General features: G+C 41.1%; 1 protein-coding gene across 1 annotated transcript; it reads left to right on the forward strand.

Moving 5' to 3' along the window:
- Positions 1 to 1,026: 1,026 nt before the first annotated feature.
- On the forward strand, positions 1,027 to 41,531 carry Trpa1 (transient receptor potential cation channel subfamily A member 1). The gene is made up of 28 exons (XM_051199749.1): positions 1,027 to 1,183; positions 5,965 to 6,124; positions 7,877 to 8,052; positions 11,080 to 11,187; positions 12,680 to 12,788; positions 12,882 to 13,027; positions 13,863 to 13,999; positions 15,758 to 15,806; positions 17,664 to 17,763; positions 18,312 to 18,412; positions 19,359 to 19,528; positions 19,612 to 19,776; positions 21,058 to 21,172; positions 24,007 to 24,173; positions 25,429 to 25,522; positions 26,395 to 26,454; positions 27,686 to 27,784; positions 28,731 to 28,801; positions 29,337 to 29,499; positions 30,437 to 30,526; positions 32,240 to 32,409; positions 33,724 to 33,853; positions 34,247 to 34,429; positions 35,910 to 35,978; positions 38,566 to 38,676; positions 40,550 to 40,647; positions 41,269 to 41,463; positions 41,504 to 41,531. The coding sequence occupies exons 1-28, from the start codon at positions 1,073 to 1,075 to the stop codon at positions 41,529 to 41,531; spliced, it is 3,375 nt and encodes a 1,124-aa protein (XP_051055706.1). The 5' UTR covers positions 1,027 to 1,072.
- The last annotated feature ends 30,558 nt before the right edge of the window (positions 41,532 to 72,089 follow it).

Raw genomic sequence — 72,089 nt, forward strand, 5'->3', positions numbered from 1 at the left:
ATGCTGTTGATGACTGAATTCAGCACAGACCCAGGAAGATAAAGTCCTCAAACAATGCTGCTGGCAAACACCCTCCACAGATCAATAGCAGCTTATAATTAACCTGCCATTTTATTTACCTACCATTCTTAAACGTCAAAGCATCAAATCATAACGTGGCTTTAATACTTTTATCTACAGGAAATGAGATCTAAGACGCAAAAGGGCCCTCAGTCCAGTCCCAATTCTAAAATGTAATCACTTTATCCGGCCACCTGGGAAGAGAAATTTTGCCGGAAATCTTACTTCCCAAAAATTCAAGAGCCTCTCCCTGCAACAGGAGGTGGGCAAGAGTATTTAACCCCCGGGAGTTTTATTATAGTCTAGGCTGACTTGGAACTTGCTATGCGGTCCAGGGTGATGCTGGACTTCAGATCTTCCTGCCTTGCTCTCCTCAGAACAGGATTACAAGATGGTTAGCGGTGATGCACCATTATGCCTGTTTTATGCAACGCTGGGATGACACCCAGGGGTTCCTGAAGGTCAGGCAAGCACTTCACCCATTGGGCTACACCCCCCAGTCGAATTTAGGGGGAATATTTTTTCCCTTAAAGTTCCGGATTGTTCTCTCTCTCTCTCTCTCTCTCTCTCTCTCTCTCTCTCTCTCTCTCTCTCTCTCTCTCTCTCTCACTCCCTACCCACACCTTCCAGTACCAAGCTCTTGCTCTCTTCTCCACGCCTCCCTCCCCGGAGGACATTTCTTTGAGATGTTTTTATCTTTAACAAATTCATTGCATCCGCACCCATTTGGAATCTCACTGTGTGTGTCCCTCTAAAGAGGCCAGCCCTGGGCCCACGTGGTTCGTTTCTGGATCCCGAGCCCCGCCTGCCGCTTGCTCTACAAGTAGCCCTGCGGGGACCACTGTTCACACAAGTTCCCTTGTACCCTCTGGCTGAGCTGGGCTTTGGATGCAGGGATCTCCCTAGCAGAGCCCGGGTGCAGGTCCCAAGCTCTGCTCAGGCTCACAGTGCTCTGTCACCAGGTGCCACCTTGTGGGGAGCAGCTGCGCCAGCTGGCGTCCAGGTGGAGTCAATGAAGTGCAGCCTGAAGAGAATGCTGCGCCCTGAGGAGAGAAAGGAGCTCCAGGGCGTTGTCTATCGGGGCGTACAGGAAGACATGGACCACTCCAAGGACTCCTTTAAGGTACTGGGGAATCCACCTGTGGTCTGGAGCATGCTCGGGCAGCGTGGGGAGTGGAGGCTGAGGCTTTACCTGCCTGTGGTATTCTGATGCATTTGCTATACAAGTTTAGGAAGCAGTGAGTGTGGACAAGGCAGGAGTATCAGGTACTGAGCACAGTGAGTGATGCTTAAGCCTGGGGTCACAACACCTTCTCGATGCTGCCTGGTGGTCCTTCGCTTTGCTTACTTGCTTCCTTAACCCTGTCTTGCCAGGAGATGGACTGATAGTTCCCTGGAGTACTTTTAATATGTAACAGAGTTACAGTCCCCGGACTGCAGAAAGCCAGGACAAAATTGGCGTGTGTGCTGTTCCACTTGGACGTTTAAGCAAATTATTCCCCACCCCCCTTGGAAAGTGAACTGAAACTGCTGCCTAGCGCTGAGGATCTGGTAGTCAGATAGCGACCTAACAAGAGTCTGGCTGGGGTGGAGAAGCAGTTTTGTCTAAAAGCCAAACAGAAGTCTGCGCTGGCAAGTGGTGCCGGGTGGGTGAGGACAAACTGAGGCTAGACCAGCAGTGGGTATGTCTGGGTTCTCCTGGGGGGAGGAGCTAGTGAGGAACGGAGGACAGCAGTGATGGGGGGCTTTTGAGTTCTCAGTTCTTCAAGAAAGCCGCACTGGCTGCCAAACTGAAACTGATGCCGCCACTGTGCTCTGAAGGGTAGAGGCTGGCTATTGCTGCCCAGAAACCCCATTAGAGTTCCTTAGCTTGACAGCAAGAAGGGAGGGCTCTCTTACCAAGATGCTAGCTGTGGCTTTTCAACACCCACTGCAAATTCGAAATCATGTTACTATTTCCTTATGCATTTTTTTTTTCAGGAGAAAACGAAATGCTTGTGCAAACAAACGTTCACAGAGCTCACATGATTCACACATGAAGTAAATTTTTTAGAATACTTTTCAATTAAGTACTTGGAAATTTACCTTTTTACCTTTTTGTTTGTTTGTTTGTTTTTGGTAACCACTTCACAGCATTCCTTTGTGGGGAACACATCATAATTTATTTAACTGCTTATGTACTGAGTCGGTGGTTTTTGTTTGCTTTGGGGTTTTGTTTAGCTTTGCCAGCATGAGTCAGAGGTGTCCTCCCTCACAGAAACGCATGCACAAAGGCTCCAGATTTAACTTAAACTGAGCATATTAACCAAGGCCTTTTGTTTCACTAGGAAGAAAACCACCATAGGTGATTTTCAGAACTAGGGTGCTGTCATTACAATTAATGTGGGGCAGAAAGAAATTTTAAGATTTCAAAAAATCCTTCACTTAAGTTCAGTTTTCTAGAGATTTGTAGAAGAATTTCTGCTATCCAGCCCTAATAGTTTCTTTGTTTTTTATTTTAGTATCTTTAGTTTCATTGACTAACTCAATGGATTTAACTCAAGTTAATACTTTAAAAAAAATACTTTGGCATTTAAGCATGCTCTAGCTATATATAGTTTCTCACCTTAGTTTTCTTCCCCTTTCGATCTTATTCTGATTAGATATATTGCATTCAAGCAGATGGGCCCCAAGTTTCTAATTTGAAGGGCTTAATTTAGAACTAACTTCTATAAAAGTGATCTAGTGCTTAGTGTCTTGAATATAGTCATGGAAATTGGAATTGAAGAGCTTAAGAGCTTAGGGACTACTCAAAACAGGAAACCATACTAGACTAATTATTATATGTAACCCACCAGAGGCTTCAATTTACAACCTGGGAAAAAAACAGCTCTGGGATTGCAGCTCTGGGATTAAACACCGAGATTAAAGTGATTCCTCAGTTTGCTTTCCAGATTTGAAAATGTGCAACCAAGTAAAGCATATGCCTAAAGTGTTTTCAAAGATATTTCTTAATAAATACCCCATTACAAAAAAAAATGTACAGCAAGTAAGTAGCATCAAATGGTCTTATTTTATATAGTAATTTATCTGTGAGCATCTCAGGTGTGTCTTAAGAACTTTTGTTAGGAATTTCCTGATGACAAGTCAGGCTTTGAAGAGAGAGAGTTTGACACACTTCGTGAGTTCCTGTGGCATGTTTATAGGCTGTTTTATCACTGCAGACTCAGTAGCATCTTGTGAAATTCTGAACCTGGTCCCTCCTCTAACGAGTGTGGAGGGTTCACTTATCACTGAGCAGACTTGTACATTGCTGTGTCCAGCACTGGTGATGGGCAATAGTGCCCCTGTTATCATTCAAAGGACATTCAAACACATTCAGATGAGCAATTTCTTTGGGAAGGCAAGACATTGAGAGGAAGAAAGCCCCATTTCTCCAAGAACCTCAGCTTAATTATTAATTGTATGTATATCTGAGAATGGCTGGATGTCTTTATACTATCGTATAGTCACTAAGAGCACATGGCATTGTTTCTTGGTTGGAAAGTGCCGCATCTTTGTTCAAGGCACTGCCAACATAAAGGTGTTTTTGTTGTTTGTTTATTTTAGGTTCTATTATGTGACAAGAGAAACAAAATTCAAAATGGGAAATTTACATATTTTAGTTTCTCCTATTGTCGCATTTAGTGAATTAATTTTAATATGCTAAATTCATCACTGCTCTATTTGGTACTTTTTCTTTGCAATAATGAAGTGTTGCAGTATGCTTTAAAATAACAACTTATGTTTTGACAGCTACCTTATGTGGCAAAGGTGACTAGTCATAGCCACAAGGAGAATTCAAAGCAATTTTCTTGATCTTTTGTTTGGGGACTATTTCTGATTTTTGAGAAGAATTTATCATGCTATCTATTCGAAGCTACTGCCTTGTGCGTAGTACATTTTGTTTTGGGTCTTTGTAAAGAAGTAGTTATGGAGAAATAGCTTTGAAAACAACTCAGGCAATTATTTTCCTTCTTTTATATATCACATCCTGACCTCAGATTCCTCTCTCTCCTCTTCCCAATCCTTCCTCCAACTCCCCTCACCCCCCAGATCCACTCTTCCCCTTTTCTCTTCAGAAAACAGAAGTCCTCCCAGGGCATCAACAGAGCATGACATAACACGTTATAATATGAGCAGGCCAAACCCTCATATGAAGGCTAGATGAGGCAACCCGGAAGGAGGAAAGGGGTCCCAAGAGCAGGCAAAAGAAGCAAATGTTTTCACCTGGTAGCATGTTTGGAAATCTGGAAGCTACAATGACAAATAATTTGAAGCATGGTGTTACCCAGAACTGCAATGGACTTCTGTGATTTCTTTCTATTTTGTGTATTTTAAACCCTTAGGAAACTAAAAGTCAATAAGTAGCTTAGTGTGTACAAAAAAAATCTATGGGGAGCTGAGGCACAGCTCAGCTGATAGATTACTGCCCTTGCACGGATGTAGACCTGGGTTTGAATGTGAGCATAGAATAAACTTGAGTGGTTGTACAAGCCTGCAATCTGAGCACTCAAGAGGTAGTAACGGTACAATCAGAACTTCAAGGTCAACCTCAGTAACAAAGCAAGTTTGTGGCCAAACATGGGGACACATGATACCCTGTCTTTAAAAGCAAGCAAAAATCTTTATGTTCCTCTATGTTCTTTGTGAAAGCTCCTTTCTTCTATTCCTCTCTGAAAAAGAAAATATGCATATGAACATATCAGGAAAAATGGAGCATGCAAATGTGCAACAAACATTGAACAAAATGACAGAAGAAGAAAGAATCAGAGTGTTTCTCAAACTTTTGTCTTAGAATCCATTTGAGTTGGCACACTGTCCTGGAGAGGGCCTGGTTGTGTGAGCTACAGCTACTGTGTATTAGAAAGTGGCTAAAAACTAAATACATACCTGGTGTAGTGGCTCACACTTATAGTCTGAATACTAAGTAGGTAGAAGCAAGAGGGTCAGGGATATTAGGGCATCCTAAGCCTCACAGCAGGTTCTAGGCCAGCCTCCAGGAAGCAGGGCCTAACCATTCACTTGTAAATATATCAGTAGTGATGGAAATCTTGTATAAAAAAAATTGGGAAATAGTAAAATATTTCTGCAATCATTGATTTTTAAAAGTTCTCCATTTTCTGTGTAAGGCAGATGTTTAGAACTTTCAAATAGCCAAATAAAGAAATTGCTTATTGTCCTTATGGGTATCAAGTGAAAATTCTTGAATTTGACCAGGAATTTCTCATGCTCCAGAGTAGGGCAGCTGTTTTAGATCCCTGAACAAGTCCCTTAGGGGACACTGCTTCAGGATGATCCTAGCTTCAGTGTGTAAGGCGGGGCTGGATGGAGACTGACTGCAGGTGGAAGGAGCCAAAAAAGATACATTCCTTTAGACTACTAGACTCAGTAACCATCACATTCATAGACTTTGCTTCCTACTACATTTGTCAGGGTCTATTAACTGCAAACTAAGGACTTTCAGATAACATTTCCCAGATAACATTTCGGATAACATGTGTCCACTGTGATCATTTTCAGTCTGTGAAATTCCTCTTGCTGTAACTGAAATACATGTCACCCAGCAAAGCAAAGCCCTCTGTATTTTTTAATATATAATTTCTCAGAGCATATTTTGTAAAACTCCCTTCAAAACTTTTCTTGAGGCCTTTATTTTTTAACATATGTAAAATTATGGCCAGAAAAATGAAACATTTGTTTAATATATTTATCAATGCAAAGGTATTTTCCTACTTTATGTCTCTATGCACTGTGTTCCTTAAGAAAGGTGTTGCAGCAAGCGTCGCAGTAGTAAAGTCTTATGGCTATTATTACATGACCAATTTTATATTTCAAAGTTTACACGTGCTTGTTTTAGGCAATGAACTTTGTGTACTCCTCTAGGTGGACATTGAAGGAGATACGTATAGATTAGAAGACTTTATGAAGAACCGAAGAAAGCTAAGCAAATATGAGGATGAAAATGTCTCCCCTTTGCATCATGCAGCAGCAGAAGGTCAAGTTGAACTCATGAAGATGATCATCCACGGTTCTTCCTGTGAAGGTAACCAAGTGTTACAGTGCAGGTTCATAAGGCCGTCATCCTCTTAGATTTGTGGACAACCAGGAATTTTTACCTGTGACATTGACAGTGCTTATGCGTTGACTGAGTGTGAAGAGCATGGGCTGGGAGCTGGAGTGGACTGCATGAGTTCTACTTTAGGAGATTAGGTGAACAGCTTGACCAACCCGACCAAACAGGGACAAAGTCAGTGTGGGAGTGTTAGATTTCTATGCTGTGAGTTTGTGTATCCTGGGCATATCCTCTTGGAAATATCACACATAATCAGAACTGCTGAAGATGGAGCCACCACTCTAGGGCCTTGCCTAAGAGGTGGATGAGACCGAGAACATTCATAGGCATAGTTTAGGAGACCAGGGATTGTTAGTAAGAGGGTAGCTAGGGGAACGGACCAAAAGAGATGGTTGGCAGAGATAGAGTGGGGTGGACAAAGGAGTGGTCGGACTCAGGCAGGAGAGAAGTCAGTCACTGGAACGCTAAGCTAGGTAGATCAGCTGCTACCAAGGCAGCAACGAGAGAAGAGACCACAAGGAAGTCCTGCTTTGGAAAGCCCCCGTGGTTATAGGAAAATGAATTGTGAGCAGTGGTCAAGCTAAGATGAATGTTGGTGAATGAAGCTGCTTGTTTGATGCTGAATAGAATATCTTATCTTTCTTAAGCAGAATGGGGTTCTAAGGTGTGTGTGGGGGGGCGTGGGCTGAGCATTAAAAACTTGCATGAATGAAAGACAATGTTAAAATGGGGGGGGGGAGACAGGAAACTTGGCTGCCTCGTGGTTCCCACTACAGCTGATGGTTACCAAGTCCAATTCATGCATGCGTACTTTCCCTTTCCTTCAGACTTAGTGCTATACCACCATGACTGCCTTATCATAGCCACAGGGTGACAAAGAGTGAAGAACAGTCTATTCATATGCAGATTCACAAGGCAAATATTACCATATGTACACTGTACAAATATGGAAAGCATGTCCACCACCAAGGGCTCAAAATCTAGCCGGGGAGTTTATTGGTGACCTGTCACTTTCTCGTGAGCATTTTTGAAACCCTTGTAGTAGGCCACGCACTCCGCTAAGATCTTTATATATGTGACCCAATATCATTCTCGCCATAGCTTTGTAAGGAGTGTGGTTTTTTATACAAACAGAATACAATATGCATATAAATAAGTACATATATATACATATATACACACACTCACACACACAAACATATATATACATATATATGTGTGTGTGTATATATATATATATATATATATATATATATATATATATATCTGAGTCTGACTGAGACAGTGGAGTGATTCACACAACTCCTTAGTAGCAGTGTTGGAAGCAGGAGGACTTTCAGTCTCTCTAGGTTTCAGCATCTTCATCTTTCTGCCCATTTGTCCTGGGTACATCCTTTGAGCCATTGCAAGCTTGAGTGAAATCACAGTCATAGAGGACTTACTTAGGATCAACTCTGATGTAGTCTCACATTACATGACAATTATGAAATTAATATACATATGAAAGTTTAGTAACGAGAGGATCTATTTTTATAGATACTACATAAAGAAAATTAACACAATATGTAAAATCGGTACATACTATCATATATTCTCAAATAGTATCCATCAGATAATTTTGAGAACTAAAACACTTGACACTGAGTTTTGAAGTGGATGTAATCTGAATGTATTAAATACATAACCAAACAAAATTTAATGAATAGTTTGTTATTTCTTTAGTGCTGAATATAATGGATAGTAGTGGAAATACCCCACTACACTGGGCTGCCGAAAAAAACCAAGTTGAAAGTGTGAAGTTTCTTCTTAGCCAAGGAGCAAATCCAAACCTCCGAAACAACAACATGATGGCACCTCTTCACATAGCTGTGCAGGCCTCCTACAATGACCTGACCAAGGTGAGGCTGCTGGCCAGTTGGGAATAGGGGCTGACACTGGGGAACGGGCCAGAATCCACATCTGACTTGTTCCCTCTTCCAGAACGGCCAACTTCAAATGTCATGCAATGGCAAATGAAACATAACTGCGATGTTTATTTCTCACCAAATGATGGTGGCGATGATGATGATGAGGAGTGAGGGTAATGAGACAGAGAATAATAATAGATGACGGTTGCGGTGCTGGTGCTGGTGATAATTAATGATGACAATGGCAATGGACCATATATCAATTAAGAATATTAGTGTCTTCATTCCACAGCTGAGTAAAAGGCACAGAGACAATGAAATAACTTGCCTAAAGTTGTACAACTCCAGCTCTGGGCTTTTCTCTATGACTAAAATGCAAAGGGTTAGAACCTTAGTGATGCAGAACCCATAGTTAGGATATGCCCGTTAAACACAACAGATTTAGAGATCATATGTGGGATTTTCCCCCCAATGCTTGAATTTCCTCAACTGGAGGAATCCTGGTAACTATTTAAAGGGTAGGACTTAGCCCATGGCATTTAGACTGCACCTCATAGATTCACAGGTACATCAGAAGGCGGATCTGCTTCCTCAAAGAGGACTACCATGGATGGATTATGTTCTGGAGCAGTTTTTCTCAACCTATGGGTCCCCACCCCTTTGTGGGGTCACATATCAGGGATACTGAATATGAGATATTTATGACTCATAACAGTAGCAAAATCACAACTGTGAAGTAAAAACAAAATAATTTTATGGTTGGGGAGTCACCATAACATGCAGAACTGTATTAAAGGGTCAGAGCATTGGGAAGGTTGAGAACCACTGTTCTAGAATGTCACTTTGAAGCTTAGGCTATTTGGAACTTAACAATAGGTTTTCCTGTGGAAACAATACTGGAAGGTATGACTTCTAGTGGATATGCTAATCCACACCCAAGCCAGTTGTCAGTTAACCACACAGGAGAGTTCCAAGGCTCGTTTGCTACAGAAGCTTTCCTCCCAGCTCTTGGAAAGGGCTGAATGCTAACATAGGGATAGAGAGTGGAGTCCCTTTCATTGTGCCTGCTGTGCCTTGGTTTTGAAGTCTGCCTTAACTTTTGTGGCATGACAGTGTCCTTAAATGTTGATGTTCCCCCTCCCCCGCTGTCTAGAAGGAACAGCAATGTCTTATTTGCCTGAACAAGCCCGCAGCTCATGATACTGCCCTGGTAAATAGTAATTATCTGAGTGAAACAGGAGAATGAATAAACAGAAGGGGTGGCTGAAAAACTGGTAACTGTGGAGACTGAGGACTCCCCTAGAAGGTGCTAGATAATGTCGGTGGGCACAGGCTCTTTGCCTTCTCCCTCATGTCTGCATTACCCACCATCCAGGTGTCGCTTTCATTGTTAGCGGCTGCAGGGACTGCCCAGAGGTACCATTTGTTCCCTCATGGAGCTCTTCTCATAAATAAATGGTCATTAGCTTAATGTATCTTGTCTTGGAAAGCATGATTTGGGAGTTCAAAGGCAGGGAATTGTTGACCAGCCACAGAAATAAAAGTCCAGAAGTAAAGCCCATAGCTAATTTATGAAATCAGGGTATAGATAAAAAGGAAACAACAAAAACTAGTTGCCCCGGACAACACAAAGCCAAGAGAGAAAACTACGGTTGTTGGAGAGTTAGATTTTTTTTTTTTATCAGTCATAACCATGTCTAATTGTGTTTTTAACTGCCTAGTTGTTGACAATAGGAGGAAGATAAGGAGATTGTGTATGGACAGCAATTCTGCCCCCAGCCTATCTCTCTAGCAATGGCAATGGTCTAGCCTGCACCTGTTCAACCTTTCCAAGTCCAAAACTAATTTTCACTGTTTGAGCTACCAGCTTTCCCCTAGAATACTCACCATTATCTATAAGGTTATGAAGTTTTAAAAATCCAAAACAGTAATCTATGAATCACCTAAAGTTCTTACAAAGGCAGTGTTCTCTGGGGACCATTCCCTATCTTGATGGCCTTTTTCCTTGGGGCTTAATCTTGCTCAGTAGTTTAAGCCTTTCCTCAGATTTCCTGGATTCTTATCAAAGGGCCCTGGAGAGTACTGTAGAGGTCTAGACATGTCTGGTCATGAGTGAATTGAAGTGGGTACATAGTTCAGCTGCTCTCTCTGTGACCACTGCCACCTAGAATTTGACTCAGCCTTTGAAAGATAATGCTTATGACATACAATTGCAGATCTGTAGTCTACAGTTCTACGAGGGCAGGGATGGGGAGAATGTTCTAGTAGACCTTCATGGGTCCCTTTGCATGTGAGTCTGGATTTGAAGAATGGACCCTGAAGGTGCCTGAAGTCTGGGGATCCTTTATTTCTAATTTCATCTATAATGAGTTCCCCCATTTGTTCTTATGCACTAAAGCAAAGCTCCAGTTTTCTCTCATGAATAGAACTCATTAGTTAGCCTAATTTATCTGCTAAGCAACACACTGCAATGCATTCTGTTGGGAAGGAGTTCTGCTAGGAACTTGTTTATTTCACAGAAGTAGAGGATTTTAGAAAACAGCTGGTTTGATAAGCTTTAACACATAAACAAGCAGCAATGACAAACCCAATTTAACTGCTAGGCCAGTTGGTGCAGGGTTGTGATCCAGCTGTACAGGGGCTAATGACGAATGAAAGTAAATTCAAGTCTTTGCATAAAAGTACACTGTAAAGTAAAGGCAATCCTGGGCAATGAGACCCTGTCTCAACATTGAAAAGAAATCTACATATAAGTCTGGGGAAATGACTCAGTAGTTGAACATTGTCCAGCAAGCATGAGCTACTAGGTTCAGTTACCAGAACTGGAGGGGGGAAAAAAAGATTTTAAGTCCATGCTGAGTTTTATCATCGTATTTTACGTATTATATATTCTATGGGAGAGGGATTGGAAAAGATGAGTCAGACATAGAGTTTGGCAATCGAGTCTACCAGGGGACGTGACCGTATTTGAAAACCAGCAGCTTAGCTCTTTAACAATGATTGCTTTGTTTTGTCCAGGTCTTGACTGAGCACAACACCACTAACATCAACTTAGAAGGAGAGAATGGAAACACAGCTTTGATGTCTGCGTGTACCAAGGACAACAGTGAATCTTTGCAGATACTGGTTTGTAAATCGATCACACTCGGTGGCTTTCTTTCTGTGAACCTGTCCCAGACTGTTAGTTAGGAAGCATTTCATGGTATGTCCTTAGCAGAACAGGAAATACAGAAAATAGGTCTAAAGAACTTACTTCTAAGCGCTTTTTATGTGGATACACTCTACGATCCAATGGGGACCTGAGATTGTGTACAGAAGACTAAAAATGAAGCATGAAAGGAAAAAAATCAAGGTAAAAAGAAAATCCAGGTAGGGATTAAGATGAATCTGGCAGTAGGGCTAGAATATAAAGCCAAAATATAACAACCAGTATGACACTAGAACCTTTTGATCCCGGGACTGAAGAGATGGCTCAGTGGTAAAAGTACTAGCTGTTCTTCCAGGGGACAAAGGTTTGACTGCTGTACCCACAAAGTGGGTTACAGTCATTTATAACCCTAGGAGCTCTAACACCTTCCTTCAGTCTGTGTGTATCAGGGATGCACATGGTTCACAGACATGCATAAAGGTAAAATACCCATACACATAAAATTTCAAAAAAATTAACCATTTGATTCTGAGCTTTCAAGTGATCAAAGGAGAAAATGAATGAACATGGTCGGTTACAGAGTTACGTGATGATCCTAAGACTAAGGATCCTAGGATCCTAAGAAAGCAGCAAAGAAACACTTCAGTTCCTTTCCCAAGACTGGCACAGTTGCTATGGTTTCTCCAGAGCCTGAATCCAGATAGCCAGCCATCCCTCTGTAAAGGGTCCCAAGAGTGATACACCAAGACATTGGATGCACCTGTCTCGAGGACGCCTCTGTTCTAGGCAGTGCCCTTGATGACAGAATTACAGGAATTTCATCAAATTAGCTCCTTTTCAAATGTTTCCGGCTTACTTACCTTCTATTCAGAACTAAAAGAATACACGAATATTCCCTGATGGTTTGCTATACAAACATGTGTTACTATTTTGCTTTTATTTGAATGGTGGGTACTCATGACTTAGAACAACAGAGCACCATAGGAAGTGGAATAAAATCAGAGTATTTCATTCTTTGAAATTTTAACATGGTGGGTCGTCCTGCTTTAGACTTTCCCATAAGTGATGCCATCTAATTGTTCTTATTTGTCACACTTGGTATTTCTGCTGGCCACAAACAGCGATCTTAAAATTGAAAATATTTATATGACTCAAAAAAAACCCTGTGTTTTAAAAATTAAATATTTCATAAGAAATTAAAAAAAAATATGTTGAGCTTGTTGGGAGATTGCGATTGATATTTTTGTGTCACGGTGTATCTTCATCTTGATAAAGATGCAAAGTGTCTCTCTTGTAGCCTTACCTGGTTCTGTGGTTGCCTTCTTGCCTAGACTACATATCCTCAGAGCTTTCTGTATGTTCTCCCATGGGCTCTGCAAGACGAGATAGGCCTCCAGAAGTACAGAAACTTTTGTCTACCTTTGTCACTAAATTTGTGTCACCGATTTTTTCTTTCTCCTTTACCTCCAGTTAGAAAAGGGAGCTAAGCTGTGTAAATCAAATAAATGGGGAGATTACCCCGTTCACCAGGCTGCATTTTCCGGTGCCAAAAAATGCATGGAATTGATACTAAAGTATGGTGAGTTGATGCTTTCTACATGTTTTACATGCCCTTTCTTTCGGAAATCTATTCATTTCCACTGTTCATCTTAAATGGTGTTTTCTTCTAAAGGTGAAGAACACGGCTACAAAAGGGAGCTACATATTAACTTTGTGAATCATAAAAAAGCCAGCCCACTCCACCTCGCAGTCCAAAGTGGTGATTTGGACATGATTAAAATGTGCCTGGACAATGGGGCACACATCGACATGATAGAGGCAAGTGTTCAGTCTATGTGGCCTCTGATTTGAGAACTCCCATACATTATTTCCCAAATGTTTTGTAGCTCCTCTATACTCAGGTGACATTGGAATGCACATAGGAATGTTGTTCCTCAGTGCCGAGGAAACTGTTCGCTAATTTTATAAATTTCAATATTCTAAATCAAGTGACCAAGCCGATGTGCTACTGAGCATTTCCCACTTAACTGCCATAGCTGTATTAAGGCCTAACCTCAACGATAATAGCATTAATACTTACAGCCCGGAACACTGAAGCCCATTTGTGAACGTCTTGGGTTCTAATCTAAAGGCTTGTGTCTTTTAACAAAGGATCAGCCAATTCACTTCTAAGGATATGTATGTAAGAGATTTGACTGAGCCTGGGTCCTGACCAAATGAATAACATAGACTACAGGGGCATTTCCCCATAGTGTTCTGAGTTAGCTACCATAAAGGCCTTTCCTCTATGGAGGGAGCAGAAATTGGGTATTAATCATGTAAAGCCTCTTTCCATCACTTCCAAACTCTTTGAAGCAGAAACGGCCCTGTTCCTATGAAGTTATTTCATTTCAGCTGCCTCAGTAAGGAAAGGGACTCATACATACTCCTTGAGCAGAGAATGGCATTCAGTTGTTGGTTATGTAAGCATATGCCAAGAGGACTTGGGTTGCTAGGAGTCCTCTTTGCTAGTGAGGCCTCGTGGCTTTTATCAAAAGGTCCTCACCTTCTGAAATCCTAGATCTGGGGAGAATAAACTCACTGCTGAATGTACATGTGTTAGTAGAGCCTTAAGCTGAGCTTTAAGCTGATGCTCACTTCCACACTGTCACAGAACGGCAAATGCATGGCCCTCCACTTTGCTGCTACCCAAGGAGCCACTGACATCGTTAAACTCATGATCTCATCCTATACCGGAAGCAGTGACATTGTGAACGCAGTTGATGGCAACCATGAGACCCTGCTTCACAGGCAAGTAGCCTACCTGCCATTCCCATGTTAAGTATATGTTGCTGGGAAAGATCGGCCAGAGTGGTAGTGAAGGCTATAAAGTTGAGTCATTCTTCTCAAATGACCAGAAAGTGAAAGAATTCTTCAATAAACCCATAAGAAATGTCTTTGCAATAATGAGAGAGAAGGATAAGTGTTATCATGAAAACACACCCACATACAAAATCTACACAGGGAAGATACAGAATCACACACAATGGAAAGCCAGAAGACCCCACCAACAAATAAATCAAGAGTGGCAAAAATGAATGAAGAGTGACAAGTTTCTAAAAATATACAAATCAATGGACAATTACCAAAATGTCAGCAAAAACTTGAGCAATAGATTAAATCCACCAGTCAAATGATATCAACAGTGTAATTCATAACACATGATTCAACAATGCCAGCAATTCTCTTCATTAGTAAAGATACATAGAAATGAAAGAGAGAAGGTTCAAAAAGAGATGCACGCTGCACTGGAAATCAAAGCAAGCTGCAGTAGCTATACGCTTTTCAAATAAGTCATGCTTGAAGTCAAACACGAAAGGGGCAAAGGTCAGAAAGGAGTCAACCACGATGACGCGTTTCAGCTAGAATCTCAATTATCCCTCAGGAATCAAAGTAGAATAGTAAATGGAGCTTTCCCAAAGTGATCTGGGTCAGTCATTGATCCTCAAGGAAGGACTAAGGAAGCCAACAGTAAGACTTTCATGCAAATTGTGTTCTGACCTCTACATGTGCACTGTAACACACACACACACACACACACACACACACACACACACACACACGAATCAATGAAAGGGAAAGTACTTCACATAAGAAACCTGTAAGAATTTGGGAACTCCCAGGGCTGATTCTAACAGCCCAGATTCTATCAGAGCCACTGAAGTGAGTTAGGACCTTCTTAGAGCTCCTTGAGTCTAGTGTTCAGTTAATTTGGACATCCAGTGGCTTTTCATAACATAGTTTTAGAATATGAATATACCTATGGAACACATACGACGTTAGGAAAATATGACCCCCATGCTTTATCTCGTGAACTTCCGGTGACACTCGAAAAGTGTGTCCTGAAATTTATATATGTACTTTTGTTAAGCGTAGCTGAGGGCCTTGAATGGGAACAGTGTGTGATTCAGATTTGATAGAAAACCAAGTTCTAAGTCGTTAGCGTTCACATCTGTACAGTGACCTTTTTAACGAATACTGGCGGCTTTCAGTTGCTCTTAATTAGCATTGTCTTGTGACTGCTGTGAGATGGCCCTAAAGAGACCGGTTCTCTCCATAGTAAGTTCAGGCTTCATAAGAGCTCAGGAAAGTCGGTGCTTCCCCAGGGGCTTTGCTGCAGAGGAGCCCCGGCCACCCACCTTCCCAGCAGACCTTCTGGATGCTACAGATGCATCATAGGCACGTCTTGCATGATCCCTACAGTCACGATGATGCCCACCGGTTCTCCCCTCTCTACTGAAAGACAGATGTTGCTACTCACTTCAGAGTAAAGGTTTTTTAGGAAGGGCAGCTCATTAGAAAATGAGAGAATAAATTTTGTGCTGTATTTTATTTTTCTTGATTTTTTTATTACTTTGAAAATATGTTACTCAGAATCTGAATTCTTAAAATTAACATTGTATATTATTCAGTGTCCCAATAAATGTATTTCTGAATACAGAATCTTTAATTTTCCCATATTTCAATAGAATCTTAATTCTCTTTGTTGTTTGTTTGTTTATTTTCCAGAGCCTCATTGTTTGATCACCATGACCTGGCAGACTACTTAATTTCAGTGGTAATTATTCAACCGGGAGGCCTAGTTTTCTCAAACTACTACTTACAGTTGAAAACATCATTTAAATATATAGCATGGGTTTTCTAAAAGAAACCAAAGTTCTTGATTAACATATCTACGTATTTCAAATTTAATAGAAATGTTTGTGGAAATTAAAGTTATTTTAATCTTAGTTTCAAACTCAAACAAATATGATACAATTTTTGAAGTACTATTTTAAATCATGGTCATAAGAATTTTGCCTATTAATTGCAATTTATATTATAAATGAATGTAGGGTGGGAATTAAAGGCTTGCAGAGAAGGAAGTTAAAAAAAAAAAATATGAGCAGTTGTTTGGCAGCCAGTTTCCAGAAGGCTGATTGACAAATTCACAAGGCTGCATTTCCTGAGGATGCACAGTAGCCAGCCTGTGGGGTGAAAAGAACTAAGGTGTATATCGTAATGTTTTTGTCAATTTTTTGTGCTCAGAGTTCATGTGCTTAGAGTTGCAAAGAAAGTTCCTTTGAGGGCCTGTGAATGGGTCCTCTTAGGACTGTTGGGTGTAGACTAGTCAGCTGATCCTTTCTAACATGACTGTCTTGGGGCAGATATAGGACAGGCCGTCTATGTCACTTCCATTTTCCAACACAAGCCTTTAGCTCCACCTCTTCAGCATCATCTTCTAAACCATGAAGAAATGAAGTTAAACCATATGTTGAAGATGTGTTGCCAGTGAAGGTGTGAGATCTTCTTGCCTTAGAGAAGCAGACTTGGTTAGCTCTTGACTGGCATTTTCACAAGTCTGCACATGGGCGGTTGTGTGGTTGAGTCTATTAGCCCCACAATTGGACAACCAGTAAGGCTTTACTCTAGTGGTAGTTAGCACTTCCTGGGCTATTAGCAGTAACTATTCAACTTGTGATATTTGCACAGAAAAATTTGGAAGAGCTTCACATGCTTTTTGTGCCACGTGTGTTTTCCTGCAAATGTCCTGTGGAGAGAATCATGACTGAACTTCACCCATTGCCGTTGCCCATTACTGCCTCCTGAGCTCTGCAAGGACAAAGGGAAATAATGCCTGGCCCAAAGCTTATGCTCATTTTGCTACTCTGCTCAAATTACAGAATTTTCTCCATGGGAATTTTAAAGGCACATTGTTTCTTATCATGTGGAATATAGTTCCATAGCACAGAAAAATAACATAAAGTAATTTTTAAATGTGGATTTTTTTTTAACACGGAGTTTTATTAAACTCTTACCTTTATAATTTCAATTTTGTTGTCTCTGGTTATCTATTTCAAATAAAGTAAGTATTTTTTTCAGTGGATGATTGCTTATTGGTGATTTAAAAATCACACAAGCAATAAATGTGGAAAAAATCAGAGACATTTAAAAATATTTTTTTTCTAGTTTCTTGAGGCAGGGTTTCTCGGTAGCTTTACAGGTTGTCTTAGAACTCCCTCTATAGACCAGGCTGGCCTCAAACTCACAGAGATCCTCCTGCCTCTGCCTCCTGAGTTCTGGGATTAAAGGCATGCGTCACCACCACCCAACTTAAAAATAATTTCTTATGACTAAAACAGTGTTTTAAATGAGAGACTTTTGTTTTAAGAACTTGAGTAGTAATTGATCTATTTGGCAGATGTGAATCAAGAACCTACCATGGGAAAATAACTTCATTGTTGAAATTATGAGAGACTGTCTTGATTTCTACTGTTATTTGAGTTTTAGAGAGATGTCATGTAACCTCGTGTTTATTTGTCTTTCGATTGGATACTGGAGTAATACAGACACTCTACCCTAGCTAGGCATTGCAAAGTCAGCTGCCGCTTCGTCTACTCATAGCTTTCTTGTTGAATGACGTGCTTTGTTTTAGGGAGCAGACATCAACAGCACAGATTCAGAAGGACGCTCTCCTCTTATTTTAGCTACTGCATCTGCATCTTGGAATATTGTGAATTTGCTCCTCTCTAAAGGTACCCACTAGAAGCAAGCCTGACTGTTCAGGCAAACATTTGTGAACCGTTTGTCTCATGCCAGGCATGGGGGCACATAATGTGAACACCAAGATTAATGGAATTTATTCAAAGCCTCGAGTAGTGCTCAGTCAAGAATATTGAAAGGATACTTCATAGCAATAACACAGAATGCGTATCAGATAGCTATGAAACACCAGGAGTTTTCTGGACGTGTACGCTTTCTGTCAAAGCAGACATATGTATAGCTGATGTCACTGTCCCCATTGCAGACGGGCCTGGAGTGGTGGGAACAAAAGGGGCTGTTAATATTCCTGTTTTATACTTAAAACTTAAGAATTCACATGGAAATGTAAAGTGTCAGACGTTTTCACCACCTTACTCACACACACAAGCACACACATCGTAAAGTAGATTTGTTTTTAAAGTAAGTTCAATTCTCCCACCTAAGTATAGATGCCTGCAAAAGTTGAGAAGCCACCCAAAGCCATGTTTATAAACGCACGAGTAGAGTCTACAATTGTTTTTCTATACTTTTTTCCCCCTAGGTGCCAAAGTAGACATAAAAGATCATCTGGGGCGCAACTTTTTACACTTGACTGTACAACAGCCTTATGGACTAAGAAATTTGCAGCCAGAGTTTATGCAGGTGTTGTATATCCGTGAATTTTTGTGAACTGCGTTGTGTTCAATAAAATCAGTTCAATAGACCGACCTTGTTGCCATTAGCGTTATGAGAGTTCATTCTAGGATTTCAAAGGTTATTTTCTAACAAACTTTATTTTCATCACAGAAGTGGGATAGTGATAGTTGATAATGATAACCCCCACTGAGTTTGGAAAGCTACAAGGGGTTTTTATACTCTTATCTTTGACTGCGGCCGACTGATGCTCAGTCATTTCCCATCACTGTTTCATGAGTGTGAATCGCTTGTGAACGGAAAAGCCAAGTTCTAAGGTGAATACGTAATGTTCCACCATCAATTAAGAAAACTAGTCCAGTTTGACTCACCGATGACAGGGCTATGTTTAATAAGCCAGCTAATATTACCGCTTAACAGTTAAGTGCACGTGATGTATCGTATTTCTCAGAATAAGTGGATTTTCGTGTTGTTATTGTGTTTAGTAAAGAAACAAAATGTGCATGGGCTTGAACTTTTTAAACAAAAGTAAATGCTTATTACATAGACTGACCTACTAATTTGCCTGTTATATTCTCATGTAATCTATTTTTCAAAACTAAGCAAACCCAATTTCAAGACCTCCATCTGTTTTGTTTTGCTTAACGTAACATCTTAGGTTCTTGAGTGTTTGTGGAAACAACGAAGAGAGGAGATGAGGGGTATCATGATAAAACAGTTCAGAGAATGCAGCCTTCATTATTTTACCTACTTGCAGGGTCTCTCAAAGCCTTGGCATGGCATGATATAGGGACAAAGCATGAAAACTCATCCACACATATGTTCCTCTAGCTGCCTTTACACTCTTTGCAGAACTATTCAAGGAATAGATTAGAAACTGCTATGCTACAGAATAGTTTGAAACCTACCCTATGAGTCCGATGGCAGTCATAATAAAATACTCCTTTGCCCACAGATGCAGCATATTAAGGAGCTGGTGATGGATGAAGACAATGACGGGTGTACTCCTCTCCACTATGCGTGCAGGCAGGGGGTCCCCATCTCTGTAAACAACCTCCTTGGCTTCAATGTGTCCATTCATTCCAAAAGCAAAGACAAGAAATCACCCCTGCATTTTGCAGCCAGGTGAGGACCAGACTCCCAAAGCGCAAGCATGCCTGTCGCTGTCTTATATTTTGTCTTACGCATGTGAACCTGATCCTTTTAAGCTATGGACGCATCAATACATGTCAGAGGCTTCTACAAGACATAAGTGACACAAGGCTTTTGAACGAGGGGGATCTCCATGGAATGACCCCTCTTCACCTGGCAGCGAAGAATGGGCATGATAAAGTTGTTCAACTTCTTCTGAAGAAAGGGGCATTGTTCCTCAGGTGAGGCATGCATGTGTCGAATTGTGCACGTTTTAAACTCAGGCACTTTAGAGTGCTTTCTGTAATATTTTAAATTATGGCATAAAACTTTAGCTATCAATAAACAAAAGCTATCTACCTCACTTAACCTTGCAAAGCATGCATAATGTCCGAAACACTAAAACGGAATTCAGTGGAATTCTCAAATTGAAAACTGTGTGTGTGGGTATCTGACCTCATTGCCAGGACACGTGTCTTTTAGGGGAGAATTTCCAAGAACCCTTGAAATATTTCTTCATGTTCTATATCATTGTTCTTTCATATTCTTGTACAAATGACAAATATAGAGCCATGATTTTGTGTGTGAGTAAATGCTTGCATTTATGCAAAACATAAAATCACAAAACAATTCAAGAACAAAAGGTTTTCCCTTCAGCCTAATAAATGAGAAATACAAAAATGTGGCCATGAGAGAAAAAAAATTCATACTAAATTGAATTGTCTTATACCTAAGGAAAGTTAACATGATTAACAAAACCAAGTCAAAATATTAAACATGAGCAATCTTTGTAAAAAGGAAAGAAAACCTAGAGACACTTCTCCAGGTGCTGCAATGAGCTGTCTTCAAGCTTCACTGAAGCAGCAGAGAACAAGCAGATCTTTAGGCTCATGTTCATGAGCCAATTTCTTCATCAGAGTACTTAGTAGCATATGAGTGACAGCTTTGAACTGAGTGCCTCGCCCAAAGGAACACAGAACATCAGCCCTGCAAAGGGGACACGTGTAGATCCAGCCACACCACTGGTGCTTAATTATAGCATTACTGAAATAGGAAAGTGGCTCTCATGACCTGAACAATTACTTACGAGCACCAAAATTAACTTGTGCAACTTCCTATATCATGGTTCATAAAGTATTAGCAATATGACACGCTTTCACTATATTTGTGTCTTTAATTTCTGTGAAAAGGATAAATGCCTTTGGCAACATGAGAGAATGTAGACCCAGATGCTTAGAAACAACACAAGCTGTCTCACAACTGAGCATTATGTATCCTTTATACTTCAATAATGTATACATGCAAATCACAATTATGAGTAAATGAGCCGTGCCACTATGCCTGAAATTACCTCATATAGATATACACTAAATAGAAATTTCCTCATATAAATATACACTAAATATCGAGTTGTTACATCTCATGCTTTGCCATCCCCGCCCAGACTACAAAAAGCTTAGCGCCGTCACTTTCCATGTTTGATCTGTAAATGCGTTTGCATGCCTTTTCTTACCCTTTAACAGTGACCACAATGGATGGACGGCTTTGCATCATGCATCCATGGGTGGGTACACTCAGACCATGAAAGTCATTCTTGACACTAACTTGAAGTGTACCGATCGGCTAGATGAAGAAGGGGTAGGTACCAGGTCCCTGTGACCAAATCAAAATCTTGACATAGAACAAACTTCCAAGCTTGCAAGAAAAGTCCTCTTCACAACCCTCTTTCTATCCCCTTCTCTGCTCACAGCCTTCTTTTGAACTTTTCTTAAAAAGTAGTCTCTTAGAGTGAAGAATAAGTAAAAGGAGACTAGAAAGTGAAAAACAGCGAGGGATGTGTTAGTTGAAGCTCCAGAAGCCTGTGGTTTCACCTGAAAAAATTATCTCTCCCTGTGAACCCAGGAACGAAAAGAGAACAGGCATCTGATATAAAGTACAGCAGTCTGAGAGAGTCACCTTCACCGTGTTTTATTGGCAATTACTCCAGTCTTTTCTTCTTCTTTTTTCTGTTGCTGTGATAAAATACTCTGACATGAAACTTAGGGGAGGAGGGAGGTTGTTGGACTAACAGTTCCAGGTTAAAGTCTATCACATCAGGGGTGGGGGGCACACGAGGCAGGAGCTTACAGCATCTACACATCACACCCACAGACAAGAGCCAGGAGAAATGAATGTACCCTTGCTGCTTGCTCTCTGCTCAGCAAGGTTCTTCCAGCCTATTGGGGGCAAAGTCAATTAACTCTCACGACAGTGCCCACCGGATGGTCAGAGACAGAGGGCTCTTTAATTGAGGCTCTGCTCCTAGATGGACCCTGGTCTGTGGCAAGGTGACGATCAAAGCCATCATAATCCCCCTCTTGTCAACTGGACATACAAACACCCACACTACTTATAAACTGTAACCTTCCTTTCCTTATTTCCAAGTTCTCACATTAATATTATATATGAAACACAATCCAATTTAAAATTCCCTAGTCCTTAAGAAGCCAACTCCCTAAAAATCCAAAGTCTCTTTAAAAGTCCAAAATGTCTCAAGGGTGCAGTTCTGTAAAAGAATAAATTACATGCTTAAGCATTCTTATTCCAAAGGGAAATATGCTGGAAAGTTTTATGTCAACTTGACACAAGCTAGAGCCATCTGAAATGGGGGAACCTCAATTGAGAAAATGTCTGCATAAGATTAGGATACACAGCACTTTTTTACTTAGTGATTAATTGGTGTGTGTGTGTGTGTGTGTGTGTGTGAATCCGTTGTGGGCAGTGACACCCCTGGGCTTGTGGTCCTGAGTTCAATAAGAAAGCAGACTGATCAAGCCATGATGAGCAAGTCAGTACACAGCTCCCCTCTATGGCCTGTGCATAAGTTCTTGCTTTCCAGTCCCTCCTGTTTGAGCTCCTGTCCTTTGGTGACAAACAATGAAACCTTCTCTTTTCCAAGTTGCATTGCTTCTAGTGTTTTATCACAGTAATAGTAACCAGAACTCAACCACAGAAGAAGTGGGTCATGGCATAGATGTGAAACCAAACCCCACCAGAGCGAACCAAATTCTGTGTCCCATTGTCCAACATGTGAGGTTTGTAACCTCTGTGCTGTGCTCCAAAGGGCTCTCCAGAAGCTCTGCCATCCACAGTACACAGTTCCTGCCCTAGGCCTGGGCTAGCCTTGCCTCACTCCTGCAGGTGTTGGTGGTGGATTTCCCACAGCACTGGCCTATCTCCACTACAGCAGAGTGTTCACATTTACCCATGGGCCCCAACCCATCACAAAGGGTCAAGCCTCAACCGCTGTCCACGATCCCCTCAATCTTGCATTTGTCCTGTCTTCAGAACCTGTACCCCAGTGGACAATGTTTTTGTTAGCAAGTTCTTCCTGCCAGTTTCTGGCTTCATTTCCGTTGCTTTGACAGAGCTCCCTGACAACACACAAGCGGGGATTTGTCTGCTGGCTTACAATCCCAAACTACAGTCGATGGCTGAAGAGAAGCACAAGGCAGAAACTCAAAGCAGATAGTTGTGTCACATGCACAGCCAGGAGCAGAGAGAAATAGATGGACCCTGGCTTTTTTGTTCCCATTTGGCTTTTTCCTGTCTTTTCTAGTCCAGGGACCTTTGCAGAAGGAATGATACTGCCCACAATGGACTGGGCTCGTCTGTAACGATCAGCAATCAAAACACACCCCCCACAGACATGCCAACAGACCAGATCTAGACAGTTGGTCAACTAAAAGGCTCATTTAGGTTGTGTCAAGATAACAATTAAAGCTACATCTCTCCTTGTTTGTTTAGAGTGTTAAGTATACGTGATTGAGACAGGCCATCATGGTTTCTGTTTCTATTTTTAAAAACATTTTCATATGGGAAATTAACAAGATTTATTTATTTATTTATTTATTTATTTATTTATTTATTTATTATGTATGCAGTGTTCTGCCTACAGGCCAGAAGAGGTCACCAGATCTCATTATGGATGGTTGTGAGCCACTATATGGTTGCCAGGAATTGAACTGTGGAACTTTGGAAGAGTTACCTCCTGAACCATCTTTCTAGGCCAGTCTCTGACTTCTTAATGAGCTTGTAGAACCCCACATCTGGCAGTTCTAATAAGTGCTAAGTCCTCAGGGACATGTGCTTCTGTGCTTACTACGAGAGCCTTACCCTCCCTAACAGCTTCTCATCTGTCCTTGTGGGGTCATCTTACCATAGAAGCAACACAGAGCACCAGAAAGCATATCTCTCTCTCTCTCTCTCTCTCTCTCTCTCTCTCTCTCTGTCTGTCTCTCTCTCTGTCTGGATGAAAAATATTCTTTGTGAACATGGGGTTTAAATGGATACTAAGTAGCTAGCTTTGCTACTAAGTAGCTAACATTGTTGATAATTTTTTAAGAAATTCAGCAATTAAACAAGGCAACAAAACCAGGCAAAGGAACCTGACAGCTCTCCATCCACTTTCTGTGCTCTCTTTTTGTTGAAAGAACACAGCGCTCCACTTTGCAGCTCGGGAAGGCCATGCCAAGGCTGTTGCGATGCTTCTGAGCTACAATGCCGACATCGTCCTGAACAAGCAGCAAGCCTCCTTTTTACATATTGCACTGCACAATAAACGGAAGGAAGTGGTTCTCACAACCATCAGGAGTAAAAGGTATGTGTCTTCCTGTCTCCCTGGCAACCTGCATCCTCAGGTAACCAGGTGCACCCCCTAGCCTGAGAACAAGGGAAAGGGAAAGAACATCTTCAGCCTTGAGTCAACATGTGCCCATTGTTCAGTTATCGCTAACAAAGGGGGCAATGCTTCATCCACAGTCTTTGTTTCTACAAACCAAACATGACAGCCCAATGCTACCTGCTTAGCCGACTGTGAAACCCCTGTGGTCCATGTCCAGGGAACTTTTGACAACAAGGTTACTGCCAAGCAAACTCTGGCCTGCCCTCCTGGACTTGCCTGATGGAATCTTGCTGGCACAACTTCCCAAACTGGATGGCAATGAAGATAGGTCTAGGACTAGGGAGCTAGCCCATCAGGTCACCATGCCTGCCACTTCTTTAAAGCAGGACAAATAAATATTCAGACAACCCCTGTCATCTATTTGGGAATACAAAGTGACCAATATTTATATTCAAGGCAGATCTAGCCTTCCTTTGGAGCTTATGGAGTCTTGAGGAATACATTCCCTTTCAAACACCAGGAAATCAAAGTGCTTAGCCATCGTTTCTGATAATAATGTAGACATTCCACTTGAGTTTTACACATAAACATTCCATCTGTGTTGGTAGTAGTAGCATCAGACTCATCTTACAGCTATTATCTTAGAGATAAATGAGCTCATCTTTGCTCCTTGCTATAGATTTCTCTTTGGAATACCAAGTATCTTCCAGTCCCATCCCTCTTGATGGTGGTGAAGAAACCAACACACTCTGTAATGTTATGACAGGATCTACCCCCATTACTGTATTCAACACATGATAATTTTCAATGCAACTCAAAACACGGTATATTATATACAAATATAAGAGTTAAATATGGATATCATATCAAGTTTCTGATTCGAGTTTATGAACAAGACTTTCTTTACCTAACACAATCACCTCTGAAAGTACTTAGCATGTCAGAACTGCGGAAGCGAAAGAAGAAAAAGGACTACCTTCTTCACAAGACAGTTAAAGAAAGACAACGGCGAAGATAACAGCCAATCTGGACTTCACGCACATTGCTAATCCCTGCTAACAGATTAGTGTAACATTGATGAATTGATCTTGATTCACATGGCTCCAGTGTGTGAACATGATGCTCAAGAACACAATTAAAGTTAGGCTCCCGCTACAAATGTGTAACCTTCAGCTTCAACTACAATGAAAAAAAAATTAATTACTGTGTTTCTCTTATGTGTTATTTACAGATGGGATGAGTGTCTTCAAGTTTTCAGTCATTATTCTCCAAGCAATAGATGTCCAATTACAGAAATGGTAGAATACCTCCCCGAGTGCATGAAAGTAAGCTTCTGTCTCTATGGGTGTGTGCTGGGCATATTGTGTGTGAGGAGGACTTACTCTTAGCATCATAAGCTCATAGTACTACTTTATTTTTAATTTTCAAATTAAAAATATGGGGGAAAGCCACCAACAAATAATTAATGAGGGCCTGCTTGGACAAAAGAATCATAACAATCATTGCCTATAATGTAATGAAATTTGATAAGTAGATTATTTTTCTTCAAATAATTCATGTTTAGGGCAGAGACACACTATTTGATAGCTGAATGAAAGCTCTTCACACTTGCTTTTGTTGCTAACATTTATACCTAACATGCCTTCCTTCAGGTTACAGGCACCCGATTTCCCATAGAAATCAGAAGGTCTAGAATGAGCCTCTCAGCGAGCAGGAGTCACTAGGCTGGACACCTGCTGCTTCTATGTGCAATAGTCCCTCCCATGTTTTCTTTTTCATACTCAGCTCTAATGTTAAGTGGTAGTGGTCATATATGGTCGTTCTTATAGAATTGCTTTCTTTGTATTAGGAAGCTATTGTTCAATATGTGTGTCTATTCCAACATGAAGATAACAGTTTATGGCTTGATAAGCATGGCAGAACTTGATTATGAGGCTCCTGCATCCCAGATGAATATATACCTTAAAGGACCATAGTAATGACAGGAAGTAAATTCATGGTATTATCTTATCATGCCCTTTTGAAGGGCAGCAGTGCCATTTGGAGAAAACTCCCAATTCCTTGTTCTCCCTGGAGAAGGATCATGAAGCAAAGGAAAGCACAGGCTAGCCTGTGCATTATTTTAGACATGAAACAAATTCTTTTTCATGCACCGTCTTGCTTCCACAGTATCTCAGCTGGATCTTCTTTCTCAAAGGTTCTTTTAGATTTCTGCATGATACCTTCCACAGAGGACAAGTCCTGCCAAGACTATCATGTAAGTTTATTTTATTATGATAATGTGAAGTGCCTTTCATAAAAATTCCTTGAAAACATGAAAGTGGTGCTACTTCAGTTCTACAATCTATAATAGATGATGAGTACTGGCTTCATATTGCATTATTTATGAGAGAACAATCTCCTTACATTCTGTTTCCCCCAAATATTTAGTTACTTCTAACACCATCATTTAGTGTTTTTAAGGTTCACATTTACTTACATATTTTATGGGAAGAGTGAATGTCTGAAAAATCACATGTCCCATAGGTGTGGTTGACCAGTTATCCAGGTACTTCTCATGCATGTCTGAAACCACCTAGGACATCCTGTCCTTCATGTTTCTGAGAGGACAGCATGGCAAGCAATCGTTTTTTTCTCAGGATTATGAATCTAGACCACCAGATTTGGGGTGACTCAAATCATGTATGTACACCGAGGCCTAAATTGTATAATTATATTTTTTCTCATTTCTGTAGAGAAATTAAAAAGTACCTTTGCAATATATTTATTTTTGTAGTTACATGTAATAACTTAATTTTCTTTTCTCCAAATTAAATTATTGATAGTTATACCAGATGACTTTCAGCAAAAATTTAAGTTTGCATATTTGGTTTATCAAGAAGTTACAGGGGACTAGACAGATGGCTCAGTTTTTAAAAGCAATGGCTAAATGTATAAATAAAATATATTGAACGATGTGGGCAATATGATCAGGGATTCTAAATTATATGTGTTAATTATAGAATTTAGAAATATTTCTTGGTGACAAACTTTGATGATTCCCCCATGGAAGGCCTCACCCTCCTTAGGGAGTGGATGGGGGATCGGTGGGAGGCATGGGAGGAGGGAGAGGGAACTGGGATTGAAATGTAAAACAAGATTATTCCTAATTTAAATTAAAAAACGAGAGAAAAAAATAAATTCAAATTTTCATACAAATAAATAAATAAAAGCAATGGCTGCTATTCCAGATGACCCAGGTTCAATTTTCAGCACCCACATTGTAGCACACAACTGTCTGTAACTCCAGTTCCAGAGTATTCCAAAGGCCTCTTCTGGAATTTGTGGACATCAAGCACGTATGCAGTATGCAGACATACATTAAGGCAAAACACACATAGCATCTAAAATAAATAAATAGATCTTAAGAAGAATGTTATAAAGAAGTAGTTGGAGGTCTTTACTAGACTGATTATTTGGCTAATATTTTAAATTTATGTCTTCCACAGATTGAGTATAATTTCAGATATCTTCAGTGCCCACTATCATTGACCAAAAAAATAACACCTACCCAGGATGTGGTATACGAGCCTCTTACAATACTCAATGTAAGTCTAATGTTTGTATTAACTGACTTGTTTCCACGTGAACTCTGAATTGCTAGGCTACAACATGATTGATGGACATGGAAGAGTTCTGGGAAGACGGTTTTATAGTTCAATGTCCACACCTTCTACGTGTCCCAACTCTGTATTTTTTCACTTTTGGCTTTTCTAGAATTCACCTTCTCTGGGGAATATCCTTTTTAGGTAACATGTTCATCTGGCAAGCAGGATCCTCCTAATTGGGGGTCTCTGTTTCTCATTAAGGTAGTGTGGTCTACAGATTATGCTAGCACCTGTGTTTTTGTGAAAGATAGAGGATCTGGCAGATTTTCTTATCCCCTCAAGGTCATTCATTTCTCTTTATATAGTTCTGTGAAAATTAAAATGTAATTTTAAAATAGGCACTAATAGTTATTAATAACACCCTCAAACGCTTTTAATGCACACGTGATTTTAACTGCTTGTATATGCCCTATTGATGAAATCCCTCCTAGAGAGTTAAGGCTGAATTTCTTCACCCTTGCCAATGTATCTATAATTTCTATTTCTTCTGTAACCCTACTTAACAAGATTATACCATATCATTGGGGCAGAGAAAAGAGAAAAACTAAATTAAGTGGTTATACCTGCATAAAAATGAAGACTCTCTCTTCCTCTCTCATTTATTTGTTCACTGTTTCTCTGTGTAGCCCTGGATATTCTTCAGCTCACTCTATAGACCTGGCTGGCCTTGAATTCATAGACATCCACCTGCCTCTACCTCCCAAGTGCTGGAATTAAAGGTATGTGCCACCACCTCCTGGCAGCATATTTTTGCTTTTTGTGGAAGTTTAATGGTCTCCAAATTTCTAAAATAACCAAATGTTGCACTCATAATGCCGCAATAAATCAGAAAACAAAAGGCTCGATTCATCCTCAGTTGTTTTTATTACTTTTTCCTTATTTTCAGGTCATGGTACAGCATAACCGCATAGAGCTTCTCAACCACCCTGTGTGCAAGGAATACTTACTCATGAAATGGTGGGTGCTAGTCCTCCTGCTTAAAATGATGCTGGCTTTAACTCTACCCAAAGCCTTCTGCATGGTTATATTGCATTGGTTTTTGTTGTTTTAGACATTATTGTGTTGTAGAATTTAAGGAGAATAAGCATGGATGGCAAATTTAGTCACTAAAAATCATTAAGGTTGTCTTTGACACTAATACCTTGGAACTGTGTGATTTTTAATGTGAAACCCAAACTAGCCTTCTGGTCATGAAGTTTAGTGGGCAGTGAGACAATAGGGGTGTAATACAGAAAGGCTCAATTTGCAGCTAAGACACCTGGATGGAAGACTCTTGTTTCCATGAGTTGGAAAGACATTGCCATTTGCTCAGCAACTGAGATTCCATCTCTGAAAGTAATGAAGGTGAATTAGAAGAACTTTTGGTTGTAAAATGCAAGGAATTTATAAAATAGATGTCTGAAATAGATAATTGCTATTTTTTCCATAAATGTCTGTAAATAACTCAATTGTGGCTTGTTCTTTTTGTTTGTTTGTTTTTGTTTCTTTGCAGGTGTGCTTATGGATTCAGAGCCCATATGATGAACCTGGGATCTTATTGCCTTGGTCTAATACCCATGACCCTGCTCGTTGTCAAAATAAAGCCTGGAATGGCCTTCAACTCCACTGGGATAATCAATGAAACTAGTAATCATTTGGAAACAGTAGACACTCTGGTATTTCAAAATTTCAACATCTTAAAATTAAGGATTGTAAAGTAAAAACATCATGTTTCTCTTTAGAATTACTAAGTCCATAATAAAACTGATATATCAGGACTTTGGTTATTATAAACACAACTTATATGTGGGACAAGAACAAATATTAACACATGACCAATAGGAGAATTTGCAAAGGAACTAACACCTAGATAAAATGCTAAATGTGAGAATTTATAACTTCTCTAAAAATAGCATGGATATGTCATTGTGGAGAGTACATGGAAATGTAACAGGGGGAGTTATTTTGTGACTATGTATTTTTTGTAAAATTATAAAATAATGGGAAAGTTTTGGAAACAGTGGTGATGGTGGTGTAATGGTGTGGATGTGTTTAATAATAGGAATTACATCATTATAATATAAAGGTGTATTTAAGATGTAGAGTTTTTAAGGTGGCAATTTGGGGTAGAGGCAGCAAAAAGGATTTAAAGTACTTGTTGCAAAGCCAGATGATCTGAGTTCAATATGTAGGACATAAATGATAGGAAGAACAAATCATTTCTTCAAACTGTCCTCTGATCTCCACCTTCATGCTATGACATGAGTGCAGGCGTGCTTGCATGTGTGTACACACACATACACACTAAATAATTAACACATACCTGCAATAAAAATATAAAGCTGTAAATTATATGATGTGTACTGTACCACAATTTAAAAAAAAAAATGTATCTGTAGATCTTCAGATGCAGATTAGACGTAAGAATTTCTAAAGGTATCCAAAGGGTTTTTCTTCAGTCCCTTGGCAATGTCTGAACATTTGAGAATGTTTGAACAGGCAATAATAGGGGTGCTAAGAAATGAGCATGCTATCTCTACTAAATTATGATGCAAATAAATCTCGTCTACTCTTAAACCCCTCAACCCTTCCATCTTATGCTTTTTGTTTCAGAACTCATTTCCAATAAAAATATGTATGATTCTAGTATTTTTATCAAGTATATTTGGATATTGCAAAGAAGTGGTCCAAATTTTCCAACAGGTACAGTTTGTATTTCCAAGCTATAACTATTTTAACATAGAGAGTATAAATTGACTGGTAAACAATTATTTAAATGGTCTGTGCCACATTCAATTCAAAGAGCTTGACTCATGTAGGAACTTCAAAGTATAGCAATCACGTAATTGTTGGTAAGGGCACACTGCCTGGTTGACACATGTGAGAAAGAGTTACTTAGCCATTATTGCTCCCAGGTGGCCCCATCTGTCCACTGCAATCATCGTGAATGACTTCGCTGTGTTTGTTCTTGTAGTATTTCAGATGTTGTGTTTATAGTCAACTTTAATCATACTACTATAAACTTAATTTCAAATTTGAAATATAAGTGTCTTTTTAGAGAACTTCTCCAGATCCCATGTCAAACAGGTCTGTCTTTGAATCATTGGATGAGATGAATGCTTCTTTTTTCTTCTTATTGAAGAAAAGCCAAGTTGTTATCAACTTTGGAAACATTTTGGGGGGAGCTGGGGGTCTTAATCTGGCTGAATCTAGCCTTGAACTCAGGAACTTCTTGCCATCGCCCCTGGAATCCTGGGATTATCTGTGTGTGTCACACACCTGGCTTGGCACATTTTCATGGCATTTTCTTTTCCTTTATTCTTGTTTTTAAGATAATGAGTTAGATGCAGATTAGACGTAAGAATTTCTAAAGGTATCCAAAGGGTTTTTCTTTGTCAAATGAGAGAGAGTCTTTATTTCTAAATATATAGTTTTAAATTCTTATTTATGGCTTTTGTATATGTTTGAACTTTTTATAAATCATATCTCTTTTATAGAATTACCTTTCTGAAATTTTCTTTGCTATATATAATATAATGTAAGTGCATGGATATCTGTGTTAAAGACTAATGGCATTAATACAAGTTTGTATTCATTTACTATTATAACTCATGAATACTTTCGTGTGTATGTGTATTCCCTTTTTTCAGTAAATTCTCACAACCCTGATAGCTAAGTTGCATTGTTGTTTTACCTTAAATAAGTTAGGGTCCATTATTTATACCCTTTTATCTTATTTCATATTCTAACTTAACAATGCAAATGATAGCTTTAAAACTATAATATCATATAAATCTTCTGTTAGAGCTGATTTCCCTTTTTCTGGTTTATGTTTAAATGGCCTACAGTATGTAGCATTTAATGTCTGGAACATTCTACTAAGCACACCATTATGCTTTGGCTTTGTTCTCTGGTTAGCTTTCAGCACTGGTCTCAAACTTCTTTGTAGCAAGACTTGCTCACAGTGTCTTACCAGAAATGCATGCCCTTGGAGGCAGAAAGATCTCAGGAATTATGAGATCGATGTGCAGTTCTTCAGAAGTTCCCTTAAATCAGGAAGTGGTGATACACACCTTTAATCCCAGCAGAGGCAGGAGGATCTCTGATTTGGAGGCTAGCGGGGTCTACAGAGTGAATTCCAGTACATCCAGGGCTACACAGAGAAACCCTACACAGAGAAATTCTGTCTCAAAAGAAAAACAACAAATAAGTTTCCTTTAGAGGGAATATGCCATATATATGGAGAACAAACAAACATGTAGCATTTCCCGAGACAGCTAGTGCTTCAGCCATCCCTGGCGCTGATTGTAAGTCACTCCAGAGTGACAGATGGGACACTTTGTCTTAAAAGCATAGATAACCATCCATAGACGCCAGGTTTCTCCATGTGGTAATTCTCCATCCGTCTCTATCCAGAAAAGGAATTACTTCCTAGATTACAACAATGCTCTAGAATGGGTCATCTACACAACCAGCATCGTCTTTGTATTGCCCTTGTTTCTCAACATCCCAGCATATATGCAGTGGCAATGTGGAGCAATAGCAATATTCTTCTACTGGATGAACTTCCTACTGTATCTTCAAAGGTGAGACCAGTCTGGATGACTTTTATAATCTTTAAATCTGTTAATATCAGAGAAAGGACTATTATAAGTGTCGTGAGTTTGTGACTTGTTTCTCACCATTTCTAATTATCTTAAATGTGAGGATTTTAATTTCTTTATTCTGGAGGGTACGGGGCTCAGTGTGTAGACTGAGGCTTTAACTCCTCAATTTGGGATCCATTAATTATTTTTGGTGTATGTTAATTTATAGAGGGAGCAGTTATACATATGCAACAACATGTTATGTAGCTAGCAATGTCCCAGATTTCTACTCATTAAACACCAGGGGTAGATCGCCGTCCTTAGTGTAACAACCAAAAAGTATCTAGACATGACCATAGTCTCCTCAGTACCAAATCTGCCTTCACCAACAAGCCTACATCAAATGTGGGCAAAAAATGGAAATGAAAGTTTTAGTTACTCTTGATTTATCTGACATTATTTGGTAAACGTATACATTGGGTTAAAACACCCAAATTAACTATATTTTAAAAGGAATCCAACAACAGGGAATAAAATATTCTATTTTTTTTAAAGCAGTGAGTGATTCAAAAGAAAGTGCCCCAAGTTCTCGTCCTAACAGTCACTGATGCTAAGTGTCCTTTTTACACGTGTTTATGATAACAAGAAGTAAATGGCACCAGGTGCTTTACATCAAAGAACAAACATAAGCACTGAGTAGCAGTAATTTACTGAAGGTCTCACCCAGTAAGTTTAGAAATAGGTTGGACCAGGGTCCTGGATATCTAGGGATATGCTCACTCCACTTTAATCTGCATCTCTGCAGGAGTGCAGCCATGCTGACTGAGGAGTGGCCCTCCAAAGGAGAGAACTTGGCTTGGGGAAGAGCAGTGACCCAGAGGGAATGCAGATTCAAATCAGGGACTTTCGGTGATCCTGACACATTTCTGGTCCCCTTCGGGAACATAGCTAAATTTCCTTCCAGATTTTCCAAAAATTGTATTTTTTTATTGACATGAAATATGCATACATGTTTACAAAGTACAAAGGGACATACTAGGTAGGGGGGTTGTGATTCCTTCTTTTAAGAATCTTTGACAAAGGAAGAGGACAAGCCAGTGGCCAGATGTCACATTTGTTGTGCGTCTAAGCATTTCACAGTGTAATATGCTAAGGGTGGGTCATAAGAATGGATGAGTAGGCGGGCATTGGTGGCACACGCCTTTAATCCCAGCACTATTAAACCTCCTATCTGATGTACTCCATGATAAATACTGAATGAAATGCCCTTTGACACCAAAATGAGCAACCGCTTTAATGCTTTTGCTATTCTAGGTTTGAGAACTGTGGAATTTTCATTGTTATGTTGGAGGTGATTTTTAAAACATTGTTGAGATCGACAGGCGTGTTTATCTTCCTCCTCTTGGCCTTTAGCCTCAGCTTTTACGTCCTCCTGAATTTTCAAGTGAGTTCTTTACATCTCTAGTTGATTTCATCACTAGTAATATTAGAAATATATAGTTATACTTAAATCCCAATAGCCAAGTAAATTAATAACTTACTTGAATAGTTTGTATCTTGTATGTCTCTTAAATGCTTTTATTGAAGAAAAAGTATAATTTTATTAGATTTTTCTTTTGTCTGGCCAAAAAGTTTATATTTAAGCACCAAGATGTATTTTATATTTACCTTTGATGATTGTAGCTTGTTAATAGTACATCTTGTGGCTGTATCTTAAGAGCTGCACATGAAGATTTTAAGAAGCATTCTTAGTATAATTCTCATCATTCTGTCATCGGTAAAACTTTTTTCACGATAAGAGATTTTCATTTCCTCTTTTCTGTTCTCCTTTTTCCAGGAAGCCTTCAGCTCTCCGTTGCTTTCCTTAATCCAGACTTTCAGTATGATGCTAGGAGACATTAACTATCGTGATGCCTTCCTAGAACCATTCTTAAGAAAGGAATTGGCATATCCAATCCTGACCTTTGGGCAACTTATCGCCTTCACAATGTTTGTCCCGATTGTTCTCATGAATTTACTAGTAAGTGATAGCTCGTTGCTCATCCCACTAATTACTTGGAACATTGAATAACGCTGTCTTAGTTGGGCTCTCCTATTGCTGTGAAGACACACCATGACCATGGCAATTCTTATAAAGAGAACATATAATTGAGGGTGACTCACTTACAATCACAGAGGTTCGGGCCCTTATGATCATGAAGGGGAGCATGGCAGGCTGCAGGCAGCTGGAGCCAAGAGTGCTGCATCTTCCAGGGCAACAGCAAGTCAGCTAACTGTCACACTGAGGGAAGCTTGAGGAAAAAAGCCCTCAAGCCCCGCCCCCACAGTAACACACTTCCTCCAACATGGCCACGCCTCCTAATAGTGCCAGTCTCTTGGAAGGACATTTTCTTCCAAACCACCACAAATACTAAGGATTCTTAACCCCATTTAGCATCTCTCTATTGGTTATTAGTCAGATTTACGTTACCATAGGACACTGCAGAAGGCAGCAGAGGTAGAAAGGTATGGTTTAATACCTCCTAGTTTCCGTGGTCCGAAGGCCTGGTGTCCAGATCATGGAAAGTTTCTTAGTCCCTGCCTCCCCACCCTTGTTCCTTCTGGACTCCCACATCTCCCTCCAGTTGGCCTCCATCCTCATGACGCGTGATCCCTATCACAGCCATCATCGGAGGAGTCCACTGTCCCATTCCCCTGCCAAATTCTTCCTGTGCATTTTCACTTCAGAGATAGCTAATGAAAAGCTGACCCTTTCGATTTAAAAGTGGGCCTCTTAAATTCACTGCCGTGACTCTTTAGAAGCTTTAATCCAGTCTAGACCCATCTGTACTGTACATTTGGCTCACCGCCATCTTGACCTTACCCAGCTCCCGTCTTTGACAGGACTGTTCCACTTTTCCTTCATGCCTCTGGAATGAAGGGCAGGCTTTTACGTTTTTTCCTGGAAAATTCTCTCAGACACAGGCTAATAACTCTAATCTTTCAAAGTCCAGATCAAGCCTTTTGGGCAGACTTCCTTAATCAATGGGCCCATCCCCATCATTTTAGTCTCAACGGGATGCTGCCTCCTTATCTAATGTCACTCTCCCACTCGGGCTGAGATCTTGAATATTTACTCAGGATAATAGCATTAAAAACTAGGGCCTTGGAGTCACTCTACCATGAGGACGGGGGACTCATGTGCAGGATTCACACCTGTGTGGAAAAGGTATGTGGGAGCTTGTTACAACGCTTTTGTCCGATATTCCTTGAGAATATATAAGAGACCCTATGTACAACACTGAAGCTGACATCATCATTTTAGACTTCCAGGCTCCGGAAATTAAAGAATAAACTCACATTGCTTATATTATACCACATTTGGCCCATGGCATTTAGTTGCTTGTATACCATTTAGTCGATGGTATTTAGTTATTGACACTTGAGTGGAAAGTAAGACCAATCTTATTTGAAATTTTTTGTTGCTGTTGTACTATGATTGATCTCTTGTCATACTACAGATTGGTTTAGCAGTTGGAGACATTGCTGAGGTCCAGAAGCATGCATCATTGAAGAGGATTGCTATGCAGGTAAGTATTATAATTATTAAACACATATTGAAATCAATACTCTTATGATTATTTGCATATAAGAATAGCTGATTTTCTAAGAGCTATTTCTGTGGATATTTTTCCATATTAAGAATTGCCAACTGTACCTGCTTGTGTGTTCTCTGGTTATAACCAAAAGATCAGGAAATGTGGGGGAAAAAAACCACCCTGGAGTAAGTAATCTACTCAGAAAAATTGAGAAATTGTCTCACAACTTATATCAGGTTAAGTTATGGTCAACTGGATAAAACAGCTTATTTACATGACAAACGAAAGCAACTTTGATGTGAAGGTGTATATGTAGATATGTGTTTGTATGTGTGTGTATATGTGAATGTACCTGCATGTATGTGTACATGTGTGTTTCTATATGTGTATATATGGGTATATGTATAGTGTTTGTATGTGTATGTATATGTATGTATATGCATGTGTGTGTGTGTGTGTGTGTGTGTGTGTGTGTAAGTGTAGATGTGAGTAGTGAGAATTCTACCAAGCTGATCTTGAACTCACTTTGACCTTGAACTCTTGATCCTACTGGCCCAGCCTCCTGAGTACGGGGATTATAGGTTTGTGCTACCGTAACCCAACTGATATGAGGAATTTTTTTCTTATTGCAGCCCAAATGTTCAGTTCAGAAGCTCTCCTGATAGTTTGGCATGTGAACACAGGGTCCCTACACATGTTTTATATTGAAGCTGTAGCTAGATTTACGAAGCTTTATTATCTTGTGCTCTCTGTCCTATTTTGTTAGGCATTTTAATATAAAGTTTCTCAAAGTCAAAGACTTCTGGATTGGTCTTTGGCTACTGAATCTTGAGGTAGTTTTTTTGTTGTTTATTTTTATGTTTGTTTTGTTTACGTTTTTAGTGGCACCATCTTTAAATTTCAACTGTGAATGGAACCATGGTGCTCCAAGGATACTTGAAGATCAGCTGAACATATGCAGTTAGAAACTTAAACAGGCTCAAGAGAAAGAAAAACCCATGCTATGGTGTAATTTCATGTTTCTCTTGTCACAGTGTGCATGTGTCATGTATTAGAAAACTGTTCTGTGGATAAAAATACACAGACAGCAGCAAAGAATGTTCTGTGACAAAGAAGACGAGAGTGAAAAGAAAATTATAAATAGCCAAAAAAAAAGCACATGTAACTAAGACTCATGGTCAAGATGTGAGCCCATCCACCACTGACTAAACTGTTAAAACCAAGTGAAAGGTCTTCCTAGGATACATGCTACCCTCCCGGCTTCCATCAGGGCTCCAACCTTTTCCTTTCCTCAAAATGGTAGAACAGTCTCATAACCAAAAAAAAAAACTAGGGACAGACAATGTCTCTCTTTAAAATAGCTTCTTTCCTGCCAAGGTGTTTATACTGCCTACAGAAATGGGTAAATGAAGGCTGAAATACCGTGCGCAGTGGATAGTGAGGGCCTGGAGATGCAGCTCTATGGTAAAGGCTCTGACGAGCATTTAAAGACAACGGGCTTGATCCTCAGCAAATTATCATAAAAATCAAAACAAATATTTAATCAGAATTATAAAGCAAAGTACAAGAAAATACAGCTTTTTGAAACAGAAACTAATTTACAGTATTGAAGGATGGTGTTGGTCATAAAAATAAATGGTAAGTGGGTGTGTCTTACTTGGGGCACAATTCATCTGAGGCACCATACTCAGGAATGTCTTTATTTAGGAAAGTCGCTGAAATCCTAGGTGCTGACAAGCAGTGTGGTCTCACATTAGAAAGCACGTGCTGTTGGACCACCATATCCAGAGAGACACCAAGGGCTAGAAATACGGGGGGGGGGGGGGGGGGAGGGGGATGAAAGACTGAGGGTTCCACGGAAGACTATATGAGCTCCTTGCTGAGCATGCTTAAGGGCCAGGGTTGGATCCCCAGTACTGCCACTAATAAACAATATGAGAATTAAACTAAATACAAGCCCAGAAGAGAAGCATTAAAGAGATGAGGTACTGTGTCTCCAGAAAAGTTATATTCAATATATGTCATGGGTAAAGCTTTCTGCATCCCCCAAATATATCACAAAAAAAAAAAAAACCCCACAGAAGGAGTGTAGGCATGATAGTTGAATTTTCGTTGTCCATTTGTTTTGTGAACTTATCTGCATCTGTTTATTCACTTTGCATCTCCCCAGCTAAGCAATCCTTCCTCTCCTAACCTGGGCACATGGTACCATTCAAGCTTCCCGCTAGTACTGAACTCTTGGCATTGCGATACCCCAAGAGTGCAGGCTGTGGTGTTCTTCGTATCTCCAGTGTGGACTCCAGCCCCTGAACATGAAACACCTGCTTGCTAACATTAGTTTCTCCACCCATTTCTTCCACGTCACTTCTGGATTGCTTTCTGGCTTCATGTGGGATGAGGCAAGGGAGGGACAACTAAGTGACTGAGCTATAGAAGGTGGCAAGAAGGTGGCAGGTGAAGGAAGCCAGCTCGGTCACCGCCTATAAATGAGGGCATGGAAATTCACTTTTCTTTTTGCTCTTGAGGTGATTGTTGTAAATACTAACGGGTCGATCAGTAAACCCCATGTGTATTTTAGGTGGAACTTCATACCAATTTGGAGAAAAAGCTGCCACTGTGGTACCTACGCAAAGTAGATCAGAAGTCCACCGTTGTGTATCCGAACAGACCCAGGCATGGCAGGATGTTAGTAAGTAGTCTTCTGGAAGACTGTACCAAATGACGTTGTATGACATCCATTCATTGTGCTGGCCTCAGTAGTTCCTCCAAGAAGGGCTTGAACCTCCTCTGCCAGTAGGAAAGATGTGGTTGTGTTTTGGCAAGTACACGAGTCATTATACGGAAGTATCCAGGTGTCAGCTAGTGCACAGCATCACCTCCCTATGAGCTCAGGCAGACAGAAGGACCAGCTATGCCCTCTTAGCAGCTGTCCAGCAGGGCCGGTGTACTTCATTTGCTTTCCCTAATCACTTGCCACATACATTTATGTATAGACTTATGTTCATATGTCTGTGTCTACGTGCAAATACAGACTGCGAAATAAAGAACTTACGTGGGAATGTCTATGTTAGAAGACATGTAAGATGTTAAAGACCAAGGCAGTGCAGTATAGGACAGAAGAGTTACACCAAAAGTTTATTTATCCCAGGGCACTTATGGGCTTCAGGAGCCCATTCCCTAACGAGCAATACTCTGAACACATGGGGTGGGTCATGGTCCTGCCCCAAAGGATGTGACAAACTTTGATGATCCCCATGGAGGGCCTCACCCTCCCTGAGGAGTGAATGGGGGTTTAGTGGGGGATGAGAGAATAGGAAGGAGAGGGAACTGGGATTGGAATGTAAAATAAGATTGTTTTAAGTAAAAATTCATTAAATAAAACAAAGGTCCGCAACCAAGATAAGAAAACAAAAAAGTTTCAGACCGTGACTCTGCCATGCCCAGGCTACTTACATTTTATGACTCCTCTTCCTGAATTCTTTGTAGGTTAATTTTACCTTGTTTGGTCACAAAATCACAATCTCTGCACATCAGCTTAGGTTTCATTCTAACTCCATGTTATCCCCTAACCTTGTACATGGTTGCAATCACCACCCGAACTCAGAATATCCAGCAACTTTTTCATCTAGCTGAGAACTTTTGAGGTCCAAGCCCCTATAGTCAACTGACTACTTTACGTTTTCACTCTTATGTCTCAAAGCTTTAAATTTATCACACCCAAAGCCAAACTTCCCTTCTACCGTGGTTCACCCTCTCTTCCCCACAGTGAAAATGTTCCAGTGTTTCCCTAAGGTTCATTACTGAAGTTCATGCACTATTCATCAGCCTAGGTTAGAGACCCATCCTGGTTATATAAGATACCCCTTTACCTCCCTCCCCGTCATTCTATTTCTATACATAGTTCACTTGAATTCCTTTGTGTCCCAGACTCTGAGAATTATCTCATTCTTGGTCATTTCATGTCTACCCTTGGCCTTCTCTAGTCAACTATGATTAAAAGGACACTCAATTAAGCTGGGGGAACAGCTCGGTGTTAAAGAGCTTCCTCCGTGTACGCAAGGCTCTGTGTTCTGTCCCTGGTACCAGGGGTGGGGGTAAAGGCCCTAACTTAAAAATGATTAAAATGCCTACAAGTGAAATACTGTTCATCGTTCGGTGGTTGAATTGTGATGGATAGTGAGGCAGAACAGTTTCAAAGAATAAACACCGTGTGCATGGAACAGCACCACACATAATGCAGAACGGGCATTTTTTTTTTAAATGAGAATTTGTAAAAATGGTTCAGTGAAGTCCTTTCTTATCGCCCCTCCCCCAGTTATGCCTCCTCTGTCATTTGCTGTTTTAACCCTTTCTCTTATGGATGACTTGACTGTAGCTTTTGCCTGGCGGTTTCTATGGTAGACTTTATGTGGCCTACTCTAAGGCATGCTTTGTGAGGCCGTAGAGGTAGCCTAGAAAAATTCATCATGTTGAGCCTGACTTGGTGACTAGACTTTCATGCGTGATCATGAAATAGTTCTGAATTTCATTCACCTTTAGTAACCACCATGTTTCACCCACAGCGATTTTTCCATTACTTTCTTTGTACACAAGAAACACGGCAAGAAGTACCAAACACGGACATGTGTTTGGAAATGGAAATATTGAAACAGAAATACAGGTTTGTGTTTCTCCACCTATCTTCATACAAGAGATTAGGTACAGTTTCATTATGATACATACTGGCACTTATTGTACATATGGGATTAGGTTCTATTGAGGGATGCTGCTCATGCAGTGAAAATCAAGAGACATTTTTAAGGACTCAGTTTATTTGTGACCATTCACCAGCCAGTTGGCCCTCCAAAGAATACATGGATGAGAATTAAATGCTGTTTTTCTTACTCCTGGATTTATTATCATAAACTGTATTCTTCGTATAATGGAACCATAAAAAGATTTGGAGGATCCCTTGAATAGCTACCTAGTGGACCAGGGATATACGAGAGGACTCTACATTTTAGCAGAGTTTAGATTCCCAACAACTATTTAGTAACCATGTCCTTGGGAAGGCAGCTTAACCTTTCTATTCATGTTTCATATCAGTAACTGGAAACAACAGTAGTCACAAAGCAGTACAATCACTTAGGGAAAATCACTCCAACTTCAGGAATGTGGGGGCTATAGGCTGAACATGGGTGCTTGGTGCAGAAAATTTCTAGTCCCAAGTCCTTGCTGCAGTCAGGGGAAAAAGGGTAGAGGAGGTCAAAAGTAAGTTCATGACACCTGCATGCTCTTACAGACTGAAGGACCTCACATCTCTCTTGGAAAAGCAGCATGAACTCATCAAACTCATCATCCAGAAGATGGAAATCATCTCAGAGACAGAAGATGAAGATAACCATTGCTCTTTCCAGGACAAGTTCAAAAAGGAGCGGCTAGAACAGATGCATAGCAAATGGAACTTTGTGCTGAATGCAGTTAAGACCAAAGCACACTAAATATTATTATATATTAAATACTATAAATATGTCAGTCCTAAGTATTAGTCACCCAGACCTTTAGTGGGGTGCCTGATGGATGTGGGAGACTGACTCACTTCAGTGAATTTCGGTTTGGAAAGAGCACAGAAACAAGAGTTCAACATATTCCAAAGTTTGGAAAACTGTAGTTTCTGCAAATCATATATACATATAAACAATATGCTCATATTTTCTGTCAATCACTATGTTTTGAGAATATTCTCTCTGACATGTTCAAGTTGGACTTTAATGAAGGGTAATCTCATTTGACTGAATAGAAAGTAAAGTTGTTGGAATATACATTATAAAGGACAAGAATAAATGTAACTATTAAGCCAGGACACAAATGTCAATATGTGACTCCTATTCAATATAAGTTGATACAATATAAATATATAACTATAGTGATATCTATACATATGTGTATAGATATAATGTAAGTGCACATCAGATGTCTATAGTCCCAAGTATTAGATGCAAACTCCTACCATATAAAAACCTCCCTGTGTTAGAATCTGGGGTGGGACACTGTGATTTCAGTTCCCATAGTCCCACCCTTCTTCCTCTTCCCATTAGCATCATTTGAGACACTTTACTGAAGTCCTAATTAGTAGATTGTGATCAGTATGATCTTAGAGTAGCTATGTGTTCCTCCCTCTAGTTTTCCAGTTGTGGTGGTTTAAAGGAAAAATGTTGCTCATAGGTTCATGCATTTGAACACTTGGACCCCAATTGGTGATGCTGTTTAGGGAGGTTTTGCAAACTTGATTGCTCTCTACTTTGTGGGTGTGGCTGAAAATGTGTTCAGTCAGATTCCTACTCCTGCTACCATGACCTCTTCTCCATTACGGACTCTTCTTCTGGAACTGTAAGCAAAAATAAACTGTTGCACCTAAAATTGCTTTTGACCATGATATTGTATCAGAGCAATGGAAAGTAACTTATGTACCAATGGTCTTAATGAAGAATAAAGCTTATACAATCATTCCTCAGGAACAGCAGTATGCATCTTTATATTTAGCTCTTAGAAAATAGCAAATGTGCCTTCATCAGATCCACACCTTTATGCTATTGACGTGTAATACAGAAGTGAGAATTCACACACTCCAGCACTGAACTTCATAAAGCGAGTCTCATGATTATCCCCTCACCAACTCCAGAAGACATCCACTCCATGGACATGACTTTGGCGATGCATGCCCTGATGTTGTATGTGGATAGTGTTGGGTATTTTTATATACATAGATGTTATCATTTTGCCTCTTTTTCTGTTTGTTATTCTTTTCCACTGGCTGTTATGCTTAGATAACAAGATAAATTGCACCTCTTGCCCGTATAGTGTAGCGAGTGTGACAGCCCTTCTTACTTCGTGCACTCACCAAGGTGGACTCCATGGTCTAAGACATAGATACCTTGATGCTCTCCACCTTCTTGCTGCCAAATACATTCAGTGCAAGTTCAACACTGGCTGTTGCATATCAACTCGTCATTTTATGACCCAACAGCACACACGACAGGAAAGCAAAGAGGAACTGTTCTATGCGTCTTCATCTCTGATGCACCGTTCTCTGCTTCCCATTAAAGTACAGAAACCTAGGTGTCCAATGCACCAGGCACCTACTGATTATAATACTAAGTCCTTCGCTGTCCTCAAACTCTGCACAGAACAGATTTCCAGGGCTACTAAACACCAAGTGAAGCCCTGTGCCTCGTCCTGTGGGGAACACTGAAGTATTCAGGGTGACACGCACACAACCTCAGAAGTCTGTAGCTCCTAAAGCTTATAACTAGATGGACCATCATTTGCCTTCTGACACTCTCTTCTGCTGTTTTCCTCCAACACTTCTCTCTTCCTGCCTGCCTCCTCCTTCCTGCCTGCTACTGTGGTGCTACTGAGGTCTATTATTGACTCTGATCTCTTAAACACTTCTCTCCTTACAATGTCAATATCATCATTACTCTGCACAGCATAGCTGACACATTGAGTCCTTTTTCCCCTCCCCCCATGTCCACTCTTGCATCTCCGGAGTTTTTTTTTTTTTAATTAAACACAAACAATGTTTAATTTAGACCAGATCTTGACTGGTCTAAATTTGACTTTCAAGCAGAGATTCCAACATTCTCTCAGGCTCTTGCATCTGAAATTGACATGCATCAAGGTATGTTGAGACATTCTTCCTAAAAAAAAGAACTCTATGATTTTATATCCGCAGTGGAGTACCATCTCCATAGTAAAGTGGTTTTATGGTATCTACATAGCACCGAGTTCTTCCCCAGTATTACTAACTAAAGAACAGAGATCATTAAGCTCTCTTTCCTCCACAGAAATAACACAACCTTCTTATTTAGCCTCTTCTGGTAGGAAATCACTCTTGATCAAAAAAGTTCATGATTCTTGTCTTCCTCTTCCTACTGCTGTCTTCTATGCAGCCTATTTATTCTGCCTCCAATTCTTTCGAAGTTCACTGTATGCACCACCTCCATATAGAAAGCCCCCTGAGTTAAACCCCTGGTCTCTTGTGGACTGATACACGTGTCTCTCCTACTTCTGCCCATAATGACAACCATGTCTTGCCTCTGACCAAATGTGTTTAAGCCACGGCCTTATTTTAAATGACCTTTTTAGGCTCAGTGTTATTTTCAAAGGCAGTTTAGATACTGTTGCATCCTTCCAAAACAATTAGCCATAAACTGTGACAAGAGAATACTTTTTTAAACTATCAAAGTACTAAGAAATGTTTAGAACCCACTTAGCCCGTGTGGTGAGAACTGGGGCATTGCTCTAGACTCAGGTCGAGATACCCAAGCCTTCCACCAAACCTTGCTTCAGGATCTGGAGCATTATCCAGGGGTAAACCGGAAGATTCAGGAACTGAAGAACTTCCTGATCACGTACAGAGACGATGCCTCCTACCCAGCAAAGTTAAATTTGTTTCTAACTGCATGACTCTTCCCATTCAGCTCACTGTGTAGTTTCATGGTGGATTAAACTTCATTTTGTCATATCAGACCACTACAGCCTCTTAATTGTATGTGTATGTTCACACATGTCTGGGTACACATGTATGTGGGTGCCTGCCTGGTCAGATATGCAGTTATAGTTAAATGTGGTATATAAGATCTAAGGACAAATCCTTATAGAAAATGATCCCTACGTTCACAAATTACTGCCACTGAAGTTCAAGTTCTAAAGACCAAGGCAATATCCTTCCTACCTGCAGATTGTATCCTCTGTATTGATCACTGACAATCATTCACACAGTCAAGCTGTTTACATTTCACACTTACAAGCAGTGAATAGTCAGTGGTAAGCTTATTAAGCCACCTGCTCTTCTCAGAAGAAGAAAAATCAATTCTACCGGAAGCAAAGAACATAAAAAATATAGATGAAAATGCCTTAAAATTATTAGATAACCAAGAATACAATTTACACAGAAAACATTCCTACTGGTACATACATAAATATGCACTATAAAATAATTACAATCATTACATAAACTAGGACTCACAAAAGTTCAAAATACATAATACTGCATAACTTAGAATAAAATAATTTCTGACAAAATAGGAAGAACGCAAAATGGGAGGAGACGAAACATTCTCCATTTGTTTTAGTTTCCAGAGTCTGACTTTAAACTTTTAAAGGTGTGGAAAAAGGGATATGGACCTAGCAGAAGCAATCTAATCCAAAGGGAAAGTGCAAGCTCAGATAAACATATTACTTTCGCTAAGGAGGGCTCTGCTGACAGAGAATTCGTGTTATCAACCTTTTTGTTCTAAGTAAGCTACCAAAATATGGTGCAGGTAGAGATGACTCATGTGTAGGAAAACATGGAAAGCCCTTTCAACGTCTGTATTAGCCTAACCCCAGCTTTTGCACATGCACTATTCTACCTACAAAGGTTATCAAAACATAGTTGCCAAGGAACCAGGAGAGCCTGCGAAGAGGAGGCGGGCAGCAAAGGATGCCAGCTGCTAGATCTGATGCAGGCGTACGAATGAAGTTCCCGAATTAGACCAGGGCCTGGCCAGGGACATGGTGTCTATGGGATAGGAGGGCTTATGGCCTGGATCAAGAGGTGACTGTATTTTCTAGGTAAATGTCACCTCCTCGTCTGGCCTAGCTTTATCTATTTTTATCTCTGTTCACATTTTGCTCTCCCATTTTTTACCACTTTATCCCATTTAGGATGACTAAAGAGAGTTTAATTTTTTAAAAAAATCATAACCCATGGAATTGGTGTTTGTACATAGAGAAAAATAGTCTGAACTAATACTTACCTGATCTTCCTTTCCTGTCACCTGGGTGTTAGTTCCCTAAGCGAAGCTACCTTGGCCCAAATGGCAACAAAGGGCTGTGACCCCATCCCTGAATCCTTTGTGATATAAGCGATCACCTAGACCAGTGGCTCTCAACCTGTAGGTCATGACCCCTTTGTGATTGAATGATGCTTTTACATGGTCATATATCAGATTTCCTGTATATCAGATATTTACATTACTACTCATAACAGTAGCAAAATTATAGTCATGAAGTTAACAATGAAAATAATTTTGTAGTTGGGGGTCACCACAGCACAAGGAACTGTATTATTAAATGGTGAAAACTACCGATACGGAAGACTTCTTCAGCTTTGTAAGCTCTGCCCTTCATAGCTATTTAGTTGTAACCTTGTCACTTGGGTACTTCTGGAAGAGTACTGTTCTGACATTCTTGCACAATGAGTTCACTAAGATAACCATGATAGAATGTGAGCAACTCAATAACTAGAAAAGTTTGAAACAAAGTTCACTCTTACTGGTTTAAGGTGAACAGCTCATTACAGTTAAGGAAGACATAAGGGACAATTAGGCCAGCTTTCTCTAAGCTCCTTTAGAGCTCAAATAGCTTTTCAACTTCTCTCTGTCTCTGCCTGTCTCTCTCCCTACAAAGTGTGTGTGTGTGTGTGTGTGTGTGTGTGTGTGTGTGTGTGTGTGTGTAGTACATTTTAATGTCACAGGACAACCTCAGGTATGAGTCCTGTTTGAGACAGGGCCCCTTCTTGTTCCGTGTGACAGTCTCACTGGTAAATGGCTTGAAGGGACTCTTCATCTCTGCATCCCATATTGCTATAGGCACATTGGAATTAAATATGTGTACTGCTATAGGTTCACGTGGTTCTGGAGAGCTGAACTCAGGTTCTTGCACTTCCAAAGCAATTATATTTTCCCCTCTGTTTAATCTCCCTTACAAAAAAAAAAAGTGGAGAAGCACCTTTCTTAATTATTTCTTTAATTTGTTTGTGAAGTATAAACTCTCTGTTTGGTCCTATGAAACTGTGGTGTCTTAAGACAAAGGTCATGAACCAGACTGGCACTGGCAACAACAGCCCATGGGACACACGTGGAGAATAACTAGGCATGAACTACAAATTCTGCCTGATCTGGCATAAAGCATGTCTTTTCAGGGTACAGACATCACAACACAACATTCCACATGCCAGGAAGCTGGTTCATGCATGCCATTTTAATCCAGATGTGTGGGGAGCTGGTTCATGTATGCCATTTTAATCCAGATGTGTGGGTCTGGAAAATGGATTGACAAAACGGAAATGACATAAAAAAAAATCCATTCATCTGGTTAACACTAGATGGCAGTGATTGATAATTATTTGGAAATGAATGTTGGGTGACACTGATAGCATCACAGATGCAAATGGAATGTCCTTACTCTGGACACAGGAAAAAAAATTTTTTTACCCTACATTCTTGCTAGTTTTGCAGTCTTAGTCTGTATCTTCAAGGCTATTCCAGACCAGACTCACCGTCTCCTAGAACCTCAAATATGACTATGATAACGACACTTACCCTTTTTTTTATTTACCCAACTTAAAACCATTTTTGGCATTCTTCGAATAGACGTCTATTGCTGGAGTTTGAATTCTGAACGTCACTGAAAGGCCAAGTGGTGGAAGGTTTGCTCTATCTACCAGGAGATGATGGAACCTACAAAAGGTAAGGCCTAGTGGGTGGAGGCTGGGTCACAGCAGCTGTGCTCTTAAATGGGGTTCCAGGCCCTCGGCTCCCTTCTGTTCTTTCTCTTTGTGTCCTGACCACCAAGCATTCCTCAAGACGTTCTTCCTGCTACCGCCCTGAAGCAACGGGGCTAGCTGGCCCTGCGCTGGAGTCTCTGAAGATGTGACCCAAAATAATTCTTTCCTCGACCAACAGAAAGCCAACTAACAAAGATGTGTTAGTTTAAAAAGACAGTTAATCACCTTCACATACAAAGTCTGAAAGTGATAGCTCCAGCTAGCCAAATTTTTCCTAATTTAAAAAAAAATGTAATATTTTACTAATTATTTGAGAATTCTGTGTGCCATAACCAGCTTGCTCACATTTTTAAATGACACATTCTATGTAGAACTTAGGTTATCTTCCCATGAGTATAATTCCACCAACCAATGAGGCCTTTGAAAGAGTTGAAAGCAGAGCATAGTAACTTTATGGCTTCACAACATGCAGAGAAAAGAGTGGGACGTAATTCATCCCATTGTGACGTCACAGGGCTCAAAGGAATCAAAGGACCTGCTGGGTCCAGGGATGTAGCTTAGTTGGTAGAGACCTTGTCTAGAATGCATGAGATCCATCACTGTCATCCTACTACGTAAGAGGTGGAGGCAGAAGGATCAGAAGTTCAGTTAGGTAGTCTTACAGCCAGCCTGGCCTAGAGGCCCATCTCCAAAGGAAAAGGAGGAAGATGAGGGGGAGATGAGGGGGAAGAGTTCCCTAGTTAGTATGCAATGTCTCTGCTGATGATCAAGTTTTCAATCCCATACTCTATAGCCAGGCTTATTTTGTGTTTTTTGTCTCATTACTGGATAGCAGCCTTCTTGGGAGGCAGCGTTCGAGATGAAGTATCTGACTCCCTTCTGTAATACCCATGTGTGGCACATAGAAGTATATGCCCTTGGTCCCACATGTGGTTATGATGCTTGCTCCGTACTTTGGCCTCTGTGACTTCAGAAGTCCATTTGAAAGCAGCAGTACTCAGTGGAGAACAAAAGGGGAAGGCCATTTGGAGGTAACAAAGGGATGAGGGAATGCTAATTGCCGATGCTAAATATCCAACAGTGTATGAGGCAGCCTTCTGCAATAGTAGAATATTCAGCAATGATGCCGATAGCTCCAGGGTTGGTGCAACTGAGCATAGAGAGGGACAGCATTCAGGGCTCGGTGCAAGGATGTCATGCTCTGCAGGGGTTAAAGTAGGATCACAGGAATAGAAAATGGGATGGGTCATCAGTCAATTGTTCTCTAGACTTCCCACCCAATCTGACCTATTTATCTCCTGCTACTGGGCACTGGTTTACTCATGCAGCTAGTCATAAGATTGCAAGAGACTCTCAGAATGTGTGGTAGCTGCCCACATCAACATATCCCTCAGGCCAGGTCAAAGTCTCCCGTTTCTTCTTAAACTACCTCCTTACTTTGCATTTCTGAAGGCCTGGCCACTCTGACACATGAAAATAGAAAGATTTAGTCAACATCATGTCAAAAATAGCAAGATTAGTCAGAAATGGAAACTGAGCATTTCCTGAGTCGTTGTTTTGAAGGCAGAGCTCTTCATTACTCATAGGTACACTCTGAAAGACATTATAATACGAATTCAGGCCACTCTTTAGCCCCAGTGGGAGAAAAGGGTGCTGTGCTGATGGTGGGGGGGGCGGTATGAAGTTACTGCAAGGCTCAGCCCCTCTCCTTAAATTGCTAAAATCTTAGGGCAACTGACATTTCATTTCAGTTTGACTAAACTTAGACTCAGGGGCATGAGATATACATAGATGGTGACCGGAGGATGCACAGGGTTGTCTTATTTATTTTATCAATTCAACTGCGAGCTTATTTCAGCTACCAGGATACAGTGCATGGCGGAGAATGGGAGCAAATGTACAATGTTGCAGGAGCGGGAGGGTGCAGCGGCGTGGAGAGGAAAGACACGGCAAGCAGCTCTGGGCTGTGTTGGGAGAAATATAGAGTAAGGGAGCACAAACATAATGAAGGGAACTGACCAGGTCAACCCTGAGGAAGTTACAATAAGCAGCACTTGTTTAAAGCAGAGCATCAGCTCTTGTGGATGCAAACGGCTTGAGTCCGATGCCTTGAATACACAGGAACTTACAGTCATGAAATGCCCTGAAGACATTTCGTGCTGCTTCCAGACTGCACACTACGGGTCTACGGGGTGAACACCTCGTCACTCTAACCAGCCAATGATCCCGATGTCTAATACATTAGTAGGCCTCCATGGGACCAAGGCGCTCATTTCTGTCAGTCTCAGACAAGAAACCACTAGCGTGTGAAAGCAAAAATGAAAGATGTTCAACCTAAAGAAATATCCACGTGTATATGTCTTTTTGAAAGGCTGAGAAACTGGGCTAATCTCTCCAAATGAACTCTCCAATATAGCTTGCCATCGCTTGAGCTTCTAATATGTGACTACCACACACAAACCAAAGAACACTCAACAGAATCGGCAAAGGCTTGGGATCCAAGAAGTATTGGCAGCATAAGACAAAGTAACTGAAACAGCTTTTTTTTTATCACGTCCCCAGATCGTAAGCACAGCCCTAGGCTGTCACCATGGATCACCTTGGGCCCCTTTCGTGGAAGGAACGAAGCAGCCCCTTCCCTGTTGGCCATGGAGAGTGTGGGCGCCCACTCTATCTTTTTTCCTTGTAGGCATCAGCCCCTCCTCTCCGCTCCTCTCAGACGCACAGCGTGGCACTTTTTTGCCAGAAACAAAATGATGGGGTAACTGTAAGCAATGCCAATCATGAACTGGGTCACAAATGCAAGAACACTTCGGGAACCGCTCAATTATTTTAACCCTCCCCCACCCGCCTGCCCGCCAAGATCTCCCTTTAGTATTGGACTGGACACTGATCATATATCACAGATGCTTGCCCATTGACCCTTCGCCCCACATGGGATAAAGGAAGAAAGCACGAATCTGAGGGCGCAGGCCTAATTTAGACTGTACCTCTGCCATTGATGAATCTTTATGGAAGCCTTATCTTCTATTTTTAACAGCGAAGTTCAGACTCTGCTTCGCTGAAGCTGTTTATGTATCTAATCAGAGTAGATCAGGAAATGTGGCTGATAGCACAGGGCTGCCTGAGACACATAATATTTGTGGGCCAGCACTAAGGGGACGCTTCAGTGCGGAGGTGTGATCGATGAAGTGTGTGTGAGGCTTTGTTTAGACTGACAGAAACAGCACTGGTGGCCGCATCCATCTGGGCAAATCAGCTTCCCTCACTCGGGTTGCTGTGAGAACCTTTCGGACAAAACGGATGAGAGGGTTAAACACTGAGCTCTCTACATTCCCCTCACACACACAGGCTGGGAGGGTTCCAGCTTGCTAAGGGCAGGGGGTGCAGATGGCAAGGCCAGCCCATGCTCTGGCTACCTCAGTGAGCTGAATGCCATGGCATAGTACTTCATACCCAAGAACCTTTGTGTTATTGCTTATAAAACAGGGGTGGGTTGGGGTTCTCCAGAAAACGAGGAGCTATGGGAGGAGATACAGATGATGTACAGTATGGAGAGTGAAATTATGTTCAGGAATCAGTGCTTCCAGTTGAGGGATCTGACAAATCCGAAATTCACAGAGCTGGCCCGCAGGCTAGAGTGTCAGAGAAGAGGCTGCATTGACAGGTCAAGTCCACAGGCAGCACAAAGACAGAAATTTTTCCTTTTGAGGTAGCTCAGTCTTGCCCACAAGACCTTCCAACTGATTGGAAGAGGCTCAGTCCAATAAAAAAACAAAAGGGGTCACTTTTGTGATACAGCCTCAACTGATTTCAACATTCCCCTTAAAAGCTTTGTTTGTTGGCTTTGTTTTTTGGTGAGAATTAAGCCCAGGGGTTTATATGTGATAAATACATGTTCTGCCCCAAATTTTACACTTCAGGCACCTACTGACAGAAGTTTAATGTCTACAGCATTCTTATGTAGCAAAATCTGGACTGATGTTTGATAGGCAATGGATGAAGTATGCATCACGATTAGGCAAGTTCACTCAGAGAAGGTTTTGGAAAATTAAGTAATAAATACATAAATAAATAAATAAATAAAAATTAAGTAATAAATAAAATACAAACACAGCATATGGCACTTGATGTCCGTACGCCCTAAGATTTTTGATGGGTCTGACTTAGAATTCAAGATTTAAGCTTTAAAATACTGGAAGCCATGAGTTATCTTTGGATATAATTTAGTGATGGTATCTGTCTCAGATTCTTTCTCAGCCACATTGTGGGTGCCTTCTCGAAAGAGCCTTGGGTGTCCCTGGAAATTGAGGCAAGGCGCACTTGTTGAGAACATGTGTTTATTAGTGGCCTAGATTTTATTTGAACCTTGCCTTCTGCTCTTGAGAAACAATAAGGAACTTTGTGGGTACAGTTACTAAACTTTCCGTGCATGTTTTCATGCCCCGGGGCCCCCACAACTTGGAATGTGCAGTAGGCTGAGGGTTCGAAAAGGCAATTTAAGAACGTGGCTTCCACGCATGTCTTTTTTCTTCCTGGTGTAAAATCCGCCTTAAAGAGGACTTCATTGTTTCCATCTCAAGGCCCTTTTGTGAGGGGAGAAAACCGGCAGGCAGGAGTGGAATGCTACCATTCTGAGATTTATTGGGCGCCTTGGAGGGCTCAGTAAACTAGGAAGGTAGCTGCGTTATCCTACAGCACTCAAGACTGATTTAGTTTCAATGTCAATTCTGGAACTACAACCACAATATGAGCTGTAATGTTATGAATTGCTTCTTGGAGCAGCTGACCTTGCAGCTGGGGGGGAAGTCAGAGGGTGGGAGAGCGGAGGAAGCCGAAGCCTGGTGATGGCTACACCCCACAAATACATTTCACCAAGGCACTTGAGTACTCATTTGTCCAAAATTTCACCCAAAAGTTCCATTCCTCCCCCTGTGTTTCTTTTCTAAAATATCTTTTCTCCCGCGAGGTAGAAACTGGGCTGTGCTACTACAGTGTTTGGGTCGTTTTTGTTGAGATGGTCACATAAAGTTTGACCGTGTGAAACTCAAAATAGACTAAGGGAAACCCAACCACATCTCCTCTCACAGTAGAATTCCTGACGAGCATGCTAAAGCCAAGAGGAAGCACTGACTTCTTAAAGAGGGACAGAATTTGTCATTGTCTTCTACTGTTTGCTATTCTGTTGCAAAAATTTTGTTGTAAAAAGTTGAGTAATTCTAACTGTAAGTATCTAAAATGTTCCCAAATTTGAAACTATAAATTTTAATGTAACAATCATAAGTGGAGGGCTGGAGAGATGGCTCAGAGGTTAAGAGCACTGACTATTCTTTCAGAGGTCCTGAGTTCAATTCCCAGCAAGCAACCACATGGTGGATCATAACCATCTATAATAAGATCTGTTGCAGAATACTTTATACATACTAATTAAATAAATCTTTTAAAAAATCATAAATGGAAAATTCTACAGCCAGCTTCATAAGAATGATCAGTCTCATCAGAATACTAAGAATAATGTATAAAATTACCTTAAATTATGTGTATAAAGAGTGGACTTTTTTACACTTGGACCCATTACCAAGATATCTTATTGCATATATACAAATATTACAAAATTTAAAAACAAATCTGAAAGCTGATACATTTGTGATTTCAAGTATTTAAGATAAAGCATTTCCAGTAACAGCTGTTTGTAAAGATCTGAGTTTGAAGATTCAGATAAAACTTCTCAATTATGAGCCAGGCTACCCACAATCTAGACATAAAAGAAACAAATCCTCATAACAAGAAAATTCAGTAACTATGAAAGTGTCATTCACTGAAACAAATCCATAAAACAAGCTTGCTGTCTGAGCTTCCAAGTCACTACAGTACAACATCACAGATCAGGTGGCTTGGCTACATGTGTTTCTTATAGTTCTAAAAGGGAGGTGTGCTAAGTGCCTGGTGAGTGTCAGCTTCCAGAGGGCTGACTTGGTAAAGGTCCTTCCAAAGCTGGAGGAGAGAACAGACGGGAGTGTATGGGAGCAGATAATGGAAGAAGAGAGGAAGGGAGGGAAAAAACAGAAAAATGAGAGATGAGACATAAGACGGTAGGAGGCAGAGAGAGAGAGAGAGTGAGGGAGAGAGTGAGGGAGAGAGAGGGAGAGGAAGAGAGAGGGGGAGAAAGAGACTGAGAGACAGAGACACAGAAAGAGACAGAGAGACACAGAGAGACAGAGACACAGAAAGAGACAGAGACAGAGACACAGAGAGACAGAGGCATAGAGAGAGACAGAGAGACAGAGACACAGAGAGACAGAGACACAGAGAGAGTACTCTCAGAGCATCCTTGTACTGGCAGTCTCTTTCTCTGTCAAGATTCATCAGTTTCATGCAAAGCTTTAGGTGGCTCGCTCTAAAAGACACTTGTCTGTGCAGACGAGGTAAGGGCCACCAGATCTCTGCAAGCCACATGCTCACGGGTGTGAGTTTCTAATAGAGAGTCACTAAGAACCACACTTAAAATGTCACCTTTCATGAACTTCCCCAAAGACATAAAACCTTGACTGGATACATTGGTAAATCTAAAATTACGCTCAGAGGGCTCTAGCTCACCTCCCCGTGGTAACCAAAGCCCACTGGGAATTTAAATGATGTGAAACTAGCGAATATATCCCAGAGGAAGCATTGAGGACCAGGGCCTTCTTGGATGCCTGAGTTCTGCCTAAGAAACATTTAAGTTCAGTTTGTTAGCAAAAGCTCCAGCGTGGGCTTAGCCATAAACGCTACCGGAAGTTGCATGGAGGGCATGTCTGGTCCTCCGCATTCCCGGTTTGCTCTCACCCAGGATGTGCAAGTAGACCTTCATTCCCCCAGCCCTCCTCACACTGCAATCATTTCCTCCTTGTCGCATCTCACTTGGATAAACTCCTCCAGGAGAGGATGAGCGTACAGTCCCCAATCAAACACACCCTGCGGCCTCCACGCTTCTGTGGGACTTGCCCATATATCCAACACAATTAAATCTGCCCCCACCTTTTAATGCTGCTTGGGTTTCCCCAATAATCTACTCTTGTGAGGCCTGCCTTTAATGTTCCTACTTTGCTCAAAGTGAAAATGACTGGGTGCCCCTCTCTGTATGCCGAAATTCAAAGGGACCAATTAAACCAGCCGTATTTCCGTGTGTGTGTGTGTGTGTGTGTGTGTGTGTGTGTGTGTGTTGGAAGGGGGAACTACCATGCTCCTCACACAGCTTAAGCTGTCTTCTCATGGTTTATGATGTCAGCAGGAGCTCCCGATTGAAATATAGCATGAAGGCCTAGCCCACCCCCTCGCTGGCCCTCTGTCTGCAGTATATATTATTCTTGTGCTGGTCCGAGACAGCTGTGTGAATTAATGAGCTGATGTGAGAGTCAGAGTTGGCCTGCAGCCCCATTTAAAAGTCATGTCGATGACCTCAGAAAAAAACAGCCAAGAAAGCTTAGGAAAATAAATCCATTTCTTCACAACTCAGGATGCCCACAGTATTCAGAACCAACAGAATGCAAAAATGATTATTTCATAAGAATGAAAAGTTCCCACGAAGAAGACGGTTAGCCAACCCAGGCAACTATAAACTCTAATTGGTTTTTCACAGTGTGCACCGGTTTGCTCTCTGGGGAGTGTAGAATATCAATCTTGCACCTGTACTTTAACTCCAGAGTTATAGTGTTTCAACCATTAAACATTTTTCATTAAAGCACTTCATATAGAATTAGTCTAATCTGATTTTAACAAAAGTATTCTCTGTTTGCTTTTCCACACTGCATTAGAACAGATGGTGTTAGAACTAGGAGGGCTGTACTTATGTTCCCTGGTAAAAACAAAAGGGCGGCCTGGCTCCACTTTCTTCAAAGATGGGCCTCAGCAAGGCGATGTCCTTTGAAACAGGCACAGCATTTGGAAGCCAGCCCTTGGGCCCCAAAGAAGCAAGGCGCACGAAGAGCTCTCATGAAGGCTCCTAGTGAGCTGAGAAAGACGTAGGATATTGGGAGGAGTCTGGGCCAGAGAAAACGTGGTTCGCATCCTATGGCTGGAGTTTTATAGCCCCTATCTTGCCGATAATCTTTGGTGAACAGCTGCAAGGTTTTAGGATGCATGGGTTTAGCTTCGAGGAGAGAACTGGAAGGAGATAGAAGCATAGGGCTCACTGCAAACCTACATAGAAGAACTGACTTTCGGGCAGAACCGCCGCCTCCAGAGATCCGCTCCCCCGTGAGCTGAGAACTGTCCTCCAGAGAGCGGATGTTAATTTCTCAGAACTGAGGGCGGCTGGTACAAACGGAAGTGTCTTCCTATGAGGGTGACTCCAAGTTTCAAATGAACACGTCCATGTATACTTCCTGCCTTGATTTGCTTGGGTTTAATAATTAAATTTAAGAAATTTCATTGTCGTTTCTTTTATTGACACTACAACTTGACATGAAACTAAGCTCACTGGGATAGCTGAGAATTTGTAGCTTGCTTGCTAAGTAGTGCTAGACTGGATTTACCAAGATAAAACTCACTTTGTCAAACAAAGTTGGGCTAACTACTCACCAACATAATGAAGGAAAAACTTGATGATTTAGAAGGGTTTTCATTAGGTCTATTAAAGTATTGTGTGCCATGGTCAACTTCACACACACAGCCCTCTCCCCACACTGCACATTCGCTGGCTTTAATAACTGAACACTGGTTTATAAAGATCTAAAACACACATGGGCCCTGATATTTGACTTATTGGCTCATGGACATAGCTCTCAGTGAAGACCTTTCTCTTACTCGGGTTTTTTAAATCACTGAGAAAGTAAACCTGTAAAGTTCCCATAACTCAGAGTTCTGGGTAAATAGATCAGAGATCAAGACTCTATTACCAGGTGAAAGCCTCTTGCCCACACCCTAGGGAATCGATCTTAACTTACTGTGATATGATATTCTGCCATGATGCTGTCCACAGAATTTCTGGGTACCATTTTCTAACCAGTCTAGAAAACCGCTTCCTATTTGATCCTTCTTTGGTGAGAGGGACACATAAACACAGGAGGGTATTTCCTTCCTGGTCAGGGTGTGGCTGTGAAGGCTCCTACTCATAGATATGAGAAGTCTGTCCTTGCATGGGAGATGCTGGCCAAAGACCTAAGTCAGTCACCAAATGGATTGCAACAGCTGAGTGCTGTGCTGGCTGGTTTTATGTCAACTTGACACATGCTAGAGTCATCAGAGAGCAGGGAGCCTCAATTGAGAGAATGCCTCCATTAGATCTGGCTGTGGGGCTTTTTCTTAAATAGTGATTATTTGGGGATGGCCCAACCCATGGTAGGTGGTGCCATCCCTAGGCTGATGATCCTGGGTTCTGTAAGAAAGAAGGCTGAGCAAGGCATGAAGAGCAAGCCAGTAAGCAGCACCCTCCATGGCCTCTGCATCAGCTGCTACCTCCAGGTTCCTGCCTTGCTTGAGTTCTTGTTTTGACTTCCTCTGATGATAAACAGTGATATGAAAGTGTAAACCTTTCCTCCCAAGTTTCCATGGTGATGGTTTTCACAGCAAAAATAGAAACCCTAAACAGGACACGTACAATAATATTTACAAGAAGAGAGAAAGGTAAAGGATCCAGTGTAGACATTCAAAGAACCAGAATTCTAAGGTTAGCCTCAGCTACTTACAGGGTTTATATGCCCCTTTGTGTTGAGGGTCCAAATTCCAGCTGGCTCTGAATATCTCTTGGCCAGCTCCTAAGCATTGCAGAGACCCAATCTGAACACCTGGGTCTCAAGAGAAGATGCTTTTTAAAATCTCCTCAGCCTGCATTAAGACACTCCTTCCTGGGTGTGAAGCAAGAGATTGGTGAGTGGATTTGTTATACTCATCTGGGCTGGCTGATGTAGGCAGAAAATGTCTATAAATGGCTGGTTCCCAGGAACCAGAGCACAGCATGTAAGACTATCACACACTTTCTAGGAGGTTAAGAATCGATCGATCAGGACTCTTATTCTAAGCTGAATTGTGAAAAGTGTCGTCTGGAATTGCCATCACACATTTGGTGTCTATTTTATTTTATTGCCAAACTAGGGACTGAGCCCAGGGCCTCCTGTACTAGGCTGCACCACTGAGCTTCAGTTCCCGCCCCTTCCACCCAGTTAGTAGAGAAAGCCACAAATGGAGGAAAAGAAAGAAAGACAGAAAAAAGGAGAAGAGCGAATGGAAACTGAAGCATTGGAAATGAAAACCAACTGATGGCTCTTTAAACAATGACTGTGCTGTTGATAAATTCCTTGTCCATAACTAACCTCAGCAGGTCACAAAACAAAAGGGATAGGCGTGAGTGTGAGAAAGTGATTTGTAGGGAAGTGGGAGGGTATGATGATGATGATGATGATGATGATAATAATAATAATAAAAGAGAGGGTGGGATTAAGAGTGGCCAATACGCATTTTCACAGTATAACACTGTCAAAAAGAACTGATTTAATTATTAATTTAAAGAAAAACTAAACGGAAAAAATCTTAGGAACAACACATAAAACATGGAGCTGACCCAGAATCCTAGCTGCGGATTTCGATTAGTGTCAGATCTCATTGTCTGAGATGTAGGTAGGGGACAATGAAGGGACAGTCTAGGACCTTTGCCGTGAGGATGCCTCTGCCCCATCTTAGTCCTGTCGTCTACGTGCAGTCACACCAGGGCAGCGTCTTTCTCGTAGATGGCTCTTGCCTTGCACGTTGCAGGATGGAGTAGCTTTCCCTACAGTCAGTGTTCCAGAACATCTACAACGGCAGAAGCCGATGGAGAGGTGCAGGTACACAGAGGCCAGCTCTAGGCTGGATGCCTGGGCTCTGCTCCGCGCATGTTGTCATCCTGTCTGAGACAGAAGAGGCATAAGAAGCCCCGCCCCTCGTTCGGAGCTTGTCATTCCAGTACTGTTTTCCTGGGGACATAAAAACTATCCTTTAACCCTAAACTTGGTATCATACTAGAAGTACAATTATGAAGCTTTAAAAATATATATATATATATATGTATATACATATACACACATATGTATATATATGGCTTTAATATATATATATATATATATATTACATGAAAGTACATTGGAAACATTTTCTAGGTAATGTCAGAGTAATGTCAGAGAGTTTTCAGTCTATAAGATGGCCTGTTGTAGATTATTTTAAGGTATGTTACTTTTATTTATGCTGCATTTGTTTCCACTCTGTGAAGCTGTGATTCTTTGCCTGTCTAAAACACCTGACGGTCTAATAAAGAGCTGACCAGCCAATAGCGAGGCAGGAGCAAGGATAGGCGGGGCTGGGAAGAAAGGATTGGGGATCAAGAGGAATGAGAGGAGGAGGAGGATTTTAGGGGCCAATCGCCCAGCTACACAGCCAGACACAAAGTAAGAAAGAAAGGTATACAGGAATAGAAAAGGAAAAGCCCAGAGGCAATCGGTAGTGGGGATAATTTAAGTTAAACAAAGTTGGCAAAAAACAAGTCAAGCTAAAGCCAGGCTTTCATAACCAAAAAGCCTCCGTGTGTGATTTATTTGGGAGCATTCTTTGGTTTTTAACGAGTAGGATTTCAGATCAGGGAGAAGCAGGGGAAAAAAATGTTATTCTTAAAATTAACACACAGTGTTGGCAGATGTCAGCCTAACCACAGCGTTTTGCTTTAGCAATATTGTCCCTCTAAACAACAGGAAAGTGTTATAGCCAGAAATTTTAACACGTGGGAAAACGTTTCATGAGGTTTTCCAGTGGCCATCCGATCAAGGGGAATGCTGTTTGTCCAATTATCTTGGGTAGGAGACCCTTTTAACCAAGCATATCCCAGTACTACTATCCCATTAGGTCTCGGATTGATTAAATAGAGGCCAAGTTTTTGAAATTGAAATACATCTTAGGAGAGTATGTGCAGTCGGTTATTTATGATTTGAGTGATTGTTAGAACATTTCAAACCATAGCAAATAGAGGAAAAAGGACGGAAGTACATAAAGGTGTAAAACCTTGAGTGTTTACTGAAAGGGAATGAAGTGCAGCTTGAAATCACTGGCAAGTCACTTGCCCTGATATTTCCTAATGACCATGAGGCTGGTAGGAAAATGAGAACTGAGGCGCCTCACTCTGCAGGAATGGGAACTGTAAACCTTTCCATGCAAATACTAACTACGGCCACTAGGTGGTAGATTTGTGCACAGTAGTGCGTGCTCTTTCAACCTTTGACCTTTCCCCCGGCTTACTGGATCCTGGAGATGTATCTCTGCCTCGTTCCCAGCTGAAATTTTAAAATTAATTTTTTCTGTATTGAAAATTTTGTTCATGTAATATACTCTGATGAGGGTTTCTCCTCACCACCTATATCCCTCCCTACCTCCCATTCAGATCTACCCCACTTTCTCTCACTGGAAAACAGAATTCTAATATAAATAATAAGATAAAACAAAAACTAACATGTCGGGACAGGACAAAACAAACACAGAAGGAAAAGAGCCCAAGCAAAGGCATCAAGACAGATAGAGACGCAGAACCCGCTGATTTGCACAGCCAGGAATGCCATCAACAGTAAAGGATGCGTCCAAAGACGCCATGGCAGTTGTTTCCTGTTGGCCATGGACTGCTGGGCAAGCAGCCTGCACTTAAGAGCAGCTTGCTTCCGCAGCGGGACGCCCTGTGGTGATCAAGTGGAGCTAGCTTCTGGGCTAGGGATGGGAACCTGTGTCCACATCTTTCGGCTCTCTGCTCCCACCTGGTGAAGACAACCGGTGCAGGCTCTGTGCATGCTGTCACAGGCTCTGAGTTCACACATGTCTTAGTCATGTGTGTTTAGCGGGCTTTGTTCCCTGGTGCCCTCCATCCCCGCTGGCCCCTACATTCCTTCTGCCCCCTCTTCCATGGGGCTCCCTGAGCCTTTAGGGGAGGAATTGGATGGAGACACCCTGTTTTGAGTTTAAGGTCCCAAGGTCTCCAACTCTACATATTTTCTGACTGTGGTGTAGTATGATAACACACCCAGTGGCTGATGTTGGGGTTCAAACTTCAAGCTGAACATTAGAAAAGCAAACTACCAGCCACTAGCTCTTATACCTCAGGCTGAATGGGCTGATCCTGCTGTCTCTCCACAGTGTGTCTGGAGAATGAATGCTCGACACTGAGACCTTGCTCCTAGCTTATATACCTCCCTAGCACTGGGATTAAAGGCGTGTGATCCCAGGTGCTGACATAATGTTTGGGTGAGCTGTTTCTCTTCAGGACTGGATCAATCTTGTGTAGACCTGGCTGCTTCAGGAAGACGATTCTCTGGTGATGGCTGAGCAAGACACTGGTTTATGAGTATAGCAGAACGTCATTGGGAGTCATTTTATTGCTATGTTTTGTTGTTATTATTTAGAACAGCAATATTTCCTTTTATTCTAGATTCCTGAACTATCTAGTTTCAGGCTCTCGGTCACTCAAACAGCTTTGGATGTGGGCTCTATCTCCTAGAGTGTGTCTTAGGTCGAATCACACATTGGTGGGTTACCACCTGCATTAGCATACATTGCAGGCAAGGCCCCATTGTCGATCAAATGCTTTGTAGCTAAAGTTTCATAGCTAGGTTGGTGTTTACCTTTCTCCTTTGGTATCACTCAGAGCACCTTCCAGTACCATTAACATTATTCTGTAGGAGTGAAGGCTCTAGGTAGGCCCCAGCTCAACTTCTCCATACTCATTGAGTTGTGTAGGCATTACCTTCAACAATAGGCCTTGCCATCCTTTGGTGTAGAACAATCTGTAGCCTTGGCAACAGCTTGGGTTATATGGTGGAGGTTCCCATGGAACCCCTTTGGCTAACAACTTGGTTAGATGTAACCCATTCCTAGTACTAGAAGATTCATTTGGGGTCAAGAGGTATCCAGTGGAGGGGCTCTGTCTCCCTCATCATTTGGTGATTTCATGTACATTAATATTTAGGAAATTTCTTCTCTATTAGGTTTTAATTCCAGAACTTGAAAGGCAGAGGCAGGTAGTTCTCTGTGAGTTTGAGGCCAGCCTTGTTTATAAAACAAGTTCCAGGACAGCCAGAGCTGTTACACAGAGAAGCCCTGTCTCAAAAATCACAAAACAATAAGAAAAAGGAATGTGACTGATGGTCTGGGGACATAGGCTAGAGATAGATTATTTGCCTAGCATTCATGAGACCCTGAGCTCAATCTTAAGAGGTTGGGGAGATGGCTCAGCAGTGGTTAAGATCACTTAAGAGCACTCTATTCCTCCAGGGGACCCAGGTTCAATTCCCAGCACCCACATGGCAGCTAACAACTATCTGATACCCTCACACATACATACATGCAGGCAAAATACCAATGCACACAAAATAAGAATAAATGACTCCAAAAAATACAGAGGAACTCTGTCTCAAAAAAAAAAAAATCAAAATTAATTAATTAATTAAAATAAAATTTAAACATATAAATTCAGTTAGCTTCAGCATTTCTCTGTTTAGTTTTTGTTTGAATGACATGTCTATTGGTAAGAGTGTAGAATTGAAGTCCCCCTTCACCAGTGTGTGGATGCTATATGTGATTTAAACTATAGTAGTGTTTCTTTTATGAACTTGGTTGTCTTTTGTTTGGGGCATTGACGATAAAAATTGCAATATCCTGTTGGTGAAGTTTTCCTTGATGAATAATATGTAGTGTCCTTCACTGTCTCTTCTGATTAATTTTGCTTTGAAATCTATTTTGTCAGACATTAGAATGGCTACACTCACTGTCTTCTTAGCACCAAATGTTTGTAATGTCTTTTTCCATCCTTTTAACCTGGGGAAATGTCTATCTTTGATGTTAAGGTGCATTTCTTCAATGCAGCAGAAGGAGGGATTCTGTTTTCACATCTATTCTGTTAGTCTGTGTCTTTTTATTGGGAAATTGAGATCACTGATGCTGAGACTTATCATGAAGTATTTACTGATTCCTGTTGTCTTGTTGTTGTTGTGAAGTTATTGTTGTTAATAGTGGTGTGTGTGTGTGTGTGTGTGTGTGTTTGTGTGTGTGTGTGTGTGTGTGTGTGTGTGTGTGTGTGTTTCTTCCCACTCTTTTGATTTGCTGTTGTGAATATTTATTCCCTGTGTATTCATGTGTTCTTGAGTGTGGTTGGCCTCTTGAGATTGGGGTTTTCCTTCTAGTACCTTTGTTAATGCTGGATTTGTAGACAGATACTTATTAAATTTGGTTTTGTCATGCAATGCCTTATTTTTCCTTCTGTGGTGATTGAGGTTTTGCTGTGTATATTCCTCTGGGCTGGCATCTGTGGTCTCCTTGAGTCTGTAGGACATGTGTGCAGGCCCTTCTGACTTTAACGTCTCCATTGAGAAGTCAGGTGTTACTCTAATCATTCTGCCTTTATATGCTGCTTGGTCTTTTCCCCTTGCAGCATCTAATATTATTTCTTTGTTTGTGTGTTTAGTGTTTTGGTTATTGTGTGCCAAGGAGACTTTGTTTTCTTGTCCAGTCTATTTGATATTCTGTATGTTTTTTGTGTCTTGATAGGCACCTACTTCTTCAGGTTAGGGAAATTGTCTTCTATGATTTTGTTGAAAATATTTTCTGTGCCTTTCTCCTTCCTCTATTCCTATTTTTCATAGTTTTTGGCCTTTCCATAGTGTTCCATATTTCCTGAAGTTTTTCAGGTTTAATATTTTCTTTGACCAAGATCCTTTTCTTTTTCATTCTTCACTGCCTGGAGTCTTCCTTTGCCTCGTTTGTCCTGTTAGTGAGACTTACCTCTAGGGTTACTATCTCTAATTGTTTCATTTCTAGATAACCCTTTTCCCTCCGCTTCGTATTATTGACTCTATTTCCCATTTCGGGTCTTGAATGGTTTTGCTCATTGCTTCCATTGCTTGCTTGTGTTTTCACGGATTTATTCATTCCCCCTTTTAAAGGCCACATCACATTCATAAAGGACATGTCGATGCCTTTGTCTTGAGCTTCATCTGTGCTGCGTTTCTCAGGGCCTACTATAGTAGAGTTATTAGGTCAGAGTGGAGAAATAGTATCCTGGCTGTGATTGTTTGTGTTTTTATACTGGTGGCTAGGCATTTGAGTTGGGGATGATTGCTTTTTAGGTGCTGATGTCTAATGCCTTCGGTGGGTGGGGTTTTGCTCCTTGTTCTCAGTTGTCTTCTCTGCTTCTTAAAAAGGCAAGGTGATTGTGTGTTGTTGCTTGGCAGGGAATTGTTCTGGGACCCTGCCTATTATGGTCGTGCATGTGCATGTATCTTTTTGTTTGTTTTGTTATTTTGTTGGTTGTTTTTTTCTTTTTTCAACCCTTTGCTCTTTGGGGCTCCCAAACAAATACACAGAAACTTATTCTTTCTTATGAGAGTGCCTGGCCTTAGCTTGGCTTCTCTAGTCAGCTATTTTTAACTTAAATTTTCGCATCTACCTTTTGCCTCTGTCGGGGTTTTACCTTCCTCTGTGTTAAATGCCTCTCTTCCCTTCTCATTCTGCGGGCTAGCTGTGTGGCTTTGTGACTGGACCCTGGTGTCTTCCTCTTCTCTTCTTCTACTCCTCCTCTTTTCTCTTCTCTCTCTATTTATTCTTCCTGCAGCCCTGCCTGTTTCTCTGTACTGCCTATCTGTTGGTCATTCGGCTCTTTATTGGACCAATCAGGTGTTTTAAGCAGGCAAGGTAACACAGCTTCACGGAGTTAAACAAAGGCAACGCACCTTTGCACCATTAAACAGATATTCCGCCGCAAAAACAAATGTAACACATCTTAAGTTAATATTCCACAACACCTGGGTAAAATGTATTGGGAGCTGACACTTAAGAAAGGGTTGGGGATGAAACTGGGCAGGGGGGTTAAATTTAGAGGGGAGTGGGGGAAAGGAAGATCCTGAGCTAGGTTACACACTTGGCTTGCATGATTGCTTCTCTGGCAGGTTTGGCTGGTGGAGTTCTAGGCAAGCCTGCTGATGTTGGGCATTGGGACAGAGGGGTGGGTTCACAGGGAGGCAGGTTTGGGAAGTCTGTCTGATCCACTGAAGCTGGGGGCCGGGAGAGAGGAGAGGTAATAGTAGAAGGTCTGCTACAGAGATGGGAAAGCCGGAGAGATTGGATCTGGAGGGAGAGTAAAAATCTCAAGCTACCTCACCTGCTTCCCTAGCTGGAACGGCCTGTGCGTTCTCAGGGAACCCTAACTGTACTTTTATGAACAAAAATAATGCAGTTAGCCCTATGAACAATTACAACATAATTTTCTCTGAACTATGTGGAGGTGATAAAAACCGAGTTGAAACACACATTCTAACCCTCCACTCTACCTAGACCTGTTCTAACATAAAACCTCTTAAAAAGAAAAGAGTGAGCTTCTGTGAGTAAGAAGCTCATTGTCTAAGACAGTGTACCCTCTGAGAAGACAACCTAAGGAGGAGCTGGCCTAAATCATGCATTAAACGTTTAGTTCCTTTCATGTAATGGAACCCACAGTTCCAAAGTCACAAGAGTAAGTTTGGATTTCACGCTCAATCGATTTACTTCTCCTCTCTTGCAGTCAAGTTCTGGGGTGCAATCATTCAGGGAATGTGAACTAGAGATAAACACTCCATAGGTGAGCTCGTTGCAGCTCTTACAATTTCCCTGTCCCCCTCCCCTGTTCAAGAGTACTGAGAGACATCCAGACATGGGAAGCATTAGGTAACCCAGACAGGATGGAAGCAGTTATCTTAACAATGCTGTCTTCGATGCTGTCTGTGCCAGAGAATCTGCATTCAAGCAGCTTTCCTCACCTGGAAACAAAACTCTCCGAGAACGTAAGTTGGGACTGTATTAGTGACAAAATGATACTGCAAGCATCTTGAAGTTCTTTTGAGTTTCCAACATTCATCTGTTCTGGAAAAGCGGTAGCCGGAAGAGTCACACAGATTAGCAAAAAAGCCACAGCACAGCCAGAGGGGAGGGGCCAGCTCACTGACCTCCCCGGAATCTGTGCTGTGTTGTTTAACTTTATCCTAGAATAAATGTGTGACTCTGTAGTAACACTCCCGAATTAAACCTCACATTGCTAACGTCTTCTCGGTGATTCCTTCCATTAGTGAATTTCCAGGCCGTCTGTTCATTCAAGATGGCTCTTTACTCAGAGACCCAAAAATCAAGGGAAACTGTAAAACGCCAACCATAAGCAATGGAATCACCACTATCGTGACAGAGATGGACCTAGCACAGGCTGTTGTTGAATGAGTGAATTCTGAAAACTACACAATGCAAGCAGCTCTGACAGGTCAGGGAACAGAGGGGGTGGGGAGATGCAAACACGACCTGCAGACACTTGCTTACTAGGAGCGAAGGTTCCAGGCACGTCCAACTGTTGCTTGTGGTCCAAATGTGTCCCAGGACAGTTATGAATGTAGCTCAATAAAAAAAAAATCATAGTCTTTTGAGATTCTTATTTGTTTTGTAACTCTGTTGTGCAGTTCTTAAGTGGGAATCTCTAGAGAGCTTTTACAATGTCAAAAGTTGCACATGCCTGTAAGCCTTGATACATACCAGGGTTAAGGTGCCTCTATCCCCAGTAAAAACTGTAACAAGCACAATACAATAGCCATTTTCTTTGTCATCTAGCCAAGAAGTGGGAAAATAAGCTTAGGGAATTTACATTCCAGATTTGTTTTGTTTTATAAGACTGCAACACATGATCTAGAAAGCCCCTGGCATCATCCTACAGAATAAGAGGGTTTGAGTGCTGCTTCTATTTCCCTGTTAAAGGGCAGATCTCCAGACCTTCCACAGATGCCTCAGTGAATTCTGCATCTCCACCAGCCTCCCGCCGGTAGACAGCAGCTCCTAGACCCACCCTGGCGTGTGGGTCAGTCCCTAAACTCCTGCACTGTCCGGTTTCTCCCAGTTCCCCCAACCCATCTGCACTCATCCCCAAAGGTTCAGCTCAAATCAAAGCGTACTGACTCAGAGGAGGCACTGACTCCTCTGTATCTGCCATGTATGACAGCTACAAACTCTACAGCTCTGTGTATATCTGCAGACATGTTACAATTGCTCTGAGTTATACTGTGTCTTCAATACTGGTTGTTCATACCTTGCCTTTTTTCTAGGCCATGAGCTCCTGGTTATCAGAGAGGACATTTTCCACATAACGTTATTCAATAAACACAAGCCCACACCCTGCTAGCTAAATGAGTAGAAATGGGTGCTTCTTGACCTTAGTATATTCACCCACAAACAGTAAGTCATATATGGCCGTATAGATTAAACAAAGAGGAGCATGTTGCTGGCTCCTTGTCTCTTTGTTGCAGCTCTGAGTTCTTGCATGGTTTCTTTGAATACTCCTCGGTGCATTCTTGTGGGCTAAAAGCAGAACTACGTGGAAGCCATCAGCTGCTCTTTTCAGTCTAGGAATTCTGCAATCCTGCCAAAGTCAAATGCTTACAAACAGGTCTGACATTGGGATTTCTGTTGGTATCCCTGCGTAAATCAGGTTAGTAGCACTTTGCAAATACGTTTGTGTTTTTCTAAGGAAAGAACAGTTAAAATGGCAATTCAGCCAGATACAACAAAATACAAACTGGGGTCTGATAAGAATGGGACTGCTTAAGAGCTTTGTGTCTATGAAACAGTTCACGTAACTAGCACATGATAGAAGATAGGGAAGGTAGACATTTTAGTTTTTTAACAGTGTATTGATGTAGTGATCAGAAAAGTCACGGTCCAATGCCAGGTGCTATCATTTAGAGCCACAGCCCTACCCACCCAATTTAGTAATCTGCTTTTTCTTCTAATGTTTACTTTCAATGAAGTTCTAATCAACTTCATCGCCAGAAAAAGGATGGAACTATTTTTGATCTTTTGAAGGTACATAGCTGTAGCAATGTGCACAGAAGAACAGACATAGTCTACAATTCTTCAAGATTAAAGAGAACATTTAGGAGAGACAAACTAGATAGATCTTCATTTTCATTTAAAGCATGAAGCAGTAGTCTGTCCTAATGGTGCATTGTGACCCCAGCCCTCAGCAAGCTAAGGTAAAGTCATTACTGACCTGAAGTTATTACTTCAGGTTCAAAGCCAGCCCATGTTATAGAGACTCTGTCTTCAACAAACAACAACACAACCCTCTCACTCAACCAACCAAAAGTGATGTGTGTGTGTGCCTGTGTGTGTGTGTGTGTGTGTGTGATTAGCAAATAATCCCCTCTCTTTTGTGCATACTGCTCAATGGGGTTCAACAGGAAACCCTAATGATGCCTACTCCACACTAGCAAAGCTAATACAGAAAGAAGAGGCTGGGCATGGACCATGAAAGGCAGAGTTCAGGGAAGGAACCAGAGAAGTAAACAATAGCACCTGGGATGCTGAGCGCTAGGATGTTGGCAGAGCAGCCATGAGGTTCAGAAGCACAATGGGGAGGTTTCTTAGACACAAGGAGCCAGGCCATAAGATAGAAAAGGGGAGTGTGTATCCTTTAGCCTACAGAGTAGGCAGCCGGCAGAGTACAGGGTGCCACTCACGGATGGTTCCACCCACTCTGTGGGAAGGTCTCCTCTCCTCACATAACCCTTCCTGGAAATGTCCACACAGGTCCTCTTTGTTGGTTCTGGATCCAGTCACACTGACAATCAAGAAATACCATCATCTCAGGCTCACAAAGGGCAGTTTAGCATCTGCAAGCAAACCCTTTACATACCCCTGAAGTATTTAAATAATGTCCCAAATTCACACACACACACACACACACACACACACACACACACACACACACACACACAACGCTGGAGAGCAGAACAGAACACAAAGCTCCAGACTCGTTGGTAAAATAGCCAGTCAGTTCCCCTTGTTATCTAAAACCAGGACTCCAGCTCTTCCTTTCCATTTTCTTTGTTAATAATTTACAATAAGAGAATCCCTTCCCATGTTTCACTCCTTTGATGTCCTTGAATTAACAGTCCTTTAAAAGAATTTGTTTCAAATAGCTCAGTTTTGACTTGGGCAATGTAATATCTTACATACCACTTTAACCTCTATACTCCAGTTGTTTCCCTGCTGATGGATAACATTTGACTGCCTTCACAGGTAAAATACATGTCATGAGATATATATGTATATATATATATATATATATACATATATATGTATATATATCATGATTTTTACTTATACATGCATATGTATGTGCATATATATATAAAAGGTCAAATATATCACACAGTTTATATTATATATATAATTCTTTATAAAAGTCAAAGTATTTACGCCTAAAAATTAAAAAGAAATCTATATCCCAGAGTACAATTAATTTAGCATATGTAGCTATTAAACAGCTATAGTAAATTGAGTGCAGTCATGAATAACTGTGTCATTACATGTGAGTACAAATTTTAAATACTTAGGATACAATGCTTAGGGCATGGAGTATAGTCTACATAGAAGGAATGTGGCTTAGAGACAAGGTGGTTTTATTTATACTCATGTAACTAAATAGTCAGGAGTGATACTTTTAGTTGGTAGGGAAAAACATTATCATCCTGTGCTGAGGAGATTGCTCAGCTGGGCCCAGACCTCAAGTAAAGGAAGTCGGGGATTTTAATCTTAGCTTTGGGGCTATGGACACAGGAAGATACCTGGGACTTGCTGGCCAGCAAACCTATTTCACTTGGTGAGTACCAGGGCAATGAGAGACCCTGCCTTTGGACAGAACCTGAGGAATGATATCAAAGGTTCTTCCCTGGCCTTCATATGCACACATGTGTTGCACACACATTCACATACCCATGTATACGCTTACACGCATGCACACACACACACACACACCTCTTACTTTTGAGCCTTATGACACCCTAAAAGTGTGCATCTGTGTAGGCTGCCCTTTGTAGTATTATCTATAATGTATGGAGAATTTGTACCCTAAAACATGATCATGTAAGGAAAATGGAGATTCCAGAGCCCAGTGAGCAAGGAAGGATGTGTGTCGGGAGAAAAAAAAAGCAACATTAAATCATGAAAAGCCTACATTGGTGGAAGTCCTCATTAAACATTTTGTTCAGCATCATTTGAGAAAGGGACCTCTTTCCACAGGAGCCTCTCTCACATTCCAAAGACAAACTAGCACAGTTCTCTTGGCCAAATATTTACCTGATGGGATCTGAGTCATCCCAAGGAAACTATTACAGTGAAAGATGGTGAGCTTCGAATTTAATTATAAGTCCCTGACCACCCCACAGTCCAGCAGGTGGGGGCGGTGGGAAGGAGGTCAGCTAAGAAAGCCATGCAGCGCTCTGTTGCACAGCTGGGCATTAGGTGATTCAGGCCTCAGTCTTGTGTCTCTATAAACAAAGCATGAATCCAAACCTGGAAGCACCCATACCCCTGCTTCTTATCCCAGGGTTTATTTGCTAACATAAACTTGGAGTCCTGGGTAAACTCCGAAGCATCTGCCTGCACAGTCTTCCAGTTTCTGTGTGAGTCCAACGTTCCTTTCTTGCTTTCTCGCCATCACTGAAGAGCGACTTCTTACCTCTCTTGCAAGGGTGCCTCTTCCCTCAAGACTTGCACTGGACTCTGCCTCTAAGATCTTGGTTTCACCAGGCGACAGTGAGGCTGCCTCTGACTTAACAAAGACCACTGCTTCTAGAAAAATCTTCATCCAATCCTATGACAGCCCAGATGGGACAAACATTGCCTCTTGCATGCTCTCACTGCCTAGGGCACAAGCAAACTTCTCATTAATTCAAGTCATCTCACTCTACTTATCCCTGCTAAGTGCCTCACTGGCCCCGCCGTGGAGAGTTCCGACCACTGTGCTGGTCAGTTGTATATGGAAGCATTACTAGGTGAAGGGATGCTCAGATAGCTGTTAAAATGTTTAGGGCTGTGTCCCCACAGTGTTTCTGTAAAGGACTAGAAATAAATCAGCAGAATGAGTAACGGAGTGCCCCAACAATGTGGGTGGGCGTCATCCAATCCTTGAGGTGACCCCAATGGAACAAAATAATGACAGAGAGTATTCCCTCTACTGGATAGAGCTGGGACTCTTAACTTCTTCTGGCCTCAAGCACTGACATTCTTGTTCCTTGGACCTTCAGATTCTGGTCCTTACACCAACATTTCACCTCCAAGCCTCACTGTTGTTAGCGTTTAGTCTCATACTAAATTGGACTACCAGCTTGTAGACTGTTTTGTGGGATTTCTCATAACCACTTGATACAATTCCTGCAATAAATTTCATCTATATCTATACCTATCTATCTATCTATGTATCATCTATCTATCTATCATCTATCACCTATCACCATTTATCTATTCACCCATCCATCCATCCATCCATCCATTCATTCATCCATCCATCCTACTGATTTTGAGTCTTTGAAAGACAGATACTAATCAAAGACCCTGGATTCAATTAATACCATGCCAGTAAATATTGATCCACAAAGTACGTTTATTTCTTTCATTAAAAAGCCTTACAAGTCGTAAGCTGTTCTCTTGTTCAATAACTGCTCTACCTTATATAAACGTGATTCCAGTAACCTTGGTTAGAATATAGAGTACAACCACAAATAAGTCCTAATCATGTAGGAATTGCAGTGATGGTTATAAAATAGATCTAATACAGATATAACACCAGATACAATAGAGATAGATCTAGCTTGGTAAAGTGCTTGCCTTGCAAGCATTAGGGCCCCAGTTCAATCCCTAGAAACATGCACAAGAGCCAGTCATGGTAGTGCACACTTGTAACCCCAGACCCCAGGGGATGGATACAAGTGGATTGCTGTTAGCCAACCAGCCTAGATTATTTGGTGAGCTCCAGACTGAGAGACCCCATTTTAAAAGCAAGATGGACGACACTGGAAGAATGACACCCAAAGTTTACCTGTAGTTTTTACTTCCATATGAACATAAGCACATACAAATAATAGTAATGATGGTAACAAATACAGGTTTGGAGTTTAGAAATTGCTTTTTATACTTACATTGAGTAGCTTCAAGCTTATTCTCAGAGGTGAGTTTCACTTGTACTAGATGTTTGCATTTGTGGAATAGAAACAGGGAGAGCTCTAAGTACTGATGTAGACCTTGAGCTTGGGCATAGGCTAAACAGTAAAGTTGGTGGTAACGTGACATAGATATAAGTAGAATGTATTAAGCCTGACATTTTAGCTATCCGGAAAAAGACCTCCAGATCAGTAACTAAAACATACCTACTATCAAATGGCTTTCTGTGTAGAAAAGTCTTCTACAAGTTTATTATGATTCTGCACAGATACCAGTTATCAATACTACAAGAAATTATTATTTGAGAGTTCGATCACTATATGTAAGTACAGCCAAATGTTTATCACTTTTACATGTCCTGCTACACATGAACCATTTATTAAATGATATTCCCTTTCCATTCAAATCCCATTTAAGATCTTCCCAAAGTTGCCACAGACTAGTTCTTTCCAAGTTATTGAATAATTGACTTTAAACATTAGCTGTACTTTATTTTATACCGTGTCCAACTTTGTATGCATAACTTAATTTCAGCTTTATAAAAGTGTGTGGCCTACATACTTGCATTTTGACTATTATAAGAA

Source organism: Phodopus roborovskii, unplaced genomic scaffold (assembly GCF_943737965.1).
Source record: "Phodopus roborovskii unplaced genomic scaffold, PHOROB, whole genome shotgun sequence".
Classification (NCBI taxonomy): Eukaryota; Metazoa; Chordata; class Mammalia; order Rodentia; family Cricetidae; genus Phodopus; species Phodopus roborovskii.

Excerpts from the sequence above, each read along its gene's own strand:
- Trpa1 (XM_051199749.1), top strand. The coding sequence starts at position 1,073 with ATGAAGTGCAGCCTGAAGAGAATGCTGCGCCCTGAGGAGAGAAAGGAG. Across the intron at positions 28,802-29,336 it reads GAATACTTACTCATGAAATG|GTGTGCTTATGGATTCAGAG; the intron begins GTGGGTGCTAGT and ends GTTTCTTTGCAG. Across the intron at positions 29,500-30,436 it reads TGGAAACAGTAGACACTCTG|AACTCATTTCCAATAAAAAT; the intron begins GTATTTCAAAAT and ends TTTTTGTTTCAG.